This window comes from Strongylocentrotus purpuratus, unplaced genomic scaffold (assembly GCF_000002235.5).
Source record: "Strongylocentrotus purpuratus isolate Spur 01 unplaced genomic scaffold, Spur_5.0 spur5_scaffold_18, whole genome shotgun sequence".
Classification (NCBI taxonomy): domain Eukaryota; kingdom Metazoa; phylum Echinodermata; class Echinoidea; order Camarodonta; family Strongylocentrotidae; genus Strongylocentrotus; species Strongylocentrotus purpuratus.
Window position 1 is genome coordinate 5,592,951 of NW_022145603.1, and position 72,089 is coordinate 5,665,039.

The window sequence follows — 72,089 nt, forward strand, 5'->3', positions numbered from 1 at the left end:
CGTACAAAAGGGTTTACTGACAGAACAGAGACCCTCCCACACACACACACACACACACGAACGCACACACAAACGCACACACACACAAGCAAATGCGCACACTCATACGAATTTTCACACCTTAGCAACACCCCAGCGCTCTGTATAAATATTTATCCCATAACCAATTATCCCACCACCGTTAAGACTATTTCAGACATGGCTCGATAAACCACCGCAAAAAAAGGGCGCCGCTGTTTTCTTTACATGTAAATGAATGGTAAATGAGTGCAGCAAAGGACTTGGGAGTATTCACTGAGCTCTGCTCCATGTCATCGAAAAAAATAAATCATATCTGAACGAGCCGTAACACCGTTCAGGCATTTAAAATCGTAAGTATGTGAATGTATTCCACATAGAATTATGTATAAACATATCTGTCAATGAAAGTACTACAGAAATTGTCCTTGGCAAAATATGATAAAACATCTAAAAACCCTTTCAACTTGGAAAAACTTTTTACTAATTTGTTAACAAATTGATCAGCCCTCGTTTAATTGGTTTTGGGAAGTCCATGGTCATTACTGACAAATTGTTGACTTATCTTCGATTCGATGATCTCAAGGCAGTAGACAGCAAGAAAACTTCAATGTAAATAATCATTAGGCTTGAGAAAGTCTGCAGGAGTGGATGAAAGCTCGCCGACTAAAATTTCACGTTGGTTAAAATTATTGGTTACACTTTAAACTACATGTGATATTCACCGGAGTCTTAAATACGTGAAGTTTAAAAAGGAGAGCATTTAAGAGAGAACATGGTGTGTGTTGATGATGGCTAGTGATTGGCTCAGGCGCGGATCCAGGGGGGGCCGAGCGGGCCTTGGCCCCCCCCCCCCGCAAAAAAAAAAAAAAAAAAAAAAAAGAGAGAAAAAAGGAAAAGAAGCGAAAGGGAAAGAGGAGAGAAAGGGAAAGAAAGAAGAGGAAGAAGAAAAGAAAAGGGGGAAGAAGGAGATCGGGGACCGAAAGGGCTTTGCCTCCCAGGCTGTTGACCCCCCCCCCCCCCCCCCCCCATATAACAAATAAGAGAGAAGGAAGGAAAGGGAAAGGAAAAGAGGAGATACTGGCGTACTGATAGGGGGGGGGGGGGGGCTAAGTGGAAATCAAATTCAAACTCGGTTTATTTCTAATTCCATAACGGTGGATTACAAATAATGCTAAAATGACATCATTTCCGAGATTTTTCCTCACTTTTTAGTAAATTATACGTTTGTATGTGTTTGTTGGAAAATGACAAATTCCTAAATTTGCAGCCAGGCAAGAAATATGATTCTTGATATTCCTACATGTCAGGGCCCGAGGTACGGCGGGGATCGGGAGCCCCGAGCTCTCCCCCCCCCCCCACACTTTTTTTGAAAAATTGTATTAAAGAGAAATAAAATAGAATGAGAGCACGAAAGAAAGAATAGTTAACTGCCAGTGTTAACAAATAATGAGGCATCAAAATATGCTCATCTGACCGTGATTAAATGCCTAAAACCCCTAAGCTTCCGTGGGCTCTGCCCCCTGGATCCCACCAAAGGCCCTACGACGGGCCCTTAGATGCTCATCTGACGGTAATTTAATGCCTAAAACCCCTGATTTTGGGGGGCTCCGCCCCTTGGACCCAACGCCAAATAGTTACCTGCCAGTGTCACGAAATAATAAGGTATACAATAAAAAAATATGCTCATATGACCTTAATTAAACGCCTAAAACCTCTGAGCTTCCGGGGCCGGCTTCGCCGCCGCCCCAGACAAGGATTAACAATCGAGAACGGTACAGCGAATCGTCTTCTTTCTCTCATAATCTTATGAAACGTGAAGCTTCCGCGCATTGCGCGTGAGGGGGAACCTGAATTCAGACAAGGATTCAGAGGCGAGAACCGTAATACTAATCTTTTATGATTTAATAAAACGTAACAGCTTCCGCACTTCGTGCGGGATGGAGGGGGGGGGGGGAACTTAATTCCGACAAGGATTATTTTCGAGAGCGGTACAACGAATCGACTTCTTTCTCTAATGATTTAATGAAAATTAAAAGCTTCCGCGCTTTGCGCGGGAGGGGGGAACCTGAATTTAGACGAGGATTAAGAGTCGAGAACTGTACAACGAATCGTTTTGTTTCTCTAATGATTTAATGAAACGTAAAAGCTTCCGCGCTTCGCGCGAGAGGGGAAAACTAAATTCAGACGAGAATTATTTTCGAGAACTGTACAACGAATCGTCATTTTTCTCTAATGATTTAAGGAAACTTCAAAGGGGGGAACCTGAATTCAGACGAGAATTTAGAGTCGAGAACTCTACAACGAATCGTCCTCTTTCTCTAATAATTTAATAAATCCTAAAATTTTCCGCGCTTCGCGCGAGAGGGGAAAACTAAATTCAGACGAGAATTATTTTCGGGAACTGTACAACGAATCGTTTTGTTTCACTAATGATTTAATGAAACGTAAAAGCTTCTAAATGAATCTAAATTCAGACGAGGATTATTTTCTAAAACGGTACAACGAATCGTCTTTTTTTTATGATGATTTAAGGAAACTTAAAAACTTCCGCGCTTCGCGCGGGAGGGGGGGGGGGATCTTGAATTCAGACGAGGATTAAGAGTCGAGAACTGTTCAGCCAATCGTCTTCTTTCTCTCATAATCTTATGAAACTTAAAAGCTTCCGCGCTTTGCGCGAGAGGAGGGGGGGGACTTGAATTCAGACGAGGATTAAGAGTCGAGAACTGCACAGCGAATCGTCTTCTCTCCTAATGATTAAATGAAACGTAAAATCTTCCGCGCTTCGCGCGGAGGGGGGGAGGGGGGGGGAACTGAATTCAGACGAGGATTAAGATTCGAGAACGGTACAACGAATCGCCTTCTTTCTTTTATAGTTTAATGAAACGTCAAAGCTTCCGCGCTTCGCGTAGGAGGGGGAGAGGGGGGGGAACTGAATCTAGACAAGGATTAAGAGTCGAGAACGGTACAACAAATAGTCTTCTTTCTCTAACGATTTAATGAATCGTAAAAGCTTCTACGCTTCGCGCGGAAGGGGTAAACTGAATTCAGACGAGGATTAAGAGTCGAGAACTGTACAACGAATCGTTTTGTTTCTCTAATGATTTAATGAAACGTAAAAGCTTCCGCGCTTTGCGCGGGAGGGGGGAGAATCTAAATTCAGACGAGGATTATTTTCGAAAACGGTACAACGAATCGTCTTTTTTCCCTAATGATTTAAGGAAACTTAAAAGGAGGGGGGAACTGAATCTAGACAAGGATTAAGAGTCGAGAACGGTACAACAAATAGTCTTCTTTCTCTAGTAATTTAATAAATCCTAAAAAATGTCGCGCTTCGCGCGAGAGAGGAAAAACTAAATTCAAACGAGATTTATTTTTGAGAACGGTACAACGAACCGTTTTCTTTTTCTAATAATTAAATGAAACGTCAAAGCTTCCGCGTTTCGCGGAGGAGGGAGGGGGAAATTCACCCCTCCCCGCACCTACCCCCCCCCCCCCGCATCATGTCACTGTTGGTTACCATTACGTACCAATATTTGGCTCGCAAAATTTCAAATTTGGGCCCCCCCCCCCCTAAGAAATCCTGGATCCGCGCCTGGATTGGCTAGTTTGCAGAAGTCACGTGAGAAGCTTTAGTTGTATCTGTAGTGCATCGGATTTCGTTCAACAGCGCTCTGTAAACAAATAATGTTTGAATAAAATAAAACATTAATGAGGAAACAGATTAAGATATCGCATTCATTTATTAGTATTTAAACGCTCAAAATATTTGTGTCCTTTGAAACAGGAGCATTAACAGATCGTCTGAAAGATATTCGGATATTCATATGACTAAATAAACCTTAAATGATTCAGTTCAGTTTATTTTATTTTTTTGCACGGGACCAGCGTTAGCCAAAGGCTGTTCTTCTGTAGGAAAGTTAATTTTTATCATATATACAGTGGTACAGAAGAGGTGAAGGGAATCAAAGACTTACATCAGTACTGCTCTGTCCATCGGTCACATAAGGAACTGTAAAGTTATCAAAGCCATCAGATCTCTGTTTGTTGGAAGAAAACAAAAGAATAAAGAAATAAACCAACAAAACTAAATTTCATTAATGAGAGTAGCCTCGTCTAGTTTCGTTGCAAAAAGCTTAGCAAATGATCTTATTATTGATGTTTGCAATTGATTGCATTGATTACTATGTGCAATTATTCGCAAAATCGATCGTACGATAAATTGCTGAGTCTTGTGTAACAGGCCCCCTGAAGACAGAAAATATTTTCCGCATAATCTGACGCAACTTACCAGAATGTTGAACAATATATCAGGGGCAGTATTTTAAACGAAGATGCGATATTTTATCTTAGTAAAACCATATTAATTGTCATTAAAAATAACAAATCGGACAAGTCATTGGTTTAAATATGTGCAAAGCTGGCTATTGCGCAAGCACCGGTGATAATAATAATAATACAAAATTAATGTTTGCTTAAATAGCGCTTAATACATCAGCAATTTCCGAGTTTCTAAGCACTTTACGTTATTACCCCGGCCATTGGATTCTGGCTTGCCCACACACAATGTATGCACTTTCTTCAGTCCCTGGGGAGTATTCCAACAAGAGCTACTAGGCTCAAATTGCTAAGCATACTACACTGGCTTTCGTATCCTTCCGGGTACCCTTTTAACAACTGGGTGGAAAGTGGCAAATGTAGATCAATGACTTTCCAAAGGACATTAGTGCCGTGGCGGGACTCGAACCGCGGACCTTGTGATCGACAGTCCGGTGACGTTATCCAATCAACCACAAAACCTCTACACCAGCTTTAAATGTGCATAATTTCAGTTTTGTTTTAGTTGTGACTATTTGTCTTTCCTTTTTTCATTCATGTTGAAATGAATTTGAATAAACTGATAAACAAATGACAGTTATGAATGTATGAAACAATAAAATAAAGAATGACAGGCAAAATGAAACAAATAATTAGCTATCTTACTTGATAATAATTTCTCTCTACCATGGGTCTGTCAATGCCTTGGTAACGTCTGATGCGATCCACGGCCTGACTGATTTCAAATTGCCGTCGACCAATAGAAAAGTCTAACGACCGATCGTCCGATGAAGGCTCTGACCACACCTCATCAAAGATACCCCTGTGCTCCGAGCGGTATTCATTACGTCTCCTTTCTCTGCTAGGGTACATGTAAGAGGGGTATTAACTTTTTTCCTACTTCATTTTTACAATAATATTTTTCTCATTCTTATATATACATTATGTAGATTGTTAACATTATAGTTTATTTATTTTTATTTATTTATTCGGTTTAAAAACATCAACACGTAAAGTTCAGGAACTCATAATGGTTGATTTACAATGAAATTGAATAGTATAAACAAAATTGAACCAACAAATATACACTTAAGAAGAACATATTATTTCACACACATAAAAATGTGATTGCAATACAATATACAACGGCTGGCTAGATGTGGCTAGACCAAGGCGAGATATGACAAGGAAATCGAAAAGAAGATAAATGACAAAAGAGAGAGAGAGAGAGAGAGAGAGAGAGAGAAAGAGAGAAGAAGAAGTGGTGAGAGAGCAAGAGAGGGACAAGAAAGGGGAGGGTAGAAAGAAAAAGAGAGAAGGTAGGGGGAAAGAGAGGGGGAGGGGAGATACGGAGGGGAAGTGAGGGAGAGAGAAGGAAGAGAGAGGAAGAGAGAGGGAGAGAGAGGAAGGTAGAAAGAGAGAGAAGAGAGACAGGGAGAGAGTGAGGTATAGAAAGAGAGAGCGAGAGAGAGGAGAGAGGAGAGAGAAGAGAGAGAAAAGAGGGGGAGAGAGAAGGGGATAGAAGAGAGAGAGAGGGAGGAGAGAAAAGGAGAGACATGGAGAGGGAGAGAGAGAGAGGGGAGAGATCTTTAAAAGGCAAAATAAGAAACAAGGTAGATAAACGTAGCATTAAAACATTAATACATTTCTTATACACATCTACACAGGAGAAGGCGCACCGGAGCGTTCTGAGAAGACAACAATGGATTGGCCTGCAACGCATCGTCGCGTCCGCTCCGAAGGCCACAGTGCGCCTGCACATGATGGTCAACATTTCAGCATTTTCAAGAAATTTAGAGTAGCTAAAATGTACAGGCAATTTGGCAGTAAATAGCAAAATATAATCAACACGCTTCCCGACAATGTTGTGCAAAACATGTAAAGCTAATTGTTAAAGAGTTGGCACCTCTATTAATTAATGGCAAAACCCCCATTTCTTCAATATTCTGGATCAGAAAAATACAGCTATAATAAAGTATTGCACCTTGTAATGGTTCTAAAGAGTCACAACATGTGAAGCTAATTGCTAAGTTGACACCTCTATTAATGGAAAACCCGCATACCTTCAAATTATTTAACAAATCAGAAAATACGGCTATAATAAAGTATTGCACTTTGTACATGTATCAGGTCTAAAGATTCACAACATGTGAAGCTAATTGTCAGGAGAAGTTGACACCTCTATTAATGGGGAAAACCCGCAAATCTTCAATATTATGAATCATGTATTAGAAAATACAGCTTTAATGAAGTATTGCACGTTGTTTCCGATCTAAAGAGTACCGGTACATGAAATACAATTCAATTTTTTGGAATTCACATTAGGTTATTGAGAGTCTTAATGACTTGGGGTAGAGGAGACTTTTTATAGCGTTGGGTACGACACATCGGTTCTAGAAACCCATCCTTCGATCTTAGGGGACGATAATTAGGTAGGGTGCTTCGGAGAGGTGGGAGCATCGAACTGTGCCTAGAGCTTATGGTGGACTTAGCAAACTTCTCAAATAATTGTTTTCGACGATGCTCAAGTGATATGATGTTAAGAAACTCGAGAGCATTTGCGTAGTCTGTGTAATTGTGGTAGCCAATGATAATTCTACACGCACGTTTTTGTATGCGCTCAATTTTGTTAGATTGCTGTACTGTGAGAGCTGGAGACCACACAGGGGAGGCATACTCCAGTAGTGGCCTGATATACATCAGGTAGACCGATACCAAGTCGCCGACAGGGGCTTTGTACTTTTTGAGTATACATAGCATATATAGTCGTTTAGCAGCTACACTGGTCATATGAGAAGTTTGCATGTCCCATTTCATGTCAGCTTGTACAATAACGCCCAATAGTTTGAGAGTATCTACACATTCAAGGGTGGTTGCACCAAGGTGAAAGTTCGGAAATACAGTAGGTCTTTTCAGGAATGAAACATTCATTATCTTACATTTCTCAGGTTTAGGGGTCATGCTATTATCAGTAGACCAAGTAGAGAGATTGTTGATTACTGATTGGATGTTAGAAGGTTGGGAATGTTTCCTAACTTCTGCAATTGTGAGATCATCTACATATTTCCATCTTAGTTGTGTATCAGAGGCAGCATCATTAATCATGACTAAGAAAAGGACCGGGCCAAGGCTACTGCCTTGGGGGGGCTCCACATGTCACATTAGAGAAATTAGAGACAATAGGACCGATACGAACACAGTGTGATCTACATTCAAGGTAACTACAAATGACTGGAATAAGTGATAGGTCTACACCAAGTTGGATAAGTTTCCTAACAACAACATTGTGATCAATATGATCGAAAGCTTTGGCATAATCAATGGCACATAGTGATGCAACATGGCCAGGCTTATCAGTTCCTTTTAAGATAGTGTCCACAAGACTCACAAGGTAGTGAGTGGTCGATGAGTTCCTAATATTTCCATACTGTTGACTGTCTAACTTGTGACTGATGTCGCGGGTAATCCAACTTGAAAGGAAGGTTTCAAAGATCTTAGCAAAGATAGGTGTTAGAGAAATGGGTCGTAATTGGTCGAAAGACTGACATGGTTTCACCTTGGGAATGGGCACTATGTTGGATAGCTTCCACTGGTCGGGGAAAACGCCGGATTGTAGGCACTCATTAAATATACGAGCAAGAGGATCAGCTAGTTCAGGTGCAAATTCTCGGATGAGTCTTGCCGGAAGGTCATCCTTGTACGAAGCCTTAGAGGGGTTGATATTCCTAAGCTTCTGATAGACCTGGTGAGCTTCAATTACAGGAGGTGGTCGCGGGGCAGGAAGAAATGCTGGCAGTGCATTGCGATCAAGAGGAGGTAGTGCCGAGCAGATTGAAGCGAAATGGTTGTTGATGTTTTCAGCTTGATCTGCAGGGGCCAAGTCACTTTCGGGTAAGGTAGGTCTAGTTTTCTTGAGACCTGCGAGGTGACGAATCTCCTGGTGCCATTTTCCCGGTTGCTGTTTCTTAAGATTCTTGACTTTTCGGGAGTAGAAATTTTGCTTGCACTTAGCAATCTCTCTTCGAACTGTATCTCGTAGGGTTTTGTACAATGGGATATTACCTAGCAGATAAGCTTTCTGACGTTGTGAGATGATCGTAAGAACTCGGTTGGTGATCCAGGGCTTATCATCAGAGCGACGTTTAATGCAGGTTGGTGGGAAGATCTGGAGGTAGCGAGCTCGAAGTGATGAAGCAAAGGACTCTACCATTTCAACAGCATCACGACATTCGTTGAGACAAGTCCAGTTCTCTGATGTGAGCCACTGGCCGAAGGTACGGATGTTGGAGTCCCTCATAGGCCGAATTGTCGTCTTACGTGGCGCAGAATTAAGAATTACATTAATAGGGTCGATGATGATGGTTCGATGGTCACTAGTTGAGATGGGGCTGTTTACAACAGGTTCCTTGTATAAATCAGAGGAGTCAGTGAAGACTTTATCTAAGATGTTATGACCTCTGGTGGGCTTCGAGACGATTTGTTGGAACCCTAGCTCGTCAAGAAGAGGAGCAGTGTTAAGGTCGTTGAAGTCACCTAAAATCATGAACTTCGCATCGGGATGTTGTGACTTTAAATGATCAACCATAAACTGCAGGCTGTCAATAATTTCATCTTTCAACGGAGACTGGGGAGGGTAGTACACAGCACATAAAAACAGAATACGAGTTTTACTGAGAACCAGCTTTAACCATAGTAACTCTAGATGGTTGGGAACAAGGTGTGATTCGATAGGTGTGGCTTTGAAGTCGGAGCTTACGTAGATGGCGACTCCACCACCTTGACGGTCATTACGGTCTTTGCGATACATGTCAAAACCAGAGATTGATAATGCACTTGATGGAATGTTGTCGTTTAGCCAAGTTTCAGTTATAACGGCTACTTGCGTCTTATTAACTCTCATAGTTGCCATAAGATCGCTGTGTTTAGAGTTCAGGGATCTTAAATTGGCTAGAAGTATGGCTGGCAATTTGTTATTGAGTTTGTCATAATCCTCCCTCTGAACGGGCACCAAGTTATACAAGTTTGATTTTGTATTGTGGCAAGAAACTTGTTTTCTACAGGAACTTATAAGCACGGGAATAGAACTTTCATTCTTTTGAGTACGTACATACTTTTCATGTGGACACAAGCGTACCTTGTCATTGCCAGTCCTTTTCCGAATATGCTGACCACCTCTCCTGCTTCTCATGTGACTTATACCTAATTCCTTAATGCGAGTATAAGTATCTTGCGAAAAATGATCCGTCCCATAGCTATGGCGAAGAGAGTACAAGGCTTGCCTAGTATAGCACACACGAGATCTATTGCTACTTGACTTCACAGCACAAGACATTGACAGAGTGCGTTCATCCATGGTCACTCTATTCATCCAGGATCTCAGAGTAGGTTCATCAATTGATGGTGATATTAGCATAACAATGCCAGCCTTCTCAGCTACATGCACTGTACTAAGACAGTGTATCAAGTACAGCATGCAGATAATCCAAACTTGAGCAGAAAACATACTGATTTTACTCCAAAGCAGAATTGTCAAATGATGTGAAGATTGGCTAGTAGCTTGACAACAACTAGTAAAAACACATGACACTGTCTCTGAATGAAATATTACTCTGGATACAACGTTATCAGCAAATAATTGTGGAGGTGTGGCAGCAGCACAACAGCGCCCATTTTCATGTGAAATAATAATGTGAGAAACAACATGTAGAATTTAATCGGCTGTTGTTTAAAGGTAAAGACCAGTTATGGTCATGCAATTGCATTGTGAAAGAAACGTTGTGGAATCGATCAGAAAAGGTTGATCATCTAGCATCTAGCATATGCAAGGTTCTGGAATCATCAAAATGATAAGAAATTTGGCCCATTCTTCATAAAGTTACAAGCACTATACACAGAAAGATGTATATGGGACTACCCTATATCTCTCACAGACCATGAGAGAAACAAATTTACCAAATATATGAATTAGTAGGCGGTTTCCCGGCAAATTTTTTATCATCATGTATTAGTCAAAACATATTCTTTCACATGATTGGTAATGAGAGCTTCCATTTCATTTTTTGAAATTGGGGCGTTTCCAATACTGGTCTTTACCTTTAATCTATTTTCTGATCTCCTATTGAATGTCAATGTCTTTTACTTCCACGTACTCTTTATTTGAATGGTTTGCTAAATATATCAAGAAAACATTGTGAATCACGCTGCCATTGTCATGTCATTATTATTCACATTCTCATTATCATGATCAATATCGCTGTTAATTGTAATAATTGCCATAGTCACTGGCATTGGCAGTCATTATGTCATTATACCGCCATTATCATTATCACTGTTACTGCATTGTCGATGTCATTGTCATTGTCATCATCACTATTCAATTCAATTTAATTCAATTTATTTATTTCGCATCATAAACAAAATAAAGTATGAAATCATACATGAATAAAACATCATAGGCCAGGACCCCTAACAGCAACTTGTGCTTGTATTGGAGCTCGTCACAAGTTAAACATAATAATGAATCAGATTGCAGAAAAATTATTAGTAACAAGGTTGATATTATAAACAAAAACGGCCATTAAGTATAACAAGTATCGACCTCGTTTATGGGTTATATGAGTAGATACATCATATAACAAACACCCAAAAACAATGCAAAGAAAGGGAAGGGATGAGAAAGAGAAATGTGACAAAGGGAAAAGGTGGGAATGAGAAAGAGAAGAAAGGGTCTACTTATTATTATCAATGTCAGAGTAAAATAGCTTACCCCATCATAATCTTATTTGCTTGATTCCTACGCACTGTATGAAGCATGATAAAGCATGTACATACTACGAAACAAAGTGCTCCTGACATAGCACCAATTATGATGCCTATTATAGCACCAAGTGATAAGCCACTTCTACCAGAGTCTGTGGGGATATAAGAATAATGTAAAGATAATGAGTTTAAAGATTTGGTACATAATTATGAAAGAGTAAAAATTGGTATTGAAGAAACTCAGATAAACGTAGAAATAAGAAATGAAGAGCAGATAAATATCATGCAAAATTTATTTGACTGTAGAAAAGTAAAACAAGTGATATAAGATTAAGTTGAATATCAAAAAGTCCTAGAATGATGAAATTGTAAAATAAGGACAAACGTGTACAACGAAGTTATTAAAAAGAAAACGATAAAATCATGGAGACATATCAATTAATAGGAAGTAAAATTGAAATAGGTAAAATGTTGTTTTTTTTAATCTTGTCAGAATCATCTATAGGGAAGTAAAAAGTAGATCTCGTTTTATTCAAATCAGACGTTTTGCTGCTCTTTCCTTACACTTTCTCGATGTGAGTTGAAAGTTACATTACAAACCAAAATCGCATTAATTATGTGTATTCAGTCTTAGTAGCACAATGTTCTTCTAGGCTTACCTCTCGAACAGTCCTCCTCTGTGTAATCCGTTGGACATGCGCATGTAAATGTCTTGAATCCATCTGCGCAAGTTCCTCCATTTTGGCACGGATTGCTTTCACAGCTATCACTACCTAATAACACATAGCCAAAGAGAAATGCGCGATTATTAAAGTAATAAACATCCTAGCGATTCTGGGCAATATTTCTCTTACAATATCATGACTTTTTTCCAGTTATTTAATTAAAACGTGAATATATCTTGATATGACCAATGAATCATTGGTATTACTCTCGTTATTCTATCGTCATGTCAACATATTTTTCTTCCTTCTACTCATTCAGTTAAATCCGACCTCGAGTATAAGATCATAATTAACGAAAGGAAAAAAGACCCCAAACTTAAACCTCAGTTACATCAACGGCATCAACAACTTACAGAACGAACGAATCATTTCATTATCCTTGGTGGCCGGGAATAGGTCTCTTTAAATTTTAAAGTTTAAACTTTAAAGGTTGAAAAATGTTTTTTATGTTTAAATGGAAGCTAGAGCTAGGCTAAGATTAAAGTTCCATGGTTTAAATTCGACATTCGCTTTGTACTGATGAACAAGTGTCAATGGATTATGTATCCTAAGGAGCTTGCTAAGACAAGAGAGGAAGTAATGGCGTACGTGGGAAATGGCAGAGGGAAAACTTTCACAGTTTAGACCAATCGTATTCCCCCCACAATTCAACAAAGGAAAGTGGGGGTGACTGCCTGCTATCCCCTACGTTTAAAGTGCCATTTGTTAAAAGCCTGCATCCTGTAAATAAGGCGGTTAAAGGTAGTATTTTTTAATTGATTGAAATCTTGATATTTTTAATATGTTCTGGTTATCATTGTGCCACTTTTTCGGGTGCATATAGATTTTTGTAAAATTGATATTTTATAGTGATATCCTGTTTCCCAAGCCTTTGTTGTATTCCCAATAAATTGGTTGACAAACAAATAAGTAACACAGGAATGAAGACAAATGAAGCACTACATGAGTGTACTCACTATCTGAGGCGAATTCTGCAACATAGAGGTTCTCATTGAGATATGTATAAGTCCCGTTACCAGGACTCAGCTCAGCGGCTTCTCCACCAATACTATCTGCCGATGCCTGCGATGTGGCCTCGATAGTAATCAGAAGGTCACCGATCACGCTACCGTTTCGGAATGAGAGTACGTCACATGTAATGCTGGTTAGTTGAGGCGAATTTAGGTTCATCCTCAAATAGGTTGTAGTCTGTGAAATAAATAAATTCAAGGTGTCTCTTGTATTAAATTTCATTCTGAGTGAAATAATTTGAGAAAAAAAACATGAGATGTTGATTTTTCACTGAATGAGGATACTCGCAAATAAACATCTGTTTGCATGTCATGTGGCACTAACCATACTGTTATCGGTCTGAGACTTTTAGTTTATTATGTTTTATTTCTTAAAAGTTCTAAGGACAAATATAATTTCACTATTCCCCCCCCCACCCACACCACACACACACGCACAAACACACACGCACACATTGACAACCATAGGCATAATAGGGGCATTCTAAAAATATCTGACACTATAATAATAAATAATAATATGGATATTTATATAGCGCCGGTATCCGCCAGGCTCTGACGCTCATGGCGCTGTACATACATGTATTACTATCACAAAAATATAACATTCTTAACTAAAATAAAGTAAACTAAAACAACACAAATTATTACGCTACATTGACATGATTAAATAGCACTGTTTAGAAATAAACGAATATCATATTACTTAACAGGAGACATAATGCCCCAGTTCCATTTAGAGATTCACCATTCACGTATGTAAGCCTTTTTTATAGATAGGCTACCTACGTGTTGTTGAATTATCATCATTGATTTTCCTCGTGTTATAGTGCAACTAAGTTGTGCTTACCACACCGCAATAGATAGTTTCCAGTTTCATAAAGGCATCTGAGTTTTGGTCTTCAAGTTCTTCTGAGAATTCAAGACGACTGTCGTTTCGTCTGTTGGCTGTGATCTCAATCCTTATGTAGCTCGTGAATTGTTCGACTTCTGCGTGCAACAAGGACATTGTGAGGGTAGAGGTGAGACCTTTATCATAACCACTAGCCCTTCTTAAAGCGTTGAGAGCCCTGACTTAGCCCCCCAAAATGATGACACAATTTAACTTGAATTACATGATAATGTGTAAGAGGATGTCATTTTGGTTTGTTATTCCTCTTGTAAATGTGTCATGCGTAATTTGTACTCGTATTGGTTTCTCAAAATCAAAATTTCTACATTAAGCAAAGAAGTAGCGAACTTCAAAACAAAACAACAGCGACAAATAAAACTGAAGATTAGTCAAGTATTAAGGTAAGAAGAATAACGTTAGTTGCAAATTGAAATCTTTTCATTTCAGTAATATCAAATCATTTAAAGGTTGAACATACCAGAAGAAGAGGAGGTTGTCTTATATGTGGTTGATTCATCTCCTGTTCCTTCAGTCGTTGGTCCTCTCGTAGCCATGGTTTCGCCATCTTCTTCTGTTGTGGTTAGACCAGTTGTTGCAGTTCTAGCTGAATCCATAGTTGATGTAGAAGTTGTACTGGAAAAATCGGTTTGGCCTTGCGGCGTTGGAGTAGTGGGTTGCGTGGTTTCGGTAGCTGCCGTTGATTCTATTACTGTTGACAGAGGCGTTCCTTGGGTTGTGGGAATTTCTAGAATAATAAGATTTTTTTTTGTAAGTTGTATCAGTAAAATGAGTAAGTTACATGAGAAGGAAAAAAAGATACTATGTGACATAATCTCCGAAAGACACAGTACTTGCAGATAATGTCTGCGTTTCTAAAATTCAGCAAAGGTCGGTTGATATTTGCACTTTTACCACGAACACTTCTAATCTGTAGTGATACGAAATAGTTTGGCATAATGTTTAGATTCCACGAAAGGTTCTTCAGACGCTGATGTTATTTCAGGTTCTTCAGTCACTTCCATATTGTTCCATTCCATCCGTTTTTGTCAACATTTGGAATGTGAAGAGCTTTTTTTCCCTTCTCCTTTTCCACCCGCTAAATAGAAGATTTTCGGCAGGAAAATTTTAAATACGACCCCCCACACACACACACACACACGCACGCACACACATACACATAAACAACAAAAAAGCACACTATTCAAAATGGTCTCGCAATGCCCATGTTTATGGCCGAACCGATCATCATAGTGTTGAGCAAGAAATCGATTCCCAATGCTAAGTAGAATATTTTGAAAGGCGAATTTTGTGAGGACCACCTCCTTCCCGCTTCATAATGGTCTACTGATGCCCATGCTTATAACTTATCATCTAATAACGTATTGAGAAAAGAATACCCCTTCCTAACCGATCATCATAGTGTTGAGCAAGAAATCGATTCCCAATGCTAATTGGAAGATTTTCTGCAGGCAAATTTGGTGACAACCCTCCCCCTCATGCCCCAAACCCCTCCTACTCCCTCAAAATTGTATAGTGGGACTCTTCATCAAGACCTATCATCAAATTACCTGTTGAGCAATTGAATTCAGTATAACCAGGAGCGCAGGTGCAGTTATACATGTTGATTCCATCCGTGCAGGTCCCACCATTAGCACATGGATTAGATTCACACTCATCAAGTTCTGCATGCACAAACATGAAACGTGACAAACAAGGAATAAAGAGAATGAAAGAGCGGATAGTCGAGAGGAAGAGAAATGGATAGGAGAAGGAAGGAAGAATGGAATATCAGAGGGAGGGATGGAAGGGAGAGAGGATGTAAAATAAAGTGACAGTAGTGGAAGATATTGATAATATAGAGAGGGCTTAGGATGATTTACATGAAGATTTGTTTTTTAACATTTGTATTGTATAAATGTGGGTAGAAATATTCTTGTAGATATACTTCGTCTTGGCAGACATGGTAAAAAGGGTCAACTAGATGCGCAGAATACTAATTTTAACTTCGGGCAAATTACCTTGAAGTCATCCTTCTTTGTCTATACAACACGCAACCTATTTTAGTCGGTACAGACTGAGAGGGCTGTAGAAGCTTCACAGTTTGTGTTCACATTCGATTGCCAGGGGAATAATGAATGATTTTAACGACGGGAATAACTTTAATCATGGTTTGACACAGGAGCAATCAACGAATGTCCCAGAATACCAAGCAAACTATTGCCCTAAAAAGACGAGCTTCGAAATTATTTTAATTGGATGTTATGTCAGGTTTTAATAGCTCATGTAACATTTTTCAAAACTTCTGCATTGTCTTGTTTTTTAGTCCTCACTTATATCTTGCTTTTTCAATTGAAAAAAAAGTAAAAGAAACTTACCATTGCATGTGAGCCCATCATCATGAAGCTGAAACCCAGGAAGGCAAGAACACGAGTAGTTTCCCGGTGAGTTGATGCACGTCTGATTGCAATTTTGAGCTCCGAGGCATTCATTGATATCTGAAAGAAATACAAGAAAAATGGGACAAGACAGTTTCTGAATTATTTCATGTAACTTCCGATGATAATTAGTATTACCTTCGTGATTTTTCGTTTTACTGGATCCTTTTGAAGACCGGTCGTGCAGCATATGGGCTACCCAGCTTCCTCCTTTGGAACTGTATATATTATACGACTACTACTACTACTACTACTCCTACTACTACAAGTGCTACTACTACTACTACTACTACAAGTGCTACTACTACTACGACGACGACGTCGACTAGTACTACACAGCTTACAACAACAACAACAACAACAACTACCCAAGCTACTACTTCAACTACTAATAATACTACTACTACTTCTACTACCAGTACCACTACTACTACTACTACTACTACTACTACTACTACTACTGCTGCTACTACTACTACAGCTACTACTACTTCTTCTTCTACTAGTACTACTACTACTACTACTACTACTACTAATGGTATAATAGTAATTACCTGAGCAAGAATCGTTTCCTGTTCCTTCAAAACCCTCATTACAAGTGCAGTAGTAGCTTCCATCAGTGTTTGTACAGTTTCCGTTACGGCAAACATCTGAAGATAGGTCACATTCGTCGATATCTAAAAAAAAAAAAAAGGAAAAGGGGAACATATACAATATTTCATGTGCATTAATAATAAGTGACCAATAAACCTGCGTTTCAGAGCATGGTGTCCCACCAATGAGGTATATGATTAACCTTAATCATTGAAACCTTTACACAATATGTGCTTGTTTTCTAAAATAAAGTTTAAATTAGTTTAAGAATTAGGTTATTTACAGCAAATGAAGGGAAAACCTTTGGGGTTCTTTAGTGAAAGGGAGACGTTTTTTGCTATCCCCGTTTGCAGCTCTTTACCTAGGTTTTGTAACTGAATATATTATTTCTAACATGCTTTCAGCGCCTTATCAAAAATAAGTGGTTTCCTCTTACCTTCCTGCATGACTTGATGATCTGGGGCAATAAGTCGTGATCTCGGAAGCAATTCCATGAAAATCTGCTCTAGGCTGGAATCATCCAAGGATGCACCAGGTTCTACGTCGACCCGGAAGGACATCAGAGCATAATTTCCGGTCAAGGTATAGTTATGTACAGAAACAGCCTGCAGTGTGTCGTTACCCAATACTGATGATGTGTTGAGGTAACGCAAGACCTGAAAAAACGATTTATATATAACAATTCCATGAATTCATTATTTAAGCTTTAATGGGAACCTTGCTCTGACTAGACTAATGTTTCGGATGAGCTTGACATGACATGAACCCAAGAAAGGCTTTAACAATTTGTACAATAATTTTGTTTTTCTTCAAAAAATGAAAGTCTTCAAAATGTCTCTGTTAATATTTTATATACACGTAAGTTGAATTTGTTTTTGAAATGAGAAACTGTATATGCACAGGGTATCCTGTTATCTCATCAATGGCTTATTAAGTTAAGTGTACGCAGTAAGGGGAAAAGAAATAATTAATATCTTGTTTGACTATAAATGATTGTAATTTGTCAGATTTTAAAAAATTAGTGGACAACTAACTTTCACATTAAAGAAAGGAATACTCCGAATCATAAGTGAAGCTTTATTTACGTATTCAATTGTATTTATCCGGATTAACTTACATCTTGGGCTAACTGACGCTGGTTATCTTGCGATTCGACCACAGAAGGATACGATTCAACGCTTAATCCACTGATGAATGTAAGACGAACGTTGAGTGATAACGTCAGCGCGTCTATTCAATTACAAAATTACAAACACAAGAAATAAACTGTGAACAGACTCTTATGCTAAATTAGTGGGATAATGATCTAATCTTTAAACCACAATGTTAAAAAAATAACATATGTATATCTTTGTCTAGGGGCGGGGACACACCTCTGCCCTGAAAGTCATCATGCAAGTTTTTAGTTCTTGCAAGCGAGCGAAAAAGTGAACAACTATGGTGGCACTTTAATACGGTTTAGGGTTATTTCGTCATCAATATACACGGATATGAAAAGCAATGTACTTGATTGTGAATAGACTGTAGTCATTTTGTGAATGTTGGTATTTTACATTTCGACCTCCCCCCCCCCCCCCCCCCCTCCCCTGCGTATGCGGATCCGCTCCGTAGTAATAGAGTCCTCATTAGGAATACACGGAATAGATATGTTGCTAAATTAACAACTGATTGAAAGGTTTATTTGATTTGTATTACAAAACATACAAGAGAGATTCATTCTTTGACAATTTGCATCGAATTTCGTTGCCTATTAGGGGTGTCTTCATTTTTTTTTAGATTTGTTCCCATAATGTTGATCCGCCCTGTAAATTGTGGATAAAAGTTTTTCTTCCGATTACATGGCATAGAGATGTTGCCAAATACGAAACAGATTTCAAGGTAATGTCGAATTATCCGGTTAGAAGGAAAAAAAAGGAAATAGATTCATACGTTGGCAGGTTCCATTGATTTCTGTTGTGTCCTCCCTACACACGCATGAGAAGTTACCCGGTGTGTTCATGCAAACATGATCTAGGCTGGACTCGCAGACACCCGTGCCCGATTCACATTCGTCGATATCTGTTGAAAAGGGCACAAAGGGAGAACAAGGTTGTATATTTAACGAGAGACATGCCATAACGTTAATTTAGAGGAAGCATTAAAATGAAGGGCAACACGTTTAATTAAGTGATTAAGGTAGCTATTACTTTTTCTTGAATGAAGCCGTTACCCGTATCAAAATTACATGACCATTCCCTTTCTTATCTTTTCTTTTTCTCTTTTTTGTTGTTTGTTTGTTGCAGATTTCTGTTTCATGCTCTGACATGTTCCACCATGCTTACACATTTCTGGTAATGTTGCAATCTGTAGATTTAGAATATATTTATTCTTGTAAAACTTCAATATTGTTTTAAAAATTTGTTTCATTTATCTGTAATATTATATGCAAGGCACTGTGTGGTATATTTGTTGTCCCGTATTGTTGTATTTTTTTCATGTCCATGTAATCTGGTACTTATATTTATCTTTTAATCATATGTCTTAGGTCGGCCACTTTATAAGGGTCACTTCCTTTCTGGCCGCTACCTACCAAGCAGCATCTATATTGTTGTATTCTAATTGTTAAACGAACTATTTTTTACGATGTATGTTATATTTCTTAATTGCTTTGGAGAAATCAAATTGAATATATATATGTATATACTGTATATACATATTAGTGGATAGGGGGGTTGGAGGCTCGAGGGCTAGGGGGCTTGGGGATTTTGCTTTGATTTCATCGCTTAGATTCAATTTTAATCAGGAATAGGGGCCTTGAAGCGTTTTTGTAGTGGAGATTCCCCCCCCCCCCCCCCCATTGAGCCCCTACTAGTTGATACCTTGACATTCTTTAGGGGAAGAATTGTCGTATCCGGAGTGACAGGTGCAGTTGTAGTCTCCAGGCAGGTTGATACAGGTTGAGATTTCACGCGGGCATAGGTCCACATCAGATGCACATTCGTCAAAATCTGATGAGTAACGAGAAATCTTTTTCAAATAATGGATTTGAAGCCGGAATTATATATAAAAAGGGCAAATCTGATATCAACAAATCATTGTCATGGAACTGGATTCAAAGAGAAATAATTGTATTGAGAGGAGAAATAATTATTACATTTCTTTATGCTCTATCACATTGTTAACATTCTCTTCTCTCTCTCTCTCTCTCTCTCTTATCCTCTCTTTCTCTCTCTCCCTTGTTGCTACCCCTTTCCTTTTCACCGCCTCTCTCACTCGTCTTTGTTTAAACGGTCGTTTATAAGAATTAAACAAGTTAAAATATCCTTTACATTTTTGTTCTCTCCTTACCCAGGTTTAGGACTGCTGGTAAAACATGACGCATATCTGTTATCGATCAGCAAAACGAATATTCCACCTCCACCCCCATTTAAAAAATAATCTTTGACCTAATTTTGTTCCCCTTGAAATCCAGGTACAGCCATCTTAACATACCTGAACACGTTCCGTTTTCGAGTTGAAAACCAGGCTCGCAAGTGCAGTTGGCAGATTCGGTGGAATTCCTCAGAGCTTCATCACAATCACTTATCTCTGTGACAAGATACAACAAAATTTCGAGATTACAATATATAAAATGCCATGAAGAAAAACGCCGGTAAAGCCGTGTTGAAATTAAACAGTCATGTAAGAGCTGAGGACATTTCTCCTAGCATATATTATGGTAATTGGAAATAAACCAACTATCACCGTCAATGGGTTATCCTGTGAAGATATATTAATTTTTTTTCGAATTATTTTATACTTATATTTATACGAATAAAAATGAACCAGTCATTCAACCAGTTATTCAATGGAGAGATATCTTTATGGATTATTTAATAAGTTATCATCCATGATTTTTTCATAAATATTTCTTTTCAGGTTGTGGTTTAGAAATCTGTTTTGACTGATAAGTTAGTATAAGGCCTAAAGTTCAGGTAGGTGTTACGGTTAGGATACTAGTTAATGTTACAATAACTGATAAATTATTTCTTTCTTGGTCATATGCCAACCTCCCTCTGACAAGCTTTAGAAAGTTGAGTTGTTTTTTATTAAAATCAGAAAAATGAGAGAAACAAATTATTGAAAGTTTGAGAAATATTCAATAAAACAAAATGAGAAATGTGTAAGATTGTCATGGGTGAAACACAAATCGGCAACATTGTGACGTATTTTGCGAGCCTCTTTCAAATTTGCTCTGTTCAGAGAATTTCATAAGATTTCATTTTATTAGTTATTGATGACGGGAAAAAATCGTTTCATACTTGGGTTCAGTGCATACAAGCATACAAATGTACCTGCAATGGTTATATTTAGGCTGAATGTATGCTTGAACATTTTCTTGAGGGAAAATAAGTTTTTTAGCAGAGGACAAATGAGTGGGGGCCTCGCAAGATACGTCACAGAGTCACCAATTTGTGGTCGATTGATCACACCTTCAATCCACTTTTTAATTCTTCTATTCGTTTTTTGCTCAAATTTTCACTTCTTTGTATTTTTATTTGTTCGCTTTTATTTAAACCAACTTAATATCAGAGTGGACTTTCCCCTCTAAAAGATCTTCTTATTAACCTTTATTCGGAAGGCGAAATTTCAACGAAAAAAAAGAAAGTTGTTTTTATGGTAGCAACGTGTGTGTGTGTGTGTGTGTGTGTGTTGTATGATATTCATCGGTTTCCGGGACAACCGATGAATATCATACAACACACACACACACACACACACACACAGCCCCCACACCCTTATTATCAACGATGTTGCTCTTACAAGTATTTACTTTTTCAGAGATTAGTTTTGTTTACTTACCATCACAAGAACGTTGATCAAGGGCAAGAATATAACCCGTGTTACACGAACACGTGTAAGAACCTAGATTGTTTTCACAATTCTGTTCACATTCATTCGTATCGTTGGCAGCACATTCATTGAAATCTAAACAAAGCAAGATAAAAAATGATACGAAAATGGCTTGTAGCCTATTTCAATTATCCTTATCATACAATGTCATGTTCATTTTAGGAGGAGAATAATGTGTGTACATAAGCTCATATCCTTTACAGCTCATTTTGTGTATGTTATTACCAAAGAAAAAAGTCAATCAGTCCCTTAATAGTGTCCGACAGTGCACAGTGAAGTCTAGAAAGCAAACGGATTTCCTTGCATAATTTGAATACTACGACACTGCTAACGTTTAAATTGTACATACATGCGTGACATATTCATAACTCATACAAAGTTCTACATAATTTAATACTGGCTGCAAAAGGGATACACTACCTTTAAATCAAATTTACTTTAACTCACTTACTTACCAGGCGTCTTAATCCAGGTTTTTTTCTTTCCCAAATGCATTCATCTTAAGTTAAGGGGTTTTTTAAAAAAAACGAAGAATTGTTACTCGAAAGGGGGAGAAATAGAATATGTATGATAGGCCTCTTTAAATCAAGCTCACCATAGCAAATGGTACCATTGCCTGAGAGCTCGGGTGGACAAGGGCCGCATGAGTACTCTTCGTCTGAAGACGGAGGCTCATCGAAGCAGATAACCCCCTGGTAGCAGGGCGTACCCTCACATGAATCATAGTCTACGTCACAATGATCACCTGACCAACCACCAGAACAGTTGCACGTGACTACCTGCAATTTGATTCGTTCGATTTGATATGCTTTATTGATAAAAATGTACATTAAAAAAGCAACCAGGCTGAAACAGATTGAATCATAAAAGATTGATACAAACAAAACATTAAACATCGATGAACACGTCCGACTGGAAACTGGAGCCCTGCACGGGATTTGTTAAAATACAATTATGTGTAGATTAGATTACAAAATATGAATGGCAACTCACAATGAATAATCAAGGAGAGAATAAAAGAAAAGAAAAAGAAACAAGAGAAGAGATCGCACGACCCCCGAAAATTCACCCGTCGGAAAATTGAAAGCAAGGGTTGTCTCCGCTATAGCGTTTAGGTGTGTTATTTCCTGAGATGGTTATGCGCGCGACATAGAAACAAATGTCGCAATTTTTTCGCGGTTTCATAATAACCTGAGTTTGTGTTTGATTGGTCGATGTGCATGATCCATTAGATTACTTGAATCCCTCACACCATCATAACATGTAGATTTACTCAAAAGAGGAAAGAGGGGGAGGGTTGACGGGGAATTTACCACACGTAATGAAATATAGGGATGATGATATTCCGTAATAATCAGAGCATGTGTCCTAAAACTATGACTATACCAATATACTCACCGCGAATCCGTTGGCATTTAGATCCTGCCCCTCTGCTTGGTTGTCGAAGTCACACACGCCTTCGTTCTCACATCGGCATATCAAGACCTTGTATGACAGCGATGTCTCTGCTCCTCGGTCGTCCTTCACAATGATCTCGATGGATGATACATTCAGGTCAGGTGGTGTCCAGGTCAAGATACCATCTTTATGAGAGAGAGCGAGAGCGAGAGAGAGAGAGAGAGAGCGAGAGAGAGCGAGAGAGAGACGAAGACAGTGGGGAATGGGATGGAGGAAGAGAGAGAAAGAAGGAAACAATGAAAGGGAGAGGGGAGACCACGAGAGAGAGAAGGATAGAAAGGAATAATCATCGTAAAGAGAGGGAAGGGGAAGAACAACAGTGGGAGAGGAGCGAAAAGGGGGAGAGTGAGCGCGAGACAAGGAGAGGAGAGAGGGAATAGAGAGATAAGGAGACGGAAGGGAGAGAGGGAGAGGAGGAAAGGTCAATATAAGGTTCACTCATCAACAGATCAATCTTAAATTTTAGCATTGTGTCGCATTAATCGTTTGAAAAATTATCAGTTTGATTTATCATCAAATAGACTTTTATGATATTTTTTAAAACAAATTCATAAGCAATAATTTGTCCATACCGGAGCTGATATTTGCGCCATCTGGTGCAGTATCGTTGAATGTAAAGAATACCTCATCTTCTTCGTTAGGGTCGTGTGCAGAAATATCCAAGGTTACGGTCACGCCCACTTGCATAAAGAGAACCTCCCCTTCTTGTAAAGCATCTGTCTCGCCTATCTCTACCACACTAGTTACGTTCGGAGGAAAATTATCTAGAGAGGTAACAAAAAACGTAATATTTACAAACTTTACATTTATGTAATTTCAAAGAATATCAAGTAGCATTTCGAAGCATCATTGTAGACTTTCAAAAACAAATTCACACTCGTATAAACATGCTTTTGCCATTTTAAAACAAAAGGTATGACATTTAGAAATTATGAACGATAGGCACACATAGATAATGCTACTAGGTTTCAACTGATAATTGAATCCTATCATTGGCAATTCGGCATGTTCGGAGGGATGAAATGCGGCCATATTTTAATCAATTTATAGGTCGTGATGTGTAATACAAAAATCTAAACAAATCGTATTTCGCCTCTTCTTTGACTGGTTTATTTTCTAATGTTAAAGCAATAATGCATAACAAATATTATTGGGATTGGATGGGATGTACGTCTTTTGGTCCATTATGTAAATAATGATAGCCCAGGCACTAAATACACTGTCTTGGTCTCAGAATCTATAAGATAATTGCTCATTTGTTTCTTTGTTTGTTTTACCTGACTACTAGGAAAGCATGTGTATGCTTGTTTTATCTCCGAGAGGTAAGGATTAATGACGATTAATGCTTTATCAAAGGGCACTAACGCATTGAATTGATTTCGAAACCGGAACCTCCCGGTTACGAGACCTCTGCTCTACCACTGAGCCATTGCGGCAATTTCATACATTCTGACATGGCTGATTACGAAACATCTTCTGATCTCCCTCAAAGTATCAAAACGGTGCAGCATATTGCCACATCTCACCAAGGTTTAGGAGGTCATTGTCGAGTTGGTTCCCGGTGGTCATAGTTTGTTGACCCATCTCTGGACTCACAGCGAGGTAGTCGAACAGGCACGCCTCGTCCTCCCCGCAAGCCTCTCGGGCTGCCTGGGTTCGGTCAGGGTCGAGAGCAAGCAACTCGTCTAGGAACATTGGTTTGTAGTCGCTAGGATTGTAGTAACTCCAATTGCCATCGCCGTATTCAAACAGCGATTCGTTTTCACTGATCATCCCTAAGAAGTAACAATATCAATGTTAACATATTGTTAATGGAAGGTTGGTGAAGATAAAGTAATGCATTTATTTACATGACTGGAGAATCTACATCACCATCATCATCACAACCATTATCAGATCAATTTCTCATCCGTTTTCCTTAAGACAATCTATCAACCTCTTTATTTGTTTACGTTTCTCTTTTCCTTTTTCCTTTCTATCTGCTGCCCACCAAATTAGTAAAATGGACAATATCATGCAAAAATTAAATTCCGAATGGAAAGTTCGTCCTTCGCTGATCCTTGTCATAATACGAATCCAACACAATTTTGCTTTAATTATTTGAAAGAAACAGCGCATACTTAAACAATGAGCTTTCTACGTAAATACTTTCTTTCTTTACTTTTGATTTCATGTTGATGTGAATTCATGACTGTTAGGGTGCGTTTATGCTTGATTTTGAAGGTAAGTGAGCGATCTGAAACGCTCATCGTAATCGCAGTTCCACGGTGTACTGTTTATGCTCACTTCTCTGGCTCCTCCAGGCAATTCGAGCTGGGTGGCCTTCGGTGGCCTTGCAGCTGGATTCGCAAACCTGCACTGCGCATGCTACGTAGACCCACTAGACAGTCCGTTTAAACGCGTTTACAAATGATTGTGCGTTTATGCCTCCCAGAATCGCCGATTTTGCAGCATCGCCGATCGTAAACGCACCTTTTTGTGAGTTTACGATCGGCGATCGTGATCGCCGTTTTTCGGTGATTCTACAAAAATGAGAAAGGACGTAACCGTGTTTTGAACTAAACGCGTAATAGATGCCTGATTCTGGCCAAAAAAGTTGAGCATAAACATACCCTTAGAGAGAGATTGATGCATTACAACCTCGACATCAGAACATGCCAACAAGTGTGAAAAAACTGTCCTTCATATATATTAGCATATGGGGAAACAAAATTATTATATAAAAAATATACTGTCCTTATCATCAATCAATAATACTGTACACGATATCTTTTTAGGATAAAGAAATATAAATGATAAAAGACACCCTTATGCTGCCCCGAATTGTTACTTAACGATACATAACAACCAAAAAGACACTGATTTTACTATATCGAATACATTTGGGACTGATCTCAATAAACACTAAGACATGGTTTGACAATTAAACTATTTGGAAAACTTACATGACTGTCCAAACTGAAATATTTCTCTGTCTGTTAAATTTCTTCCAGGCAGATCCATTAACAATGTTCCATTCCTGAGCAGAAAATCATCTGATTTATTCCCATTCACATTGCCTGGTTAAACACAAAGAAAAAAATGTATCACAATTTTATATATTTTTTGGTTATTATTTCAAATTGTACAACGTTGAATCTTTATGTAAATCATATTAGCATATTCATGGGTTCCATCTGGAACTTATACCTATTTTGGGGAGCTTTAGGTTTTCATGCCGAAAACTTATAGGAAACTGTTTCGAAACCCATATAGAATGGACTTAAGGACTAGGGTTAGGGACAAGGTTAGGAGCAGTGAAATGATAAGGTTAAAGGGATAGTTGAGTTCTGTTGCAGAGGGCGCTACACAATTTTTTTTTTTGTGAGATAATGAAAAACTGAGTTTCAAATTTGAAAGAACATAATATTTAAATGACAAAATCGTCTTTCTTTGATCATAATCGGTTCAGAGACGGCTAAAATATAACGATTTCTAATACTTGTGTACCACTACAAATATTAGATATTTTGAAAAATTTGAAAAAAACTTTGAAAAAAAACGAAATAACGCCTTTTACGTCGTATTTCAGCCAATGCCGATGATGGTGTTCTGTTGGCATTTTCGCGTTGCTTATATTACCCACAATTAGCCGGCTCATGTATTGTTATTTGTAATTAAATAATTAATTAACGGTCACCATGTTTTTTGGAAAGTGGAGCTAAATTGGTATGATCGTATTGGCCAAATTTCACAAATTTGGGGGTCTAAAATTACCTTCATAGCAAGTTTAGGTTCTAAAAGGGCACTACAAATGTCATAGATAAGAATAAGAGCAATAACCATGCACTTTGGCGGCATTTGCGGTCTGAAAACAGAACTCAACTATCCCTTTAAGGGTTCCGGTCTTATTTCCTAATTTGAGTTTAATATAGGATTAGGGAAAGATCTAGAGTTACTTGATAATGGGCTTCTCATTTTTGTCTATAAACAGTAAGTGGCGCCATTTACATATACCTACAAAAGAATTAAATTAGTCTGGGATATGCTATGTATTCAATATTTTGTTCACACTCATTATTATCTGAGGGGTCCACAATTTACAAGCTTTGCTTTTCAGTGGACCTCTCCATTTTCTCAAAATATAAATGCAATTAAGTTTTAAAATTCTTTTTTTTTTTGTCTTCCTAAAATGTATAAATTATTATTAAAATTTGTTTATTACCAATGTAACTATGTTTTGTATACATTTTACATTGTATTCGTTATTATTTATTGTATTTTGTTGGAAATGAAAAAATAAAAATGAAATGAAATGAAATGAAATGTCTCTTAGCGCTTGAAAGAGATAACTGATTGAGGGCGTATTTTACAGACGTTTGCAATACAGCAATGACTTTCGAATCCTACCGGGTTACCCATCAATTTGATGGTCTGATGGTTTGTTTTTACCCCTCTGCTAAGAAAGCATGTGTAGGCTTGTCAGCATCCGGGGTATCTACGGCTATAAGTCCTCTCCGAGGGCCCTGGTAATGAACATTGATGCCTTACCTACGGGAACTAGCGCATCAATAGGTTTCGAGCCCTGGACCCGCCCCATACGAGACCATTGCTCTACCACCGAGCCATCGCGCCTGGGTGGAGAAAAGCAATCTAGATAACATGCCTTACCGAGCAGACCCCTTCCGGTTCCATTCTGCGCATACTCAGAAGGGACCATGACACCCAGATCTAAGATGCCGTTCTTGAAGGTCACGGTGAAGGACGAACTGGGATAGCCTTCTGGTTGGAAGAGCGCTGTGACCTTGATCTCACCTTCAGAGACAGTGTCATTTTCCGCGGAAAGGATGAAGGTCGAATCCCGTGAGTCGATTCCATCTACATGAGAATGGATACATTTGTTATTTGGTTCCGATTTAATGTTAAAAGTCACAAAATAGATACGATGGAAGTCGAATTGAAGGAGCGAAATTGCTCTGAATCTGAAAGGAAAGATTTGGTTCGATTTTTCATTAAAGAATGATAAAAGCCCTACGGAGGATAGGGTGAAAGTTGAATAATCCGGATCGAATGCATCTGCACATATTTGGATATATTGGACTTGATTTCCATATTTACTTGTATGTAAGCAAATACATTTATATTTCATAAGACAACATTTATTTGGGTTCTTAATACCAATCCTTGCCTGATATCAATCAGAAGGTGTCCATTTCCGTACCAGCGATGGAACAACCTCAACGAATGAATGACCCGACATCCTCACTAAGAACTTCCAGAACAGAGATGAGGCGATCTGTTTAACCCACCAAGGCGATGGACGTATTAAGAACAAGATCGCGAGAAGGTGTGTTGTGAAATCTCACCAAGGCGCCATGTTTAAGACGACAATGCGGGAAGGCGATTATTCAAAACTGACAAGGCACCTTGTTTGAATCAAGAAGGCAAGAATGCGACTAAAGTGAGTTCTAACTAGTCGCTTTCTCGGCAAGGCGCATTGGTGAGTTTTAGCACCTCGACTTCTTGTCGAATAGCATGGTGCTTTGGCGAGTTAAACAAGTCGCCTTCTCGCTGCTCGTTTAAGATTCTATAGATGTTATATTAAATCTAAAAGACAGTTAAAATACTTACCAACTAAAAATTCTGTCATGTTAATGGCGGTACCATTAACTAAAATACTCATGTCTGTCCTGTTATCATTCAGCTGAAATTCGACCTATCACAAATAAAGCAAAAAAAAACACTGAATTTATCACAAACTCACATGGCAGCCCAAGGGCTGTATTGTATGGAGTTTACAGAGTAAAATCATAAAATCTTATAAAAGCTTATGTATAGAGAAAATGGGAGAGAGAAAGAGACTCAAAGGGTGAGACGATACAGAAAAGAGAGAAAAGGAGAGTGTGAGATAGTCGCAGATGGCGCGAGAATCGTTTAGTGTGTGCTTGGCTTTAGGAATAGGTTTAGGGTTAAGATAAGTAATTTGTTTATTCTGGTGAATTTAATACCTTTAGGATTTCCCACACATGTGACTGTTGCAGCTCTTCAGAAAATGTCCTAGACTTAAACCGAATTCCTGATTTATATCCTGGATCACACACTGCACCTCAACCCTAACCCTACTCTTTTAGAGAAACAATATCTGAGGCACTTGTCGGAAGAACAGAATCACCCGACAGCTATTGCCGGTGGCCCGGTGTCACGTACATGCGATCGGTTCCTGCTAGGAGATTTGTTCTGTCGAGATTAGGTACAAATCACCTGCCATACCGGCAGAAGACATTGTAGAAACCACCTACCCTAGTGATGTCTTGTGTTGCAGCGAACCCTGTAAAGACTGTCCCGTGTTCCACAGGAACGCTGTTGTTAAACGCCTTACCAGTTCTGGCTTGCAGTATGAACGGATCACCATGACTGTAAGACATCGTGGTATATTCCCCAAGACCATTGAAGGTGTACTTCCTACCGTCAAGAGTATTGATGTGCGGGTCGCCCCAAAACCATCCTGAAATTTTACGAATCAAGATGGCGATTAAACTTCTTATTGCATAATGAACAAAAGTAGAAGCAAGTGCATAATATGGGATCACCGCCAAACCAACATGATCTTTTACAAAGCAATCCATTCACTTATCAGCCAGAGTTATACGCCACTGCGCTCTCATTGGAAAACACAATGTTCTGAGGTAGTGTCTCTTGACTATACAGAACAAATGATATAATTTGCTGTTTTATTTCATTTACATGGCATTGGTCTTTGATTTAAGATTGTGTCAGAATGATATGATCCCTACCAAGCCTCCTTATCGGGGTCATTCCAGTAGCTCGCCAGCCTTTGAGACCGTTATCGGGTTCGTGAGCGCTCAAACTCTTGTGAGAATGTCTTATGCGCTGTTTGTCTACGGGGCTTTTGATTTCGTGGGCTGTTGTACCCCCAACAACAAACTTAATAAAATCATATTTATTTCTATGGGCAATGTTTTTGTTATTACCGTATCAAAACATCTTGGCAGATCTAATTATAAATTTGATATAATGATGTTTTTTTTTATAGATAACAACCCAACCCAATAAAATTAGTGATGAATACGACTGTAAAATTATATTATGATTATTAGTTATTTGTTTAGTAATAACATAGACATGATCTTACCGAACCATGGTCGTCTATATCCCCAGCAGTGAGATCTTGGACGACGCCTTTCGTAAAGGTTACAGAAATTCCCACCAGCCAGGTCACAGCAGTAGAAACGGGGAAGGACGTCCCTCTCTGTAAAAATGAAAATCATTTTAGGAAAGGAGATCAATAATAAAGAAAGTACATAACGATATAGATAGAGAGAGAAAGAATAGAGAGACAGAGAAAGAAGAGAGAAAAAGAGGGAGAGGATGAAGGGAGAAAAAGGAGAAGAAAGACAGAAGGGGAGGGCGAAAAAACGATATAGATAGAGAGAGATTAAAAGAGAGAGAGGAGAAGAGAAAAAGATAGATGGGGAAGAAAGAGAGAGGGGGTGCACTTGAGATAACAATTAGCAAGTTGAAGAGCTGTCGAATGTCCAGAATCACTTTCGTACATAACTACCGCATCACAACAATCCAATGACGCTTTATTATTAAAACAAACGCTCAAAAAAGCAAGGAAAAAAAATTGCCCCTCAAAAATGGATGTTTCAAACGAATTGATTATAATTATAAGAAATCTAACAAACATGGAAACGTGGAGGTATTGGAAACAGAGACGTTACCACTGTAAACATCGTTTCAATTTAAAAGCCCATGTAAGGGAATAGTAAGCCTTCAAAACTTTATCTCAAGATGTAAGTGTTGCAGCAAGATGAGTTTATGAAAGAATGTACACAATTTAAGATGAAAAGACTTTGTTGTTGAAGCCCTCAATATATGAAAATATAAACGACTGTTATTTTGCGAATAATTTACCTTTTGCCACTTACAACTGGGAAGGCTTTCGGTTATGAAATTTACACCATTTTGGCTTTTTACAAGTTTTCAGATATTCACCTTGCAACTCCTTGCAACGCCTTTTAATTGTAACGATAGTCAAGTGGAATCACAAGAATGTAGGTGTACTCACCAATCCAAGAATAATAGTAGTTAAGGGAATAATAGTAATAAGAGAAGAATCGACGATTGGAGGGCATGACTGCTTGGTAGTGACTGGACCTCCAGAGACTTCTATAACCCCTGATCAAAGCAGACCGATCGTACGTACAACGGTATCCACCACCAAATGAGGGCCACCTAGGCTGGTAACAGGTCGTTCCTCTCCTATCTGTTACCATAATGCAGAGGGAAAAAACATGGTTAATTAAATGCAATATGGCCTACCCCCCCCCCGATCATCCGCTAAAAAGAAAGATTATGCCCAGAACTTGGACCTTAAACCTGTTTTATCCAATTTAAGGTCAACCCCTCGATCAAAAGTTCTGGCTACGACAGTAATTGACAGAAGTCGAGTACTGGTCATGCGATTACAGTAGGAAAGAAACTGTAAGGAAACAATTTAAAATTTTGATTGTGTAGTCGACATATACGTTGAGGTATTGGAATGATCTGAATGAAAATATATACTAAAAGAGAAATGGAAATTGAAATTAAGTATTTTAAGTCTTTTCCCATCTCAACCAGGTGTTAAATGGGTAGCTTGCAGGAGGCAAACGTTAATGTACAATATTCGTAGCACTGTGAGCGTCTGTGAAATGGGGCATGGCTGGAATGCTCCCCAGGAAGTGGAAAATATGCACACATTGTGTTTGGGGAACTATGTATCCGATTTATTAAGCGCTATATTAATGAGGAGTATTATTATTATTAATATTATTTCATTCGCGTGCATTCAACAATTGATAAATCTCCCAATAGAAAAAGAAAACTCTTTCTGGCAAATCAATACTCCTCGGAATAAATTCGTCGCTGGTTTCACGAAGTGACGGTAGTGAGAAAAAAATTGCATTCACTTTGCGTTACGATTTTCCTCACTACCGTCACTTCGTGAAAACAAGGACGAATTGTTTGTCAAAGGGTTTTGTAAGAAATGAAAAGAAAATACTGCTTGCAAAATTTAAAAAAAATTAAAGTTGGATCACTATAGTAGATTGGTGAAAGCTAATGACTCTCATAAATGGGTCGATGGTGTTTACTTCTGTGTACAAGGTGTTTAACCCACATTTGTCCCTCTCGGCACATGTGTAAATGGGTTTACCTGGCAATGCTGGTGTAATATTAATTACAGGGGCGGTTATTATTATCCTGAAGTGGCATGAAAACAATGCTGCTTACCATAGTAATAGCTCGGCAGCCCAATTGAGTATCCATAATTGTACCCAGAGCCGTAACCATATCCGTAACCATAGCCGTACCCATAACCATAGCCGTAGTAGGGATAGTTGCATCCAGTAAACCTTCGATCGATCCTGGCCTGCCAGCGGGTGCAAGGACATGGCTGTGCCCATCGTGCATATGATGCCCTCGATATATCATCTAGGTACCAATCTTGACAGTAACGTCGGGGGTTGACGTACCAGTCTGGATTTTCGTCAAGACGATAGATGTCTCTCCCCTGAGAGTATGAGCAAAAATATGGATTGAATGAGGATGTGATTCATATCATTATTATCATTATAATTATCTTGCCGGTTCTTAGATCAGGGCGCTTGTTGGGTGTATCTTATAGCAGGGGTCTTGTAATTTGTAACGATTTCCCCTATTTGTTCATGATTTATGTCACTTGTTAGGTAGGGAAAATAATGACGTAGCAGCGGCCCTAAAAACGACATTCCTAATTATACTCAGGGTAACAGCACTTACTATAACACTAGTGTTGATACCTCTAAGATCGGGCGAACGCTATACGTATAGCGTTTAGTAAGATTCTACTTTCAACCAATACTCACTCACATCTCATGAATTTAGGTAACGGACATAATTACCGTCCAAACATAACGATATTCCAACTATTTGCATGTTAGATGTCCATACGGTATGCTTTAAGATTGCTTACGTATCGTATATGAGTTTTGTTGAGTTCAGTTGAGGTTTTATCATCCAAATGTTCAAATACAGTAATATAACAATAATAATGATAATAAATGTATGTTTAACAAATATCTTGAATGAATAATAGGGACCAGAAAATAGCATAAAATGCTAATAGTGTCTGGTACCTTTAAAGTACAGTATCTTAACATTTAACAATTTGTATATATATATATATATATATATATATATGAATTATTGAATACAAGTACAACTTAAGCTACATACTATTCTATGTATCTAACATTATACATGTTTGTTTGTTTAGTACAAAGCCTAAACTTGTATAAATATACATTCTGAATAACATAATACAGTAATTAATCACAACTGTCTATAAATATAGAGTACATGTTCATTATATAGCAAGGCTGTTCCTATTGTACAAATATTCACTGTCTAATTGCCCATGATTTATGTTGTTAGGTTAGGGACGTAATAGCCGTCCTGAAAATAATCCTTACCATGCGACCGGTATTGCCGATCCTGAGATCGGGGCGATAGCTTGCGTATCGTATAGCAGGGTAGTTTCCCTGGTAGATATTCAGTCTATCATGCTTGATGTTGTAACCAATCCTAGCAGGTATAGCCTTAGAGTATGGATTCCACTGAAAGCTCCCTTGCTGATACATCGTCAAGACACCGCTTCTCCTGCCGTCACTAAAGAGAATTGCTTGGTAGGTATTGGTCTGAGAAGGGAGAGAGAGTGTACATAAAGTTATAATTCTTTTTTTAATCTTCGAAGGTTCATAATTCCAAAAGTGAATTGAGGTGAGTAATTTCAAAAAATATTTCCGAAAATGACATGGAAATCTTTCTCAATTAGTCGGAATTATAAGATACTATTTCATTCCCTGAACTATCAACAACCTGGTACTGGAAGCTTCTGAAAAACTAGTGAACCTTGTATACAAATAATTATAATAATAATTTGGTTTTATTGTGAAATGTACCTCCTGGCCTGCGATCGATCCTGGAGTCTGCACATCAACCCACGTGACCTTAAGAATGAAGTTGATTCCATTGATGAACTGAAAGGACTCCAATCCTGCCGGAAGTGACAGAGCTCCATACAGTCTTTCTTTCACTGCTGCAAGCAGTGCAGGGGAGTTTCCATACTAGTCAAAACAAAACATCGTAATAGTTATAAAGACAATGATGATGATAATAATAATAATACGAAGAAGAAGAAGTAGAAGAAGAAAACAATAACGATGATAAAAGTAATGGTAACATAACAAAATAGTTAAGCAACAATAACAATAATAACGATATTAACAATGGTGATAAATACACTCTGAACACTACATAATGTACGCTAAGGTTCAACAAAATGTAAGAGCTAAAATCTATTACTCGTGAGATCAACTGTAGAACTGTTATTAGTATTACCATTTCCAGACAAATTATAGTGCACAAATAATATATTGATATCTCAGAACCAAGAATAAATAGTATTGACACAATTATGTACCAAGTCTACCAACCCCGTGCAGTGTAGTTCAAAAATGATTACTTTTAAATTGGATTATGTGGTTGCCCCTTTGAAGCATATTTCTCTCTTTTCTTGCAAATCTTTTTTTTTTCAGGGGAGGATTAAAATGATCCCCAACTCACATGACAATGCCATTCACCCAGCTGAGTAAATAAAACACACCTAGCACGAAATTACGTGACCCTACTAATGCTTGAACAGGATATACAAATCCATTTTGATTGAATACGACTTGTCATATTTGTTTTGTCTTGTTTGGCAAACCAGCTATCAATATATGCAAACACATATCTCCGCCGAAAAGTACTTAAACGTGCTTGTTGAGAGATCTGCAGCGTTCAACCTTTTTTCTTTCAAATATTTTCGTCATTACTCTCTCAGTCGAAATGTCAATTGGAACATTCTCATTTTGATGTTAAATAACAGTTGTGGGCTTCAACACCCTAATAAGCACGATTTTTGTTTACACAGGGCTCTACTCACATTAAATAAAAACGAATGAGTACAATCACAGATAAATGGGGAGCGGTAGGAAGGAATTACTTGAATGCTGTGTGTACCGAAATCAGTAGCCTAGCAGAGCCGGGGTAATATTGGAGCGCTTTGAGCACCTTGCAGGGTAGATATGTGTGCTATATAAGTATCAAATGTTCTTATTATTATAAACGAATTTACCTCAAAGAAAATAATGTATAAATCTAAGGCAGAAAATCGAAGAGAAATACACAGAGGTATATTTATATACACAAATCATACAATAATAATTCTACAAAACTTGAGTAGAGGTATCGTGGTCGAGTGGATATGTTGACGGATTGTCGGTCTTAAGGTCCGTGGTTCGAAGTCCCACCGCAGCACTAATGTCCTTTGGCAGGACATTGATCTACATTTGCCACACTCAACTCAAGTGATGTAAATGTAAATGGGTACCTGGCAGGAATTAATTCCTTCAAATTCAAATTCAAATGCTAGAACGCCGCAGTGGCTGCCTTGTTAAACCCAGGGTAATAATCGGGGCAGTGATCCTGCAGCATAATTGGTTTCTTTACTCATGTTTTTTTTCTCATCATTTTCTGGTTAGATTTGTAATACATGACTTTAAATAACCCAGTGGATGGGTAAAACGTAATATATATCCCCCCCCCCCCACTTCCCCTTTTTTCATTCTTCAAATGAAGCTTAGCGTTTTATGAATGTTTGTCAATGGTGTTGTTTCCTGTGTTGGGTTAAAACATATATTTGTTATTTACTTAATGGTTAGGGGCACCCTCGCCCTAAGCTTACCTTTTAGAGGTGTGTGCACCGAATATTTGTTTATATCTTTATCAATTTTTATTTCGCAGATTTTTTTTTGTCAAAGAATATATTAAAATCAAGTGTTCATTTACTATTTTTAAAATAGATGTCTTTAAATGTTAAAGAATAATGGCATACCTTAATCACACATACACGACGAACGCGAGACCGACCACAGATCGAACTAATAATTAGATGACACTCAATGGACCAGGGTACAATTGTCCCCCTAATGTCCACAGATCTCTTACACATGGAGACGTCTTACCTTGTGCATTTTAGAATAAACACTGCCAAAGTGATAGTGGGACTTCATGAGTACAATTTGTTTGCCCTCTTGCGCAGAATACTTCCACTTGTGTTTCAGAGAATGTGCCGTCGGTGAATAAATAAAAATTGATCAATTACCTTTCATGCCCGCGTATCCGACTTGATGGGTTTGACGATTTTGGTTCAAATGACCCTGATCTGCCCATGCGCAGATTGTATGTACAAAATGGCTAATACAAGTAGCAGGGAGATGAGACATATCTCACGTCCCTGTTAATAGTGTAGTCGGTTTGGCGATGTGACCGAGGTGTCATTAGGGACTTTTAGATTCTGCACGACGAGAACGCGGACTGCCCTTTTAAGGCAATGTGACGTCACTGCCAGTGCCTTAAAAGGACGTCGCATTGCCTGAAAAGGGCAGTTCACGTTCTCGTCGTGCAGAATCTAAAAGTCTCTAATATCTCGGATATGGATCGGTATACAGTCGGTTTGGAGGTGGAACGAATGGATACGGATGCTCACCTGATAGTAGATCTTAGGGTTACCCCTGTAGAGGTCAACCGGGGCACCAAATACCGCAATGGCTGGGTCTCCATAGAACTGATCGAAGAAGCTAAACGTAGATGGGTTGATGTATTTGAAAAGTGAATAGCGGTGTGGATAGTAGGTCGAAAAGTGGATCATCCCTGTTGATGTGCACTGTACGAGTTAGGCAAAGAGAAATCATATGTTGTATTTAGAGTGGGCGACATCATGATTATGCTCTTCATTATATAAAAAAGGAGGGAAATGAAAATGGAAAAATAGGAAAAGTCTTGATAAAGATTTATCGGTCGATTTTAAGAGTATGCATACATTATTACCTTGATCACACATCCAAACTGATGCCGTATTGACTCCAAACCGATTTATATTTAGCCATTAAAGGCAACGTAATTGTTTTGTTCAGTCTGTTGTCGATATGGTCTCGGTCTCGATGTCACGAGGTATACACGAGTGGTGAATTGCCACACTTTGATATCAAAGCTCTTCGTTACATAGGCCTTATTGGAAGACAGCCCATGGCTAAATGTCTTAATCTCTAAAAAACACTGTACAATTATTTTTTTTAAATAGATAGTTAAATAATGTAGTACTTGATATCAATTTAAATGAGAAATTAAGAATACAAAATTAGAGAATATTATATTCTCTCTTTTGCACTTGGCCTGGGCCAGACAATATAATAATAACAATGAGAGTGATAATGAAAATATCAATTTTGTTTTACCAAGGAAAGCCCCATAAGAATCAGTGATGTTCTTGATGAGGGCCCTGCAAGTATGATCAATCAAGCAATTACAAGGTATCTATTTACACATGGGTTGCAAGTGATTAATGTGGAATAATGTCTTGAGAAAGGATATTAGTATCGGGCTTGGATTGAGAGACAACGTCCCAATATACCAGGACACATCCATATTTAAATATAAGCCATACAAGTGCCGGACTGGGATTCGTACCCTACATACTTGGATTGAGAGTCAAGTGAATGAACCACTATACCGGGGGGGGGGTGTTTCACAAAGACTAAGATCGACTTTAAGTTGGACTTACCTATGGCAGGCTGTTCATGCGACTGTTTGCTGTCGCCATTTACTGGCATTTGTCTCCCAAGCGACGTACAAAACATGATCACAAATCTACAGAATTTACATTTTTTGATAATCCATTATTAAAGGGGAAAATATTATCTAAAGATCATAATTGTGAGCGCAAACAGTGGCATGAACAGCCTGCCATAGTTAAGTCCATCTTAAAGTCGATCTTAGTCTTTGTGAAACACTTCCCTGGACACATCGATATTGAATGCTAAATGTAATACTTACAGTGATGTAGGTGTATAGCCGACCGGAGCTGATAGGAAACCCCGTATCAACTCTTACAGTGAACCAAGCAAGATAGCTGTATTGATAGTAACTCAGTGACCGGTCCAGTCCAGAGCCGTAGTCGATGTAGATACGCTCTGAATAATGCATTAAACAAAACAGTTGAATATAAATACATGATACATTAATCCTGTTCAACCCAAGCAGTTGATAGGTGCCAATTTAGCCCTGCTAGAAAAATATAGAAAATAATCTAATTTTAAACTATACCTAAAATAATAACAAATAAAATACTAGGAGAAAGACAGGAGGTAAAAGAGATCTGGATAAAGAGAAAGAGTGGAGAGATTAGAAGAAAGAAAAATAATTCAGTTTTTAAACTCACTAATACCTGAATTAGTGAAATTTATAAAAATGAGAAGAAAATAATACGCTTTACATAAGTCAAAGCTTTTTAACGTTATGATGTAGAAACAGAAAAGGTGTTAATGAGGGTGTATGTGCGTGTGTATGTGTGTGTGTGTGACAGAGAGAGAGAGAGAGAAAGAGAGAAAGACGGGGTGGAAAGAGATGAGAAGAAAATGGGAGGTGTGTGAGGGATTTGGTTCAGATACACGTACCATCGCAGGAAAATCCATCGCCTTCGAATCCTTCTGTGCATTCACACGTATAACTTCTGTCGATGTTTATACATCGTGCGTTAGTGTCGCAGTTATGCATGTTTGACGTGCACTCATCGATGTCTGAAAATGATAATGATAATAATATTACTAATACTAATACTAATACTATTACTACTGATTATAATAATAATGATAATGATAATATTAATAAAAATGGTAATGATTACGAAATTAGTAATAATGATAATAGTGTTAATAATACATGTACTTTATCATTGGGATGAAAACAACAATATAAGTGAGAGTTCAGGTGATGTTAGATTTTTTTTCGACCTTTTTCTCGTTTTTACATGGGAGATCGTTATACATAAAAAAATTATCGGTCCTAATTTGATCCCATCTTCCAATATCAACATATTCTGGCATTTTCGACGAAATCCTTATTCCACAATATTATATACACCATGTGAAATACATTTCAGGGTATATAATTGATTGATTGATACACTAAGTTTAAACACGGTTAAAACCTATTTGAGCCGAAAGGCTGATTTACAAGGGGACGTAAAAAAAATACAATAAAACAAGGACATAATGATGTAGGATACATAGTACAAAGTGTAAATAAACTTTGGCTTTGCCTAACGTTGTAAACTCTCTTCGCCAAAAAAGAATAGCGGTGAAGATTACACTTAGCATCAATAAAATGTATTTCATTTATAAGGGGTACAGAACGAAAGAAAAAATGAGTGTGTGTGTGTGTGTGTGTAAGAGAAAGGGGCGGGAGATATACACTGTTGGTCATAAAGGTGGAATAATTATTTTTCCCCAATTTATGAAATGATTTTGACAATGGTTTATTTCTAATAGATCTATATAATAGAATACATTCTCAGATTTAAGTGAATAATAATTTGCGAGTGTTTGTTTTGCGTGACTGATAAAGCAAATGTGTGTTACTATGCTAATCAAATAGGGGCCTACGTCATTAAGTCATAACTGACAGTTATAAGGATTAATGCCTTACAAAAGGGCACTCATAAAGCTGATCGACACTGTTTTTATTCTGGGGCCTCACTGTAACGAGGCCATTGCTTAGCCATTGAATCATGACTACGCAGCGGGGGCTAGGGTACGTCGCCGCCCCCACAAATACAAAAAACAATGATTGCAGAAAATGCAATAAATTATCAATAATTCATTGCATCTTCCCCCGGTCCCCAACAGGGAAAAATCCTCTGTAGGGCCATGCAGTATGGTTCAAGGCATGCCCACATAGAGGGGTTTTTTAAGTTATGGGTCGGGGCAAAATGCGATGAATTATTGATACTTTATTGCGTTTTTGTATGTGTGGGGGCGGCGGCGACGTACCCTAGCCCCCGCTGCGCACAGTCATGATTCAATGGGAAGGGTGGGAGAGATGTAGAGAAAGAAAGAAGTGGGAGACATGAGAAAGAGAGAGAGAGGGTGTGGAATTTAGGTAAACGGGGGAGAGAGGAGAATGAAGAGGGAAGGGGGCAGATTCAGTTCAGATACACTTACCATCGCAGGACAATCCATCGCCTTCGAATCCGTCTGTGCATTCACACGCATAACTTCCATCGGTGTTGATACATCGTGCGTTAGTGTCGCAGTTATGCGTGTTTGATGAGCACTCATCGATGTCTGAATATGATAATGATAATGATGGGTACTAATCTGACATATTATAACATCATAAAGAACCCTATTTGAATAAATTAACTTGTTATTTTCGTGAGCTGGAAGAAGTGTCAAATTTCAGGTTTTAAGATTGTAAAATGTTACTATTTTGCACAAATTAACACTGCCATTATACAATGTTAGCAAATTTCTTGACACAATTAGGCTTTTGTATTCCTATGTTATCATCTATTCGATATTTCCATTGTTGGTTCACATGAAAAGTGAAATATTAAAGATATTTTTTTGTGCAAAAAAAATCACTACTCAAGCTTTCGAATGGTATTGGCGGCTTCGAACCTCAGACATCAAAGGTAACGGCTCACCTGTAGATTTTATTGTGCAACCTTAGAAAACGGCAGCTGCTTGGAATGATTTGTTGCCAGTTGGGACTCTAGCTATTAAAACTACTTTGTAGAAGGGGAAGAGAAGAATAAAGAGGGGGCAGAAGGGGATTGAGTGCAGGTACACTTACCATCGCAGGAAAATCCATCGCCTTCGAATCCGTCTGTGCATTCACACGTATAACTCCCCTCGGTGTTGATACATCGTGCGTTAGTGTCGCAGTTATGCGTGTTTGATGAGCACTCATCAATGTCTGAATCTGATAATAATAATAATGTTATTACTTATAGGCCTACTACTTTTACTAGAATAAAAAAAAATGCATGTTCTTTAGAGACAAATGGTTTCAAGGCAAGAAACAGTCGATAATTCGTGGCTCGACAGTCTCATGCCAGTTGTCGGGGCCTTTTTTATGACAAGCTTTTATTTGACAAGTAAATGCCTGGGTACCATCGTTTGAATAGGAAAAGTAGTATACGGACTGGAAAATACTTGAATGGAAATGTTTAAAATGGCTATGAAAAAGAAAAGCAAAATGATCACTTATTAAAAAGGTTAGAACAAATATGTGATTTAAAAAAAAATTGTTTTAAAACTGGCAAGAAGGTAATCTAGGATGTAGTACAGAATTGAACAGCGTAACCTGCGTTCCGTTTCCGCCTGACTTGTGACGGCTCCTTCCTACAAACTCGTTGAGAGGAATCAATAAAACAAAATGCTACACCTCACCCACCCCCCCCCCCCCAACACACCCCTAATACCCTCCAAGCCCATACCTCCTCTACGTCATATTCTCATTGAGGAGCTTGCGACTATGAAGAGATGAGGGAGAGATGAGAAAGAGAGATAGAGAGAGAGAAAGACAGCAAATAAAATACTAACTTACCAGTGGTTGCCATGTCAGTAGTTGTAACATCTGTCAAAGTGGTCGGAGGCCTTCTGGTTCCCACGTCTGTTGAAAGGGATGTGACTGGTTTCGGAGTTAGTGTAGAAGTTGTGCCATCTTCTTTAATGGTAGACGCTATGATTCCTGTGGTCCTTTCTACAGTAACTCCTATGGTTGCAGTCTCTCCTACCGTGCTTCCGGCGGTTGCAGTCTTTCCCAATGCAGTGGCTGTGGTTTCCGTGCCTCCTACTGTGTATGCTGTTGCAGCAGTCTGTTCTGCTAAATTTCCAGTGGTTGCAGTCTCTCCTATAGTAAGTCCTGAATTTGTAGTCCATTCTACCATGCCTTCTGTGGAAGCAGTCTCTTCTGCTGTTTTTCTTGTGGTTACGGTCGCTATTATGTTATCTGCTGTGGTTACAGTTTCTCCTACAGTGTATGTTGCGGCTGCAGTCTCTGTTTCTGAATCTGTTTTAGTTGATGTCTCTCCAACAGTTTGTGTAGTGGATGCAGTATTTTCTGCTGTAAATCCTGTGGTTGCAGTTTCTCCTACTGTGTATGTTGTGGTTGCAGTATCTGTTACTGCATCTGGTTTTGTTGCAGTTTCTCTTACTATGTCGATTGTGGTTGCAGTCGCTGTTACTGTATCTGCAGTGGTTGCAGGGTCTTCTAGTGTGATTCCCGTGGTCTCATCTACAGTAACAACAATGGTTGCAGTCTCACCGATTGTTTCTGTTGTTGTTTTAGTCTCTGATACTGTATCTGCAGTGGTTGCAGTGTCTTCTAGTGTAATTCCCGTGGTTTCTTGTACAGTAACAACAATGGTTGCAGTCCCTCCGATTGTTTCTGTTGTTGTTTTAGTCTCTGATACTGTATCTGCAGTGGTTCTAACCTCTCCCACTGTGGTTCCCGTGGTTTCTTCTTCAGTAACAACAATGGTTGCAGTTTCTTCTACCCTGTCCTCTGTGGTAGCAATCTCTGTTACTGTATCTGTGGTGGTTCTAGCCTCTCCCACTGTGGTTCCAGTGGTTTCTTCTTTAGTAACAACAATGGTTGCAGTTTCTCCTACCCTGTCCTCTGTGGTAGCAGTCTCTCTTACTGTATCTGCAGTGGTTCTAACCTCTCCCACTGTGGTTCCCGTGGTTTCTTCTTCAGTAACAACAATGGTTGCAGTTTCTCCTACCCTGCCCTCTGTTGTAGCAATCTCTGTTACTGTATCTGCGGTGGTTCTAGCCTCTCCCACTGTGGTTCCCGTGGTTTCTTCTTCAGTAACTACAATGGTTGCAGTTTCTCCTACCCTGTCCTCTGTGGTAGCAGTCTCTGTTACTGTATCTGCAGTGGTTCTAGCCTCTCCCACTGTGGTTCCCGTGGTTTCTACTTCAGTAACAGCAATGGTTGCAGTTTCTCCTACCCTGCCCACTGTGGTAGCAATCTCTGTTACTGTATCTGCGGTGGTTCTAGCCTCTCCCACGGTGATTCCCGTAGTTTCTTCTTCAGTAACAACAATAGTTGCAGTTTCTCCTGCCCTGTCCTTTGTGGTAGCAGCCTCTGTTACTGTATCTGCGGTGGTTCTAGCCTCTCCCACGGTGATTCCCGTGGTTTCTTCTTCAGTAACAACAATAGTTGCAGTTTCTCCTGCCCTGTCCTCTGTGGTAGCAGCCTCTGTTACTGTATCTGCGGTGGTTCTAGCCTCTCCCACTGTGGTTCCCGTGGTTTCTTCTTCAGTAACAACAATGGTTGAAGTTTCTCGTACCCTGTCTACAGTGGTAGCAATCTCTGATACTGTATCTGCGGTGATTCTAGCCTCTCCAACTGTGGTTCTCGTGGTTTCTACTTCAGTAACAACAATGGTTGCAGTTTCTCCTACCCTGTCCTCCGTGGTAGCAGTCTCTGTTACTGTATCTGCGGTGGTTCTAGCCTCTCCCACTGTGGTTCCCGTGGTTTCTTCTTCAGTAACAACAATGGTTGCAGTTTCTCCTACCCTGTCCTCCGTGGTAGCAGTCTCTGTTACTGTATCTGTGGTGGTTCTAGCCTCTCCCACTGTGGTTCCCGTGGTTTCTTCTTCAGTAACAACAATGGTTGCAGTTTCTCCTACCCTGTACACTGTGGTAGTAATCGCTGTTACTGTATCTGCGGTGGTTCTAGCCTCTCCCACTGTGGTTCCCGTGGTTTCTTCTTCAGTAACAACAATGGTTGCAGTTTCTCCTACCCTGTCCTCTGTGGTAGCAGTCTCTCTTACTGTATCTGCGGTGGTTCTAGCCCCTCCCACTGTGGTTTCCGTGGTTTCTACTTCAGTAACAACAATGGTTGCAGTTTCTCCTACCCTGTCCTCTGTGGTAGCAGCCTCTGTTACTGTATCTGCGGTGGTTCTAGCCTCTCCTACTGTGGTTCCCGTGGTTTCTTCTTCAGTAACGACAATGGTTGCAGTTTCTCCAACCCTGTCCTCTGTGGTAGCAGTTTCTGTATATGTGGTGGTTCTAGCCTCTCCCACAGTGGTTCTCGTGGTTTCTTCTTCAGTAACTACAATTGTTGCAGTTTTTCCTATCCCGTCCAATGTGGTACCAATCTCTGTTTCCGTTTCTGCAGTGGTTCTAGTCTCCCCCACTGTAATTCCCGTGGTTTCTTCTTCAGTAACTACAATTGTTGCAGTTTCTCTTACCCTGTCCTCTGTGGTAGCAGACTCTGTTACTGTAACTGCGGTGGTTCTAGCCTCTCCCACTGTGGTTCTCGTGGTTTCTTCTTCAGTAACTACAATTGTTGCAGTTTCTCCTGCCCTGTCCTCTGTGGTAGCAGTCTCTGTTACTGTATCTGTGGTGGTTCTAGCCTCTCCCACTGTGGTTCCCGTGGTTTCTTTTTCAGTAACAACAATGGTTGCAGTTTCTCCTACCCTGTCCTCTGTGGTAGGAATCTCTGTTTCTGTGTCTGCAGTGGTTCTAGCCTCTCCCACTGTGGTTCTCGTGGTTTCTACTTCAGTAACAACAATGGTTGCAGTTTCTCCTACCCTGTCCTCTGTGGTAGCAGTCTCTGTTACTGTAACTGCGGTGGTTCTAGCCTCTCTAACTGTGGTTCCCGTGGTTTCTTCTTCAGTAACTACAATTGTTGCAGTTTCTCCTACCCTGTCCTCTGTGGTAGCAGTCTCTGTTTCTGTATATGCGGTGGTTCTAGCCTCTCCCACTGTGGTTCCCGTGGTTTCTTCTTCAGTAACTACAATTGTTGCAGTTTCTCCTACCCTGTCCTCTGTGGTAGCAGTCTCTGTTACTGTATCTGTGGTGATTCTAGCCTCTCCTACTGTGGTTCCCGTGGTTTCTTCTTCAGTAACAACAATGGTTGCAGTTTCTCCTACCCTGTCCTCTGTGGTAGCAGTCTCTGTTACTGTATCTGCGCTGGTTCTAGCCTCTCCCACTGTGGTTCCCGTGGTTTCTTCTTCAGTAACAACAATGGTTGCAGTTTCTCCTACCCTGTCCTCTGTGGTAGCAGTCTCTGTTTCTGTATATGCGGTGGTTCTAGCCTCTCCAACTGTGGTTCTCGTGGTTTCTACTTCAGTAACAACAATGGTTGCAGTTTCTCCTACCCTGTCCTCTGTGGTAGCAGTCTCTGTTACTGTAACTGCGGTGGTTCTAGCCTCTCTAACTGTGGTTCCCGTGGTTTCTTCTTCAGTAACTACAATTGTTGCAGTTTCTCCTACCCTGTCCTCTGTGGTAGCAGTCTCTGTTTCTGTATATGCGGTGGTTCTAGCCTCTCCCACTGTGGTTCCCGTGGTTTCTTCTTCAGTAACTACAATTGTTGCAGTTTCTCCTACCCTGTCCTCTGTGGTAGCAGTCTCTGTTACTGTATCTGTGGTGATTCTAGCCTCTCCTACTGTGGTTCCCGTGGTTTCTTCTTCAGTAACAACAATGGTTGCAGTTTCTCCTACCCTGTCCTCTGTGGTAGCAGTCTCTGTTACTGTATCTGCGCTGGTTCTAGCCTCTCCCACTGTGGTTCCCGTGGTTTCTTCTTCAGTAACAACAATGGTTGCAGTTTCTCCTACCCTGTCCTCTGTGGTAGCAGTCTCTGTTTCTGTATATGCGGTGGTTCTAGCCTCTCCCACTGTGGTTCCCGTGGTTTCTTCTTCAGTAACAACAATGGTTGCAGTTTCTCCTACCCTGTCCTCTGTGGTAGCAGTCTCTGTTACTGTATCTGCGGTGGTTCTAGCTTCTCCCACTGTGGTTCCCGTGGTTTCTTCTTCAGTAACAACAATGGTTGCAGTTTCTCCTACCCTGTCCTCTGTGGTAGCAATCTCTGTTTCTGTATCTGCAGTGGTTCTAGCCTCTCCCACTGTGGTTCCCGTAGTTTCTACTTCAGTAACAACAATGGTTGCAGTTTCTCCTACCCTGTCCTCTGTGGTAGGAATCTCTGTTTTTTTTGTATCTGCAGTGGTTCTAGCCTCTCCCACTGTGGTTCCCGTGGTTTCTACTTCAGTAACAACAATGGTTGCAGTTTCTCCTACCCTGTCCTCTGTGGTAGCAGTCTCTGTTACTGTAACTGCGGTGGTTCTAGCCTCTCTAACTGTGGTTCCCGTGGTTTCTTCTTCAGTAACTACAATTGTTGCAGTTTCTCCTACCCTGTCCTCTGTGGTAGCAGTCTCTGTTTCTGTATATGCGGTGGCTCTAGCCTCTCCCACTGTGGTTCCCGTGGTTTCTTCTTCAGTAACTACAATTGTTGCAGTTTCTCCTACCCTGTCCTCTGTGGTAGCAGTCTCTGTTACTGTATCTGTGGTGATTCTAGCCTCTCCCACTGTGGTTCCCGTGGTTTCTTCTTCAGTAACAACAATGGTTGCAGTTTCTCCTACCCTGTCCTCTGTGGTAGCAGTCTCTGTTTCTGTATATGCGGTGGTTCTAGCCTCTCCCACTGTGGTTCCCGTGGTTTCTTCTTCAGTAACAACAATGGTTGCAGTTTCTCCTACCCTGTCCTCTGTGGTAGCAGTCTCTGTTACTGTATCTGCGGTGGTTCTAGCTTCTCCCACTGTGGTTCTCGTGGTTTCTACTTCAGTAACAACAATGGTTGCAGTTTCTCCTACCCTGTCCTCTGTGGTAGCAATCTCTGTTTCTGTATCTGCAGTGGTTCTAGCCTCTCCCACTGTGGTTCCCGTGGTTTCTACTTCAGTAACAACAATGGTTGCAGTTTCTCCTACCCTGTCTTCTGTGGTAGCAGTCTCTGTTTCTGTATTTGCGGTGATTCTAGCCTCTCCCACCGTAGTTCCCGTGGTTTCTTCTTCAGTAACAACAATGGTTGCAGTTTCTCCTACCCTGTCCACTGTGGTAGCAGTCTCTGTTACTGTATCTGCAGTGGTTCTAGCCTCTCCCACTGTGGTTCCCGTGGTTTCTACTTCAGTAACAACAATGGTTGCAGTTTCTCCTACCCTGTCCTCTGTGGTAGGAATCTCTGTTTCTTTATCTGCGGTAGTTCTAGCCTCTGTGGTAGCAGTCTCTGTTACTGTATCTGCAGTGGTTGCAGTGTCTTCTAGTGTGATTCCAGTGGTCTCTTCTTCAGTAACTACAATGGTTTCCGTCTCTCCTACCGAGCTTTGTGTGGTTGCAGTTTCTCCTATCCTGTCCACTGTGGTAGCAGTTTCTGTTACTCTATCTTCGGTGGTTGCCATATCTTCTAGTGTGGTTCCCGTGGTCTCTTCTTCAGTAACTACAATGGTTGCAGTCTCTCCGATTGTTTTTGTTATTGTTTTAGTCTCCGATACTGTATGTGCAGTGGTTGCAGAGTCTTCTAGTGTGATTCCAGTGGTTTCTTCTTCAGTAACTACAATGTTTTCAGTTTCTCCTATCCTGTCCACTGTGGTTGCAGTCTCTGTTATTTTATCTTCGGTGGTTGCAGTCTCTTCTAGTGTGGTTCCCGTGGTCTCTTCTTCAGTAACTACAATGGTTGCAGTTTCTCCGATTGTTTCTGTTGTTGTTTTAGTCTCCGATACTGTATCTGCAGTGGTTGCAGTGTCTTCTAGTGTGATTCCCGTGGTTTCTTCTTCAGTAACTAAAATGGTTTCCGTCTCTCCTACCGAGCCTGATGTGGTTGCAGTTTCTCCTATCCTGTCCACTGTGGTAGCAGTCTCTGTTACTGTATCTTCGGTGGTTGCCATGTCTTCTAGTGTGGTTCCCATGGTCTCTTCTTCAGTAACTACAATGGTTGCAGTTTCTCCGATTGTTTCTGTTGTTGTTTTAGTCCATGATACTGTATCTTCGGTGGTTGCAGTCTCTTCTAGTGTGGTTCCCGTGGTCTCTTCTTCAGTAACTACAATGGTTGCAGTTTCTCCGATTGTTTCTGTTGTTGTTTTAGTCTCCGATACTGTATCTGCAGTGGTTGCAGTGTCTTCTAGTGTGATTCCCGTGGTTTCTTCTTCAGTAACTAAAATGGTTTCCGTCTCTCCTACCGAGCCTGATGTGGTTGCAGTTTTTCCTATCCTGTCCACTGTGGTAGCAGTCTCTGTTACTGTATCTTCGGTGGTTGCCATGTCTTCTAGTGTGGTTCCCATGGTCTCTTCTTCAGTAACTACAATGGTTGCGGTTTCTCCGATTGTTTCTGTTGTTGTTTTAGTCCATGATACTGTATCTGCAGTGGTTGGAGTGTCTTCTAGTGTGGTTCCCGTGGTTTCTTCTTCAGTAACTAGAATGGTTGCAGTCTCTCCTACCGAGCTTCCTGTGGTTGCAGTTTCTTCTTCTCTGTCTATTGTGGTTGCAGTCTCTGTTACGTTATCTGCTATGGTTTCTGTCTCTCCTACTGTTTCTGTTGTGGTCGCAGTCTCTTCTACTGTATATACTATGGTCTCTTTTGGAATAACATTGTAATTAAAAGAAAGATCCTTTTTTCAAATCATAGAATTTACCGCTCTCAGTAATTAGTTTTTCTATTTCGGTTTAATTTATCAATACTTTTTCCTTAATGAGTTTCAAGTGTTACGGATTCATACTTAGTAAACAAAATAATTCCGAAATATAATTCTTTTAATTCTGGTTTTTCGAATATTTATTCAATAGATCGAACCAATCTCTAGGTGTCGAGGTGTCATTTGCACCTCATTTTTTTTCTTCACATTAGTTCTCCTTTTGTACTTTTGCCTGTATGTCTTGTCAAATTCTTTCAACCAAACAATTATTATCATCGATCCCTTCGCAAAAGCTCGTCCCCACCCGAGAAAATTGCTTTAACATTTTGAAATCAAAATAAAATATCCTTTTCTTAAAGGTAATACAAAGTTTTGGGAAATTTTGAAAATTGGGTGGATAGTGAATCTTTACAATTTTGATATATTTGGATGCCCCTGTGGATGTATTATAAGCACTAAATAAAATTAGCCCCTAAAACACTTCTGTTTTTGAGAAAAATTGAATATAAAAGTTTACCGGTGCTCCCGGTAAATTTTGATAAATTTCAAATAGCGCCTATGGCTGTACAATGGTAGCTGCGACCATGAAAATCTCAGAATATGTAGTTGTGGTATATAATTTCCAAATGGGAATAGCTAATCGGTCGATTTTAGTTTTAAAAAAACATAGTTTTATAGCTTAATTAATATCTTGACCTTGAGAGGGAGCTATACGACAAAAGAAGTTTATTATTTACAATTTCATAATTTTAGACTCGATTTCAACCGCGATAACGATCAATGAATATTGTAGGAACGCATTCGCTTCCAATATGTTAATTTGAACCAAATTCATGACCCCATACCAAAACTTTGTAATACCTTTAGAGAATAGCTCGATATATATAACAATATTATAACTATTATCTATTACCATCATCTATCTATTACTATTATCATTCTATGCAAAGTCTAATTACTGCTGCACTCGAGGCGTTATATTGATTGCACCATTACCTATATTGATGTTTTGAGCTTTTAAAAATAGCGAACGCGTGCATCAGTAATTCCAAACAATGTTTGCAATGAAACGAAAGCTTTTATTGGTTTAGGTGATTATGAAATGTAATTTAGGCTTTTAACAACTTCAAAATTGAGTAGTCAAGCTGTCATCCACTAATGTGAACTTTTCAAGCCAAAGAATTGCTAACACAATTTGTGTTTTTGGGCGGTTCCAGATCACGGGAGTGAAGATAAGCGACATTGAATAGCCAGGATCACTACAATATGAGTTAAGGATTAATCATTTTATTTCAGCTGGATTATTCCATCTTTCTGGACCAAATGTGTTTTTTAGTGTATATAATATAGGCATAATCCCATCAAATATTATGTCCAGTATTAACGACGTTTTCCTCTACTACTGAAGGAGATGGATGGATTGATCGATCTGCGGGCTCTTTTTAAGGTTGTCGTTTTGATATTAACTATTATATGGCTCATCGATTACAGCGCCAGTCGCTCTGCGCAGTCCTATGTAAGCAAAAGAACGCATCATGTGCAATGGACATAATGGAAGTACTAACAAAGGTTGTTCCCGTAAACAGAAAAGCATTATTTATGAAAAGAATACGTGTATATGTTCTTACCTATCTCAGTAGTTTGAGTCAAGCATGACGTGATTACCTGTAGGAGTCAGTCACAACATTGAAACATATTACACGATGGTCTTGAACATACAACAGTAAAAACAATTGAAACACAACTGAAATTCATAGATGCACATAACAAGACACACAGAAGAACCAGGCTATATGGAAAATAGAATGACATTTTAAAACGATGAAAAACACTCCATTCTAACAAAGACAAATTGGTTAATTTATATTTTAAAAACCCGTTACTTAAATAAATAAACCGGAGTTTTATAACAGATGTCGACTTATGATATAACGTCTCCATGCGCTTCCAATGGGTTTTCGATTATTTATTATTATTATTATTTCGCTTATCGATCAAAGCTATTTAAAACTAACAATTGTTTGTATTGTGACACCATTTCTGGTTTGTTAATATCAGTGAGGGGACATGGGGTCCTGCAACAGCAGACTAAATCAGAAAATGCTCAGCAGTCTGAATCTGACCACGTGGACACAGGCTAGAGTCAATGTGACAATATGATTTATTCGTGAAATACAATATTTATATATTGCCAGCACTTTGTTATCAAACATTATAAATCAGTCCTTATTTATCAATGCATTTTTGGATATAAACGTTATCTAAATAAATAAATCATTTTATTTTAATAATTTTATAAAAAGAGGTAAGAGAAATTTACTTCAAATCTACACTGTAAAAAAGGTTGGGCAGATGTTACTGGGTAAATCGAAGTTAGGCAAATTTTTACCGATAATTGGGTTATTTCTACCAACCGTTTACTATATGAAGTTACCCAATAAAAGGTAAAAAAAAATAGGTTGGGTAATGTCACTGGGCAAATTAGAGTTGGGCCATTTTTGTCCAACATTTGGGTTATTTTCTCCCAACCATTTACTACATGTATTTACCCAATTAAATGTTCAAAATAAGTTGGGCAGATGTAACTGGGCAAACGTAAGTCGGGCAACATTATTATCGTACAATAGGGTTATGCACATTTATTAGAGGTGTCGTGGTCGAGTGGATAAGTCACATGACTATGGATTACAACGTCCGCGGTTCGAGTCCCACCGCGGCACTAATCTCCTTTTGCATATAATATTTTTTCTAACTTATTTGCCCAACTAGTATGTAACTTATGCTACACATTATGGTGAGAATGTCTGATTGGTAAATTTGTGTTGGTTAAAAGTTGGGTATTTTCTTATTATCCAACACTGGGTAAATCATGCAAAATCTTTAATTTACCCAACAGTTGGTTGAACACATAATCGCCCTCATGTTGGGTAAAAATTGGGCAATTTTTGGCCAAATATTTTTTAGAGTGTATGGGCAACGACTACTCTTATAAGTACCTGTTGTGTTTACGTATCGAAAAAGAATTTTGGATTCATAAGATCATGTCCTTTTACAAGACAATATTCTTGCCGTTCTCAATCCAGGTGTCAATGTTTCCCAGTTATACATGTGTTATTTTTGTTATGAAGGAACAATTATCTCAAAAATATCTGGGAACGACAAAAAGTAAAAATCATAAGTATGTAACAAGTATTTCAAGATGGAATTGGGTGGAACTATTATTTTGGGACTGTTTGGGGATGTTTTGCAATCGGATTTCATTTCCGTAATAACTGACAATGATTCACTCTCTCACTCAGCTAAAATAGTTTTCTGTATGTGGAATTTTTATACAATACTATTTCTGAAGATCTTCACTTGAATTAATCTTGAATATTTATGGGCATTGACATAAAATCATTTTATTAAGCAACTTATCTACGTCCTGAACTATATTGCTAAATTTTACCGGATTTACAAATATTTATATAAGATATTGCCAATATTGTATTACTTTTGTGTTTTTTATATTCGTATTATGATATAAATATCTCACTACTTTGCTAAAACAGACAATATTAGCCATGATCTGCATGTCATGTTGATTTTAATGAACCAAGTTAATTCAATTCAATTCAATACTTGTGCTTTCGTTACCAGGGTAATCATGTATATTAGATCCATGAGCGTAGCTGCGTGATGGATATGAACGCGATGATTATTGTCATTATCATTATTAGGTGATACGTAACGAAGTCTACGTATCACCTTTTGATTTCGTCAAAATTTTTCTTTTTAGGTGATACGTACGTAGACGTATCACCTTTTGATTTCGTCAAGATTTTTATTATTTATCAGGTGGGCTGTATAACGTACAGACCACCTTATAATTTCGTTAGAATTGCCTTTATTTATTTATTATTAAATATTTTTCTTATTTCTAACCACTTTTTTGTTAGCAAGATAACTTGAAAATGGTTCGATTAAATGCCTTGAAATTTGGCACACATATGTATAGGCATATGTACAAAGCACAATAACGTTTTTAACATTGACCTTCACTGATGACGTCATCTAGGCGCCATTTTGTAAAAATCAACTCATGATCATATCTTCATAACCAAAAGCTATTTCTCGTTCATATTTATCATGATCGAGGTCAATATCCGTCCGGTCAATTTCAGGTCAAAAAACGCGCGCGTGCGCGTACGTCCGCGCGTCAATGCGCGCGCAAAATTTTAAAATGCTCAAAATCGTCTCAAAATCATTTTGCATACGTTTTAGGCCATTCTAAGCATTTTATAAAAAATCGCGCACACGCACATGCGCGTGCGTTTTCGCGCGTAAAACTTTTACGCAACATAGAATCGCCATTTTTTTCTTTCATAATATTCCACATATTTTTACAAACAAATTGATACCATGTTTATCTCTTTATGACTATTAATGACGGTATGATCGACCGTTAAACATAAATTTCCGTGCGCGCGAGCTCTTGTAATACATAGCATATATGGGCAAAAATATGCCTATACAAAATCCATTGTAGCTCTTTAGGATGCAAGATGACCTCAATTTGTTTTCATATCTTGATAAAGTATGAGTCGGAGATATGATTTCATGTCTCATTTGACCCTCAATTAACTCATGACCTCATCATAATGGCCTCCGAACTCAAAATTTCAATTAGCATATTATGACGTCATCATATATTTGGAAAATTGATTGTATCTCTGTAAATATTGATCAATTTTCTTTCAAATTTTAATATGTTCTAGCTGAGACAATTTACTACAAAAACATTCAATTCGACAAAGGAATCATGGCGTATTGTTGCGATTAAAGGAGGCATGTCAATTTTTCACTTTTTGTGTGTATTCTCTACGGGACATGACTTTTTCTCAAAACTGGATTCTACATTCCCGTCTTTCGCGAGCAATATCTCCGTCGTTTTAGCTTCGTTAAAAATGAACCATGAGTATGTTGTAGCTGAGACGATTAGCTATCTCAAATGCGCCCTTCATTTTGTCTCAAATTTTAGTTGAACCAGCCCACCTATACTTGTTCCAAACAAGTATTACAAATCTAGTTTATTTATTATTATTCTTCCTCGAATTTGTTCGCAGGATATCTCAAGACTGAATGAAGCCATTGTTATGAATCTATCAATGATGATAGATCTTAGTCTAACTTAGAACTGCGTGACTTTTCAAAGACTCAAAGTCATCGTGACGTCATCCAGGCGCCATTTTGTGAAAATCAACTAATGATCATATCTTCACAACGGATAGTAATTTTTCATTCATATTTATCATGATTAAGATCAATATCCGTCCGGTCAATTTTAGGTCAATAAACGTGCGTAGACGCGCGCGTACGCGTTCGTGCGCGCGTTAATGCGCGCGCAAAAATTTAAAATGCTCTAAATCGTCTTATACTTTTTTTGCATACGTTTCAGGCCATTTAAAGCATTTCGCAAAAAAATCGCGCACACGCGCATGCGTCCGCGTTTCCGCGCGTACAGGCATTTTGCAACATAGAATCGCCGAATTTTTTCTGTAATCATATTTGGCACATTTTTCCAAGCATTTTGATAATTTTTTCACCATTTATTAACGCAATGAGCGTACGTCAAAGTTGACAGCACGCGCGGATTTGCGTTATCTTTATCCACAATACATGGGCAAAAACATGCCTATATAAAATTCATTGTAACTCTTTAGAATAGATAGAAACTCCTAATATTTTTTCATATTTGGATAGATTATGAAATGGAGATATGATTTCATGTCTCATTTGACCCTCAATTAAGTCATAATGTCATCATAATGGCCTCCAAACTCAAAATTTAAATTTGCATATTATGACGTTTGCATATTTTTGGAAAATTGATTGTATTTCTGTAAAATAGATTGTTTTTCTCCTAAATTTCGATATGTTCTAGCTGAGATAATTTTCTACAAATGCAGTGTCCACACCTTTCCAGTTTGACAAAGGTATCATGGCGTATTTTTTCGATTAAAGGAGGCATTGCAGTTTTTCACATTTTGCGTGTATTGTCTATGGGACATGACTATTTCTCAAAACTGGATTCTACATTTCCGTCTTTCGCGAGCAATATCTCTGTTGTTTTATCTTTGTTTACGCTGAGCTTCGAGTATGTTGTAGCGGAGACAATAAGCTATCTCAAATGTGTCTTTTATTTTTTGATCAGATGCCGGGATCATGCTCATATTGCACTTGCAACGTGGGATTTGAGAATCCCATTTTCCGTTTACGTGTAATCGCTATGTGAATTGTTTTGGTATATCGTTAACGCACTTGACTTCTATCCTCGAGGTCCCTGGTTCGAGTCTGGGCGTCTCCAACCATTTTTTCCCCTTTACTTTTTCTTTTCTTTTTGACCTTTCACTGTACCATTTCCTTTGATTATTAAAACACGTAGATCCGCAAATAATGTAATAAACTATTTGCTTTATTATTACCCTATTTTCACTTAAACGATTACTTTTTGTGTCTAATCCCTATGGGAGATGACTTTTCCTCAAATCTGGATTCTACATTTCTGTCTTTTGCGAGCAATATCGCCGTTATTCCTGCTTGGATTTTGTTGATTTTTGAGGATGTTGTAGCTGAGACTATATGTTATCTAAATCACCCGTCATTTTTTCAATAAGATATCAGGATCACGCTCATGATCATGATCATCTTCATTATCATCATGATCATCATTATCATAATGATGATAATTATTTATCAATTACATTTTCATTTCTTTGAATAAGATAAAATCGTCAAAATGTGTTCTTCATGATGTAAATTAGAGTCAAAGGTGTAACCGGTTACTAATCTATCTTCCCTAGATCCATAATGATCAAGGGATCGACACAATTTAAACTTGACACAGGGATAGATCATAATGGGAAAAGTATTTTATAAAATAATATGATATCGTGTATTAAATGCATTCTTCGTTATGTAAACCAATATCATACGTATCACCTAATTCGTCTAAGTGACGAATTGAAGTCTAGTTTATTTTTATTTTTTTTATTTTTATTATTCTTCCTCGAATTTGTTCGCAGGATATCTCAAGACTGAATAAAGCCATTATCATAAAACTTGACACGATGATAGATCTTAGTCTAACTTAGATCTGCGTGACTTTTTAGAGAGTCAAATTGATCGTGACGTCATCCATGCGCTATTTTGTGAAAATCAACTTATGATCATATCTTCATAACGGAAAGGTATTTCTCATTCATAATTATCAGGATTAAGATCAATATCCGTCCGGTCAAGTTGAGGTCAATAAAAGTGCGCAAATGCGCGCGTGCGCGTTCGTCTTCGCGTTTACGCGCGCGCAAAAATTTAAATTTCCAAATCATCCCAAATTTTTTTTGCATACGTTTTAGGCCATGTAAAGCATTTGATAAAAAAATTACGCACACGCGCATGCGCGCGCGTTTTCGCGTGTTCTGGCATTTTGCAACATAGAATCGCCGAATTTTCTCTGTCATCATATTTGGCACATTTTTCCAAGCATTTTGATAATTGGTTCACCTTTTATTAACGCAATGAGCGTCCGTTAAAGTTGACAGCACGCGCGGATTTGCGTTATCTTTATCCACAATACATGGGCAAAAACATGCCTATATAAAATTCATTGTAACTCTTTAGAATAGATAGAAACTCCTAATATTTTTTCATATTTGGATAGATTATGAGTCGGAAATATGGTTTCATATCTCATTTGACCCTCAATTAAGTCATAATGTCATCATAATGGCCTCCAAACTCAAAATTTTAATTTGCATATTATGACGTTTGCATATTTTGGGGAAATTGATTGTATTTCTGTAAGTATAGATTGTTTTTCTCCTAAATTTCGATATGTTCTAGCTGAGATAATTTTCTACAAATCCAGTGACCACACCTTTCCAGTTTGTCAAAGGTATCATGGCGTATTTTTGCGATTAAAGGAGGCATTGCAGTTTTTCACATTTTGCGTGTATTCTCTATGGGACATGACTATTTCTCAAAACTGGATTCTACATTTCCGTCTTTCGCGAGCAATATCTCTGTTGTTTTATCTTTGTTTACGCTGAGCTTCGAATATGCTGTAGTGGAGACAATAAGCTATCTCAAATGTGCCTTTTATTTTTCGATCAGATGCCGGGATCATGCTCATATTTCACTTGCAAAGTGGGATTTGAGAATCCCATTTTCCGTTTACGTGTAATCGCTATGGGAGATGTTTTGGTATATCGGTAACGCACTTGACTTCCAACCTCGAGATCCCTGGTTCGAGTCCGGGTGTCTCCAACACTTTTTTTTCACTTTGTTTTCCTTTTGACCTTCACTGTACCATCTCCTTTGAGTATTTAAACACGTAGATTCGCAAATAATGTCATAAATAACCCTTTTTACTTTATTATTACCCTATTTTCACTTAATCCATTACTTTTTGCGTGTAATCCCTATGGGAGATGACTTTTTCTCAAATCTGGAGTCTACATTCCTGTCTTTTGCGAGCAATATCGCCGTTATTTCTGCTTGGATTTTGTTGATTTTTGAGTATGTTGTAGCTGAGACTATATGCTATCTAAACCAACCCTCATTGTTGTAATAAGATGTCATGATCGCGCTCATGATCATGATCATGATCATCATGATCATCATTATCATAATGATGATAATCATTTATCAATTACATTTTCATTTCTTTGACTAAGATAAAATCGTCAAAAGGTGTTCTTCATGATGTAAATTAGAGTCAAATGTGTAACTGGTTACTGCACAGGGTCAAAGGTCATATATTGTTTCAATCTATCTTCCCTAGATCCATGATGATCAAGGAGACACAATTTAAATTTGACATATGGATAGATCTTAATGGATGAAGCATTTCATAAAATAATATGATATCGTGTAATGCATTCTTTATTATGTAAACCATTAGCATACCTATCACCTAATTCGTCAAAGTGACGAATTAAAGTCTAGTTATTTATTATTATTCTTCCTCGAATTTGTTCGCAGGATATCTCAAGACTGAATAAAGCCATTATCATGAAACTTGCCATGATTATAGATCTTAGTCTAACTTAGAACTGCGTGATTTTTTAGAGAGTCAAAGGTATCGTGACGTCATCCAGGCGCCATTTTGTGAAAATCAACTTATGATCATATCTTCATAACGGAAAGGAATTTCTCATTTATAATTATCAGGATTAAGATCAATATCCGTCCGGTCAATTTCAGGTCAATAAATGCGCGCAAAAATGAGCGTACGCGTTTGTGCGCGCGTAAACGTGCACGTAAAATTTTAAATTGCTCAAAATCGTCTTAAAATTTTTTTGCATACGTTTTAGGCCATTATAAGCATTTCATAAAAAATCGCGCAAAACACGCATTTTTGCGCGTTTTCGTTCGTCACGGCCGAACGAAAAATAATTACCCCTCAATTTTTTGTGACAGGATATTCATCATATTTTTATGAACAAATTGATACCATGTTCTTCTCTTTATCACTATTAATAACGGAATGAGCGTCCGTTGAAGATAAATATCCGTGCGTGCTAGCTTATGTATTACATAGCATATATGGGCAAAAACATGCCTATAAAAAGTACATCGGGATGAATAAGGACTGCCATTTTTTTTCTTCATATTTAGATAGAGTATGAGTCGGAGATATTATTTCATGTCTCATTTAGCCATTAAGTATATTTCTACATAATCATATTGACCTTGGAACTCAAAATACGAATTTGCATATTATGACGTCAACATATTTACGGAAAATGATTGTATCTCTGCAAATATTGATCAATTTTCTTCTAAATTTTGATATGTTGTAGCTGAGACTATTCTTCACAAGATTATTACCAATATTTATTCATTTTGATGACGTCATTAGATTTTTGCTTAATATGCGTCTTATGCCTATGGCAGGTGATTGATACTACATTCCAGTCTAGACTTGTTCATTATGTTGCGTATGTAGTGCGTCGAAATATCAGTTAAATGATTGGTTGGCTCTGCAATCAGGCGAAAATTTGAGCTCGTTAAGTAAATTAATAGTTTAATCATATAACAATTGTCTATCGAATACCTGAAGGGGGCGCTTTACCACTTTTAATCATTGTCATCATAATTTAAAACCAACAAATCATCATCATCAATATCGTCATTATCGTATTTATGAATATTATCATTAGATCATCATCGACACACTTTCATGATACAAAAATAGCTACGTATCACCTAATTCGTCAAAGTGACGAATTAAAGTCTAGTTATATTTGTTATTGTGATTATTATCCTCATCATGATTATTATCGTTAATATAAATTATTATTGTAATTATTATAATTATTATTATTGTTATCATTATGATGAATATGAATATGATGATTTTGATGACGATTAGTATAAGTATATAGTATTATTATACCGAGGTAAAGTTAATATTCAATGGCTAGTTTCAATATAATTTCTTTGAACTGTCGAGGTTTGGGAAATCGCGAAAAAAGAAATGATGTTTTAGAATTTGTTAAGTTAAAAAAGTTCCAAATATGTTGCTTGCAAGATACACATTTTGTAGCTGAGGCAGAAGCTTCTATAAAACGATTTTGGGGAGATAATTGTTTTTTCAGCCATAAAGCGTCAAATGCCAGAGGTGTTGCTATTTTGTTTGGGGAAGGGGTGCAATTTAATGTAAATAAGATTGAGCGATCAAAAGAAGGGAATTTTGTTGCGTTAGACCTACAGATATATAGCTATGACATAACATTAATATCCTTCTATGGTCATAATCACGATAGTGTTAGTTTTTATGCAGATATTGAAAGACTTGCTTTGGATTTTGATAATCCATTAACAATTTTATGCGGAGATTGGAACTTGGTTCAAGATTTTGATAAAGATACATATAATTATATTCGCCTTAATAATCCTAATGCCAAGAAAAAAGTCGATCAAATGAAGAATGATTTAGATTTGATAGACCCATGGAGAGAATTACATGTCCTGGAAAAAATGTTTACATGGCGGCAACCTACTCCCTTTAAGGCGGCTAGATTGGATTATTTTTTGGTCTCCACTGAACTACTGTCACTCGTTAATAAAATAGAAATTTTACCTGGGTACAGATCCGATCATTCCCTGATCAAGCTATCTTTGAATTTAAATCATTGTATGGTAGGTCGAGGTTACTGGAAATTCAATAATTCGTTGTTAAGGGATGATAGTTATGTGGAAAAAATTAAAGATGTCATTCAACAAACGATTGAGACCTATTCTGTCCCATATAATAACAATGCAAATAGATTTGAGGTAGAAGGACAAGATACACAATATGAATTTACTGTAAATGATCAGTTATTTTTTGATACGTTGTTGACCATAATTACAGGTGAAACAATTTTATACTCGGCCAGAAAGAAAAAAGGATTGGTAAATTTAGAATATGATTTAGAGAAAGAAATTATAGCTTTGGAGAAGGCATTGATATCAAAAACGGACAAAAATAGAGCTTTAGTCATATTAAATGAAAAGAAAGTTCAGTTAGAATCACTAAGAAAAGAAAAAATGGAAGGAATAAAGATGAGGTCTAAAATTAAATGGATGGAATATGGCGAGAAACCATCAAAATATTTTTTGAATTTAGAAAAAAGAAATGCTGTGAATAAACGTATATGCAAATTGGTCACTACTGAAAACAAGGAGATAACATCGCATGATGATATTATATCAGAAGTTGTATTATTCTACTCTAAATTGTATAAAAATAATCCTGTTGTTAATGTAGACTTAAATACAATATTAAATGATCCAGATATAAGTAAATTAACCGCTTCAATGTCACAGAAGCTCGAAGGAGAACTCTCCATCGATGAAGTTCATCAAGCACTTATAAATATGAAAAATAATAAATCACCTGGTCTAGATGGATACACCGTCGAATTTTTCAAACACTTTTGGAAAGAATTACACATATTTTTAGTGAGATATTTGAACTCTGCATATTCATCCGGAATGTCCTATACACAGAAGTTAGGAGTCATCACTTTAATTCCCAAAGGAAAAAAAGATAGACATTATTTGAAAAATTAGAGACCCATATCTTTATTGAACGTGGTGTATAAATTAGGTTCCTCTTGTATAGCAAACAGATTAAAGAACGTACTTCAATTTCTTATACATGAAAACCAGAAAGGCTTTATGCCAGGGCGCTTCATTGGAGAGAATATCCGTTTGTTATATGATTTATTATTGTATACTGATATCAATGACATTCCTGGTTTATTGCTGCTTATAGATTTTGAAAAAGCATTTGATTCTATTTCTCATGATTTCATTAGAAAAGTATTGCACTTCTTCAAGTTTGGTCCCTCTATTGTAAAATGGGTTAATGTATTCTATGAAAATGCTCAATCCTGTGTATTAATCAATGGACACCTGTCTCCAAGATTTTCAATAGAGCGAGGTTGTCGTCAAGGAGATCCCATGTCAGCTCTTATCTTTCTGTTATGCGCCGAAATACTAGGTCTCTTGTTTAGAAATTCCGATTCCATTGTTGGTTTGAGCTTACCTGGTAGACAACTTAAAATAATTCAATATGCAGATGATACTCTTCTAACATTGAACGGGTCAGTAATGGAATTAAACAGTGCATTAAACATTTTAGATAAATATAATGCAATGTCTGGTTTAAAAGTTAATATACAGAAGACACATGCGATTTGGATTGGAGGATTTAAAAACAAGAAAGATGGTGTTCTTTTGAATAGAAATCTAAATTGGGTGTTTGATGATTATTTCAGATATTTAGGTATAGACTTTTGTACGGATTTGCCCAAATTGATAATTCACAATTATAATGAAAAATTTAAAGAAATAAAAAGTCAAATGACATCGTGGTTAAGACGATACTTAACTGTTCTTGGAAGAATCACTGTTGGCAAGTCATTGTTGGTATCCAAATTAAACTACCTTTTTTTGTCCCTCCCTAATCCTGGTGAAAATCTTTTGAAAGATATAAATGCTCACTTTTATAGATTTATATGGGGGGAGAAACCCGATAAAATAAGTAGAAATCAAATGTCACAAAGTTACTCAGACGGAGGGGTTAAAATGATAGATATATACACACATTGCCAATCATTAAAAATATCCTGGATTAAGAGATTAGTAATTGGCTCAATAGATAGCAATATCCTCTGTCTTTTGCAATCTTTCTTGCCTGAACGGCAAGATTTAAAATTATATATGGGAAACAATTATTTTCGGGAACTGGCAGGTAAAACAAAGAACATTTTTTGGAAAGAAATGTTCATGGCTTATAGTACGCTCTTGTCCATGCATTATGATAACATTTCTTGCCAACCCTTATGGAATAATGATTACATTAAAATAGGCAATAGCTCAATATATAATAAAAAATTGTGTCAAAAGGGAGTTCGTTTTGTTAACGATATTTTAGACACAAATGGTGATTTTTTCTCTCTGGAACACTTTCAAGAAAAGTATAATATTCAAATAAATTTTCTTTTTTATCGTGGATTATGCGATGCAATTAGACAAGGGTTTAACAATTGTACTATTTTTAACAAGGTTCCACAACCTCTTTTCCCAGATACAATGGCATTTGTTATGAAACGTATTAAAGGATGTTCACATATCTATGCAATTTTATTAAAAAGAAGAAAAGGACAATGTAAAAGTTTTCTTAAATGGAAATGCATTTTTGACCTGAATGATAAGAGTTGGGAAACATATTGTTCTATTGGATTTAATTGTACTATTGATGTGGGCTTACGATGGTTTCAGTTTAAAGTCTTGCAACGCATATTATATACGAACGATCTACTGTTTAAAATGAATTTAGTCCCAAGAAAAGAATGTACATTTTGTAATGAACAGATTGAAACAGTTATACATCTGCTATGTGACTGTACGCATGTTAAAAATATTTGGGGTAAGTTAGAACACTGGATTAATACTAAAACCGGAAATAAATTAACATTTTCATTACAAGATAAATTATTTGGTTTAAAAGGTTCAAATAATTATGCATTGAATTGTATACTGATTGTGGTGCGACAGATGGTGTATACTTGCAGAATAAAGAAACAATTGCCCGACTTTGATAATATTAGAGTTTCGATTATAAATTACTTCAAGAACGAAAAGTATATTGCAAATTCGAATTGTAGAAATAATAAATTCACAAGAAAATGGTTTCAATTCAGGAATTTGTTTACTTAAAATGATATTTTTTCTGTATTTGTTTTTCTTTCCATGAGTGTTAGAAATGAATTATTGATTTGTTATTTTGTGTTAACTCAACAGTTCATCAATACTTGTATCTTGAAAAGCCAATTTTATTTTATTTATGTTATTATGTAAATTACCTTGAATATATATTTTTTTATGTGTTTCAAATGAAAATCAATAAAATCCCTGTGGAGGGAAAAATATGAAGAAAAAAAATAAATAAATAAAATACCGTTCCAAAATCTAAAAAAAAAAAAAAAAAAAAAAAAAAAAGAAAAAAATATTATAATTGTTATCATATCATTATTATCATCTGTATTATCAGCATAATCTACAATGGCAGTAGCGTAGTATAGTACATGTAAAAGTAGGCCTAATAGTTGAGGTATCATTCTGATCATTAATTTTCTGATTATCTTTTGCATTACGTCTAGACGATAAACTCATGACAATTGACAATTGTCATGAATCATTGTCTCTAAGCTTACCATTCAACGCTCAAAATACACGGGGGCGGTGGGCGATTCGCCCCCGTGAGCTCCATAATCGCCTCCGTCAGGTTGCTCACGGGGGCGATTGCAAAATTAAAAATCGCCCCCGTGGAATAAAGATTATCTTTTCTGATATAACTTTAACACAATATTGAGTATCAATTTTCAAACCTTAAACCAATGAAATGGAACCTAAATGGCACTTTCTCTCCCATCGCTATGAGTAATTACCGATACATTAACAACGGAAGTTCGCAGTGCAGCTAGTGCGGCCGTCAGTAGTGGCTATACTGCGCCGGTAGTGCCGGAGTAACGCCGCTGACGCCCAATATCTGCCGGAGCTGGAGACGATCGCGCTGGGACATGGAGAAGTTTTTCGTTGTGAAAAGTGTGAATTCTCTGAAATCTGGTTATTCTAAAAGACCAGCAAATATTGTAACTCGACCAGTAAATCAATATTGAGAAGAAGATCACCAAAGATGTTGCACGGGGGGGGGGGATAGGCGGTTTAGGGGGTTTAACTCCCCCCCCCCCCCCCCCTTCGGCTGCCAAGTGAAAATGTGATGTGCATAGAAAATGCTATCATGTGTCCAGACCTACACAGTATTAGAAGATGTCAGTAGATGCCAGGAAAACATCACTAACGGGGGTTCAAAATAGCACCCAAAAAAAAAATCGCCTCGCCGCTACGCGGCTCGTGGACAATGCTCTGCATCGCATTCGGGTTACCCCCTCCCACCCTTAGCAAAAAGCTAGATCCGCCACTGTGTTTTGGAAGGATATGGTAAAGACTTAAAGTAAAGAAAGAATGTAATTAAGGTTGCTCCGAATAATGAGGAGGACATTATGTGCAGAACGGGAAGAAATGGAGAGAATGTCATCACGGGGATAAAAGTCAATAACAGCTATGTAACAAATACATTTCTAAGAGGGAAATTTCCGACTTAAATAAATGATAATGATAAAATACCAAGGAATTAGGAGTTTCATGGGTACCAATTCAATGGAAATTTGTATTAAAATAAGAGCCCCCGTCAGCACTAAAAGAGCCCCCGTGAGAAGGCTCACGGGGGCTCTTTTTTTTTGGAAGAGCCCCCGTGGACAAAAAATTAATTTGAGCCCTGTTACCATTAAATGCATCTGGTTCGAATTTTGCTTAGGTATTTGGTTCTGGATGATTTAAATGGTAAAAATGAACCTGTGTCCTATTCATTCTAGTCTTATTCATTTGCATTATGTTTTATTCATTCAAGTTCTAATGTTTCTGACTGTTTTCAAGACAATATCTTTTTTGTCGATCATAGTTCTATGTAGCTTGATATCTCACGGTAATTTTGAGAGAAAAGCAATGCAAGCAATAAATTCTAAATTTTAACGACAATCGCGTTCGCCTTTGCTGTTCTTCAATAATATTTGACAAGCAGTATTAATTAATTTTCAATGACTCATGATAAGTTCGTTTAACAGTTGATTACCCTCGGGGTAAGTATTTGTCGGGGAAAATAGAAGTGAATGTATTATTATTCTTATGTGTTCATCGTCTCTACGATGCTCTTTGAATTAAAAACAGCTTTTAGTGTTAGGCTTCCTGAAAGAAATTTCAATCGTTGTTAAGAAAATTTTTGGTTGCACTCTGTAGATTATGATGATGTGTTTGATCTTTTTTTCAATACAAGATCAAAGACATGATGAACATCTCCTGCATGCCAATAAGTTCTTGACAACAATTACAAAATGTGAGCTAATGCTTTTCGGTGTGGCGTACACATGGCAATCACATGGTAAATAAAATTATAATCATCAGTACTGGGTCAAATAAATTAAAGAGAACTGAATTTGAACCCGGACCATAGGCTTCCCCCTCTCGTTCTCTCTCCCTCTCTCTCCCTCTTCGTTGCCTTACTTTTCCCTCTCTTATCTCCCTGTGCATTTGTATGCCTCGATAATACAGAAAAAACAATAAGATTATTCCTCTTCCCCTCCTTCTTCCTAGTACATGTAGTAGGAGTAGTACTAGAAGCAGTATCTCAATAATAATGACAACAGTTATTATTATGGTTGGTGGTGTTACTAATGTTATTTGTGTAATTATTAGGTGATACGTATGAAATATACGTATCACCTTTTGATTTCGTCAAGATTTTTATTATTTATTTATTTATTAGGTGATACGTAACGAAGTCTACGTATCACCTATTGATTTCGTCAAGATTTTCTTTTTTATTTTTTTTAGGTGATACGTAACGAAGTCAACGTATCACCTTTTGATTTCGTCAAGATTTTTCTTTATTATTATTATTATTATTATTATTTATTTTTATTATTCTTCCTCGAATTTGTTCGCAGGATATCTCAAGACTGAATAAAGCCATTATCATGAAACTTTCAATGATGATAGATCTTAGTCTAACTTAGAACTGTGTGACTTTTCAGACAGTCAAGGTCATCGTGACGTCATCCAGGCGCCATTTTGTGAAAATCAACTTATGATCATATCTTCATAAAGGAAAGCCATTTTTCATTCATATTTATCATGATTAAACTCAATATCCGTCCGGTCAATTTCAAGTCAATAAATGCGCGCAAAAATGCGCGTACGCTTATGTCCGCGCGTTTACGCGCGCGAAAAAAATTAAAATGCTCCAAATCATCCCAATTTTTTTTTACATCCGTTTCAGGCCATATGGAGCATTTGATAAAAAAATTACGCACACGCGCATGCGCGCGCGTTTTCGCGCGTACTGGCATTTTGCAATATAGAATCGCCGAATTTTTTCTGTCATTATATTTGGTACATTTTTCCAAGCATTTTGATAACTTGTTCACCTTTTATTAACGCAATGAGCGTCCGTCAAAGTTGACAGCACGCGTGGATTTGCGTTATCTTTATCTACAATACATGGGCAAAAACATGCCTATATAAAAGTCATTGTAACTCTTTAGAATAGATAGAAACTCCTAATATTTTTTCATATTTGGATAGATTATGAGTCGGAGATATGATTTCATGTCTCATTTGATCCTCAATTAACTCATGACGTCATCATAATGGCCTCCAAACTCAAATTTTTAATTTGCATATTATGACGTCAGCATATTTTTGGACAATTGATTGTATCTCTGTAAATATTGATTAATTTTCTTTTTTTAATTTTGATAAGTTCTAGCTGAGACAATTTTCTACAAATGTAATATTCACAATTTTTATTTTTGACAAAAGTATCATGGTGTATTTTTGCAATTAAAGGAGGCATGTCAATTGTTCGCATTTTGCGTGTATTCTCTATGGGACATGACTTTTTCTCAAAACTGGATTCTACACTCCTGTCTTTCGCGATCAAAATCTCCGTTGTTTTAGCTTCGTCTTCGCTGAGCTTCGGATATGTTGTAGCTGAGACAATGAGCTATCAAAAGTGTGCCCTTTATTTTTCGATTAGATGCCGGGATCATGCTCATATTTCACTTGCAAAGTGGGATTTCTGAATTCCATTTCCCGTTTACGTGTAATCGCTATGGGAGATGTTTTGGTATATCGGTAACGCACTTGACTTCCAACCTCGAGATCCCTGGTTCGAGTCCGGGTGTCTCCAACACTTTTTTTTCACTTTTTTTTCCTTTTGACCTTCACTGTACCATCTCCTTTGATTATTTAAACACGTAGATTCGCAAATAATGTCATAAATAACCCTTTTTACTTTATTATTACCCTATTTTCACTTAATCCATTACTTTTTGCGTGTAATCCCTATGGGAAATGACTTTTTCTCAAATCTGGAGTCTACATTCCTGTCTTTGGCGAGCAATATCGCCGTTATTTCGGCTTGGATTTTGTTGATTTTTGAGTATGTTGTAGCTGAGACTATATGCTATCTAAATCAACCCTCATTTTTTCAATAAGATGTCATGATCGTGCTCATGATCATGATCATCACGATCATCATTATCATAATGATGCTAATCATTTATCAATTACATTTTCATTTCTTTGAATAAGATAAAATCGTCAAAAGGTGTTCTTCATGATGTAAATTAGAGTCAAATGTGTAACTGGTTACTGCACAGGGTCAAAGGTCATATATTGTTTCAATCTATCTTCCCTAGATCCATGATGATCAAGGAGACACAATTTAATCTTGACATATGAATAGATCATAATGGGAGAAGCATATGAATGGGAGAAGCAAAATAATATATCGTGTAATGCATTATTCGTTATGTAAACCATTATCATACGTATCACCTAATTCGTCTAAGTGACGAATTAAAGTCTAGTTTTAATTTTATTATTCTTCCTCGATTTTGTTCGCAGAATATCTCAAGACTGAATCAAGCCATTGTCATGAAACTTTCAATGATGATAGATCTTAGTCTAACTTAGAACTGCGTGACTTTTCAAAGACTCAAAGTCATCGTGACGTCATCAAGACGCCATTTTGTGAAAATCAACTAGTGATCATATCTTCATAACGGAAAGTTATTTTTCATTCATATTTATCATGAATAAGATCAATATCCGTCGGGTCAATTTGAGGTCAATAAATGCGCGCAAAAATGCGCGTACGCGTAGGCGCGCGCGTTAATGCGCGCGTAAAATTTTAAATTGCTCAAAATCGTCTTAAATTTTTTTTGCATACGTTTCAGGCCATTATAAGCATTTCATAAAAAATCACGCAAAACACGCATTTTTGGACGTTTTCGTTCGTCACGGCCGAACGAAAAATAATTTCTCCGCAAAAGCTTTTGACCGAATATTCCTCATATTTTTCCGGAAAATTTGATACCATGTTTAGCTCTTTATCACTATTAAAAACGGAATGAGCGTCCGTTCAAGATAACCGTCCGTACGCGCGATTTTTGTAATACATTGCATATATGGGCAAAAACATGCCTATAAAAAGTCCTTTGGGATGAATAGGGATTGCCAATTTTTTTTTCATATTTAGATAGAGTATGAGTCGGAGGTATGATTTCATATCTCATTTGGCCATTAAGTACATCTTAACGTCATCATAATGGCCTTGGAAGTCAAAAATACAAAATTGCATATTATGACGTCATTGTATTTATGGAAAATGTAGTGTATTTCTCTCAATATTCATCGAGTCTCTTTGAAATGTCGATATGTTGTAGATAAGGCAATTCTCTACACGATCACTTTTCACTAAGTTTCATTTTAATGAGGTCATCATAGTACAAAATTCAATTAAAGGCCACATGTCAGAATTTTCGTCATTTGCGTGTTGTGTCTATGGAAGGTGAATTTCGTTCACATCATGAATCTACATGGCATTCATCTATGAGCACTATCTATCTTATGTGTGCTCTGTTTTCTCTCAAATTGGGGTATGTTATAGCTGAGACCATGGGCTATAAAAACGGTGTTTTTAGTTTTTTGATCAGATGATGAGATCATATCCCAATTTTCAGTTGAATGTTGAAATGATGAATATGTCACGTATGTCCTATTTGTGAAACTTAAACGTTAGCAGTGTCCTCGTATTGAAATTATGTAAGGAAACCCTTTTACTTTCTAGACTTTACTCTCAGACACTATTGAGTGACTGACTGACATCTTTTTTTCTCTGGTAATAAAATACATAAAATGAGCGTTATAGAAAACATGAGCATTCGGCTACATTAATAACCCACTCTGTTCTCATTGTTTATTTCCTATTCAAGACTTGAATAATGACGAACTTCATTCAATATTTGGTAGTAATACTACATATACTTATACTGATATCAATGATTTAAACTATTTATCCGAAAAAGAATATGAGTTTCCTTTCAGTAGGTTTCTGAACTGTAAATAATATATTGATGAGGATTTTACGACTGAATTCAGTAACATTAACTATCATTTTAGTATTTTACATTTTAATTCGCGTAGTTTAAACATACATTGTAATGCTTTATCCAATTTCATCTGTACTTATGTATAGAAACTTGGGTTAATGATAGTACGCCACTATTATTCAATGTGTCTGGTCATTCATTAATACATTTTAATCGCCAAGTAGAAAAGAGTAGAGGTGTTGGTCTATTGGTCGCTGACAATTTTGAATATGAAATACGCAATGATATATGTATATTATACCCATCATACAACTATGAATCACTGTTTATTGAAAGCAATTTGCCGAGACATAATAATATTATTGTAGGTGTCATATTTAGGAAACCCCAATCAAATATCAATGATTTCATCCCTGTCTTTGAAAATGTTTTACAAAAAACACATACTGAACATAAACAGGTTTATATAATGGGAGATTTTAACATTGATCCCGTGAAATTTACTGGCAATGCTGTATGTAATTTCTTGAGCGAAATACATTCAAATCTTTGTATTTCTTTAATTGACAAGCCTTCAAGAAAGACTGACGGATCAATATCCCTCTAATCCACATTCCTTATACAGTGACAGTATATATCCATCCGATATTTAAAGATTTTATTTTCAAGCAACTAGTGAATCTCACGTCGACAACTCAAAATGATCGCTAATGTATTCTCACATTTATTTTGACTTTTCATTTACGCCGGGACATCGTGACGTCATACACTATTCATTTTTAATTATTCAGGCATAAGCTCTTATTTATCAATTACATTTTCATTTCTATGAATAAGATAAAAATCGTCAAAATGCGTTCTTCATGATGTAAATTAGAGTCAAAGGTGTAACTGGTTACTGCACAGAGTCAATGGTCATATATTGTCTCAATCTATCTTCCCTAGATCCATAATGATAAAGGGATCGACACAATTTAAACTTGACATATGGATAGATCATTATGGGAGGAGCATTTTATAAAATAATATGATATCGTGTAATGCATTCTTTGTTATGTAAACCAATATCATACGTATCACCTAATTCGTCTAAGTGACGAATTAAAGTCTAGTTAGGTGATACGTACGTAGACGTATCACCTTTTGATTTCGTCAAGATTTTTATTATTTATTTATTTATTTATTTATTTATTATTATTCTTCCTCGAATTTGTTCGCAGGATATCTCAAGACTGAATAAAGCCATTATCATGAAACTTGCCATGATGATAGATCTTAGTCTAACTTAGAACTGCTTGACTTTTCAAAGACTCAAAGTCATTATGACGTCATCTAGGCGCCGTTTTGTGAAAATCAACTTATGATCATATCTTCATAACGGAAAGTAATTTTTCATTCATATTTATCATGAATAAGATCAATATTCGTCCGGTCAATTTCAGGTCAATAAACGTGCGCAAATGCGCGCGGGCGCGTTCGTCCGCGCGTTTACGCGCGCGCAAAAAATAAAAATGCTCTAAATCATCTCAAATTTTTTTTGCATACGTTTCAGGCCATATGGAGCATTTGACAAAAAATCATGCACACGCGCATGCGCGCGCGTTTTTTGTGCGCACTAGCATTTTGTAACATAGAATTGCCAAATTTTCTATTTCAGCGTATTTGGCACATTTTCCCAAGCATTTTGATAATTTGTTCACCTTTTAATAACGCAATGAGCGTCCGTCAAAGTTGACAGCGCGCGCGGATCTGCATTATCTTTATCCACAATATATGGGCAAAAACATACCTATACAAAATTCATTGTAACTCTTCAGAATAGATATGAACTCCCAATATGTTTTCATATGTTGATAAATCATGAGTTGGAGATATGATTTCATGTCTCATTTGATCCTCAATTAACTCATGATGTCATCATAATGGCCTCCGAACTCAAAATTTAAATTTGCATATTATGACGTTTGCATATTTTTGGAAAATTGATTGTATCTCTGAAAATATCGATTGTTTTTCTTCAAAATTTTGATATGTTGTAGCTGAGATAATTTCCTACAAATATAGTGTACATAATTTTCCTGTTTGACAAAGGTATCATGGCGTATTTTTGCAATTAAAGGAGGCATGTCAATTTTTCACATTTTGCGTGTATTGTCTATGGGACATGACTATTTCTCAAAACTGCATTCTACATTTCCGTCTTTCGCGAGCAACATCTCCGTTGTTTTGACTTTTTTTTCGGTGAGCTTCGAGTATGTTGTAGCTGAGACAATGAGCTATCTCCAATGTGTACTTCATTTTTCGATCATATGCCGGGATCATGCTCATATTTTACTTGCAAAGTGGGATTTTAGAATTCCATTTTCGTTTACGTGTAATCGCTATGGGAAATGTTTTGGTAAATCGGTAACGCACTTGACTTCCGACCTTGAGATCCCGGGTTCGAGTCCGGGTGTCTCCCCCAAAAAAATTCTGAACTTTTTTTTCTTGTTGACCTTTCACTGTACCATCTCCTTTAATTATTCGAACACGTAGAATCGCAAATAATGTAATAAACAACCCTATTTACTTTATTGTTTCCCTATTTTCACTTAATCCATCCCTGTGGGACATAATTTTTTCTCAAATCTGGATTCTACATTCCTGTCTTTTGCGAGCAATATCGCCGTTATTTCTGCTTGGATTTTGTTGATTTTTGAGTATGCTGTAGCTAAGACTATGTGCTATCTAAATTACCCCTCATTTTGTCAATAAGATGTCAGGATCCCGCTCATGATTATGATCTTCATCATGATCATCATGATCATCATTATCATAATGATGATAATCATTTATCAATTACATTTTCATTTCTTTGAATAAGATAAAATCGTCAAAATGTTATCTTCATGATGTAAATTAGAGTCAAAGGTGTAACTGGTTACTGCGCAGGGTCAATGGTCATATTTTTTCAATCTATCTTCCCTAGATCCATAATGATCAAGGGGACACAATTTAAACTTGACATATGGATAGATCTTAATGGATGAAGCATTTCATGAAATAATATGATATCGTGTAATGCATTCTTTATTATGTA

General features: G+C 37.6%; 1 protein-coding gene across 1 annotated transcript; it reads right to left on the reverse strand.

Annotated features, from left to right (window-relative positions):
* Positions 1–3,616: 3,616 nt before the first annotated feature.
* LOC100890280 (serine-rich adhesin for platelets) lies at positions 3,617–51,383 on the reverse strand. The gene is made up of 37 exons (XM_030989433.1): positions 51,351–51,383; positions 41,597–48,437; positions 40,841–40,963; positions 40,207–40,329; positions 38,662–38,784; positions 38,042–38,178; positions 36,696–36,872; positions 34,066–34,230; positions 33,577–33,801; positions 32,357–32,636; positions 31,152–31,349; positions 30,213–30,329; positions 29,359–29,564; positions 28,691–28,775; positions 27,731–27,937; positions 26,026–26,139; positions 24,607–24,855; positions 23,653–23,844; positions 23,021–23,205; positions 22,218–22,401; positions 21,572–21,697; positions 20,222–20,317; positions 19,609–19,737; positions 18,680–18,808; positions 17,868–17,980; positions 17,187–17,406; positions 16,711–16,833; positions 16,097–16,216; positions 15,290–15,403; positions 14,200–14,466; positions 13,680–13,819; positions 12,776–13,007; positions 11,754–11,867; positions 11,102–11,246; positions 5,002–5,194; positions 3,996–4,058; positions 3,617–3,692 (listed from the first exon to the last, which is right to left on the reverse strand). The coding sequence occupies exons 1-37, from the start codon at positions 51,381–51,383 to the stop codon at positions 3,651–3,653; spliced, it is 12,330 nt and encodes a 4,109-aa protein (XP_030845293.1). The 3' UTR covers positions 3,617–3,650.
* Positions 51,384–72,089: the final 20,706 nt, after the last annotated feature.

Coding starts and splice junctions, on each gene's coding strand:
- LOC100890280 (XM_030989433.1), bottom strand. CDS start 51,383: ATGAGGGCGATTATGTGTTCAACCAACTGTTGG. Junction 36,873..38,041: donor GGCTATACACCTACATCACT/GTAAGTATTACA, acceptor TAACTCGTACAG/TGCACATCAACAGGGATGAT. Junction 4,059..5,001: donor TAGAGAGAAATTATTATCAA/GTAAGATAGCTA, acceptor TCCAACAAACAG/AGATCTGATGGCTTTGATAA.